The sequence below is a fragment of the Thalassophryne amazonica genome, chromosome 13 (genome assembly GCF_902500255.1).
Source record: "Thalassophryne amazonica chromosome 13, fThaAma1.1, whole genome shotgun sequence".
In the NCBI taxonomy this organism is placed as follows: Eukaryota; Metazoa; Chordata; class Actinopteri; order Batrachoidiformes; family Batrachoididae; genus Thalassophryne; species Thalassophryne amazonica.
Window position 1 is genome coordinate 62,523,278 of NC_047115.1, and position 72,089 is coordinate 62,595,366.

The 72,089-nt window shown below is 41.6% G+C and overlaps 2 protein-coding genes across 5 annotated transcripts in view; both read left to right on the top strand.

Annotated features, from left to right (window-relative positions):
* The first annotated feature begins 3,277 nt into the window (after nt 1-3,277).
* LOC117523086 (neutral amino acid transporter A-like) lies at nt 3,278-52,964 on the top strand. The gene is made up of 8 exons (XM_034184502.1): nt 3,278-3,970; nt 23,571-23,613; nt 31,551-31,616; nt 41,503-41,669; nt 41,805-42,038; nt 46,540-46,734; nt 46,844-46,978; nt 52,649-52,964. The coding sequence occupies exons 1-8, from the start codon at nt 3,456-3,458 to the stop codon at nt 52,884-52,886; spliced, it is 1,593 nt and encodes a 530-aa protein (XP_034040393.1). The 5' UTR covers nt 3,278-3,455; the 3' UTR covers nt 52,887-52,964.
* Nucleotides 52,965-69,014: 16,050 nt separating this feature from the next.
* The window catches only part of LOC117523099 (stromal membrane-associated protein 1-like), a 496,829-nt gene continuing 493,754 nt past the window's right edge, over nt 69,015-72,089 (top strand). For 2 of the 4 annotated variants that reach the window (XM_034184516.1, XM_034184517.1), the window contains exon 1: nt 69,015-69,409. In XM_034184516.1, the coding sequence (XP_034040407.1) occupies nt 69,292-69,409 (118 nt within the window). In that variant the 5' untranslated portion in view covers nt 69,015-69,291. The remainder of the gene's footprint in view (nt 69,410-72,089) is intronic. The other 2 variants (XM_034184514.1, XM_034184515.1) reach the window with 2 other exon arrangements.

The window sequence follows — 72,089 nt, forward strand, 5'->3', positions numbered from 1 at the left end:
ACCTGAACCTCTTAACAGTTTCTTTTGGGGTGTTATTTTTGTAGGTTTAGTCCTCCGAAAGTCAGTTATGATCGCCTTTACTTTCTCCACATTTAAGGACTAATTGTTGTTATGACACCATATGGACAGGTTACTTACTTCATCCCTATATGCTGTCTCATTATCATTTGCTATGAGCCCTAGCACTGTTGTATAATCCACAAATTTTACACTTCTGTTTGTAGGATACACAGTTATATGTATGCAGATTATACAGCAAGGGGCCACGACAACAACCTTGTGGAGCACCAGTATTGAGAACTGTGATAGATACTGGTGCTTCACAAGGTTTATTTAAAGCTTTAACATGCTTGGCCCAAAGGTAAACTATGAGATGCTAGGAAATGCATGAACATTGATTTATTCATTTTTTTTTTTTTTTTTTTTAGTCAGTAGCATCTTACATGATACTTCCCAGTGCCAGTGCAATTCAATTCATTTACATAGTGCCAAATCACAATAAAGCTGCCTCAACGTACTTCACATGGGTAAGGTCTGAACTTATCAACCCCGTGAGCAAGCACACGGAGACAGTGGTAAGGAATAACTCTCTCTGGCATTTGTTTTTTGAGGAAGAAACCTCAAGCAGACCAGACTCAGTGGGGTGACCCACTGCTTAGGCCATTCTACCAATTAACAGAGACAATAAAAATAAAAACAAACACACAAAAATGAATACGGTACAGACAGCACTGTCAGATTAGTGTTAATGACAATGAAAGGCAATAATTATATAGACCCAACAAAGTCCAAGTCCTCAGATTTTGTCCAATGACGATATCCTGTGTCACCCCAGTTCTCATAGTCTGCATGGTGCCAGGTAGCACTCATTTGTTTGTTCAGCATGTGGCCTCAAAACAGAGAGCGAAAAAGAGCAGAATCAATCGGGCAGAACTAACAGCATCTAAGGCATCAGTTTATTGGAGTTTTTTGGTTTGTTTTTTAATTTACGTAAAATTCACAGAAAGCTATCAAAATATAGAGCCTTATGATCGAGATCTCCATAATGTGGCACATGCCCCACCAAACCATATTAACAGCGATTGAAAGACGGGTTAATCAAAAACGTAGTCGAAAAATTTACCAACAGTATTCCAGGAAACGTATCCCTCCAAGAACTCCAAAGGACAGTCCTCCATGTCCTAATATAAAGTAAATTAATGAATGAATATTTCTTTTATTTTAAACACATAAAAAAGAAAATACAATTTTACGGGAAAATTAACCAAACAGACATAAAAAATAATAATGGAAAAGTTAATTTAAATATTACAACCCCTGGCAAAAATTATGGAATCACCGGCCTCGGAGGATGTTCATTCAGTTGTTTAATTTTGTAGAAAAAAAGCAGATCACAGACATGACACAAAACTAAAGTCATTTCAAATGGCAACTTTCTGGCTTTAAGAAACACTATAAGAAATCAAGAAAAAAAGATTGTGACAGTAACGGTTACTTTTTTAGACCAAGCAGAGGAAAAAAATATGGAATCACTCAATTCTGAGGAATAAATTATGGAATCACCCTGTAAATTTCATCCCCCAAACTAAAACCTGCATCAAATCAGATCTGCTCGTTGACATTGACCCTATGCCATGACATTGACCCTATGTGTCTTTTTGCAAGGAACGTTTTCACAGTTTTTGCTCTATGGCAAGATGCATTATCATCTTGAAAATGATTTCATCATCCCCAAACATCCTTTCAATTGTCCAAAATATCATCGTAAACTTGTGCATTTATTGATGATGTAATGACAGCCATCTCCCCAGTGTCTTTACCTGACATGCAGCCCCATATCATCAATGACTGTGGAAATTTACATGTTCTCTTCAGGCAGTCATCTTTATAAATCTCATTGGAACAGCACCAAACAAAAGTTCCAGCATCATCACTTTGCCCAATGCAGATTCGAGATTCATCACTAAATATGACTTTCATCCAGTCATCCACAGTCCACAATTGCTTTTCCTTAGCCCATTGTAACCTTGTTTTTCTGTTTAGGTGTTAATGATGCCTTTCGTTTAGCTTTTCTGTATATAAATCCCATTTCCTTTAGGCGGTTTCTTACAGTTCAGTCATAGACGTTGACTCCAGTTTCCTCCCATTCGTTCCTCATTTGTTTTGTTGTGCATTTTTGGATTTTGAGACATATTGCTTTAAGTTTTCTGTCTTGACGCTTTGATGTCTTCCTTGGTCTACCAGTATGTTTGCCTTTAACAACCTTCCCATGTTTTTTGTATTTGGTCCTGAGTTTAGACACAGCTGACTGTGAACAACCAACATCTTTTGCAACATTGCATGATGATTTACTCTCTTTTAAGAGTTTGATAATCCTCTCCTTAGTTTCAACTGACATCTCTCGTGTTGGAGCCATGATTCATGTCAGTCCACTTGGTGCAACAGCTCTCCAAGGTGTGATCTCTCCTTTTTAGATGCAGACTAATGAGCAGATCTGATATGATGCAGGTGTTAGTTTTGGGAATGAAAATTTACAGGGTGATTCCATCATTTTTTCCTCAGAATTGAGTGATTCCATATTTTTTTCCTCTGCTTGGTCTAAAAAAGTAACCGTTACTGACTGCCACAATCTTTTTTCTTGATTTCTTATAGTGTTTCTTAAAGCCAGAAAGTTGCCATTTGAAATGACTTTAGTTTTGTGTCATGTCTGTGATCTGCTTTTTTTCCACAAAATTAAACAACTGAATGAACATCCTCTGAGGCCGGTGATTCCATAATTTTTGCCAGGGTTTGTACAAACTGCATGTTTGAAAAGGAGCAGGAAGAAGTTCTGACTTATCTGTTCTCTTTTTTAACTAGTCATCATGAATCCTATACAATTCAATACCCAACTAATATAATATAATACGCATATAGATATATAACAACACTTGAGCTCAGGATTATGGACTGAGTCTGGGCTGTAAAGAAAAACTGAATAACAATAATAATTAATAACAATAATTAAACAACCCTTCTAACTTGTTTCCATTATTTTCTATCAGCATGTTTGATAACAAAGGTAGATTCTTTCTTGTTTGAACACAATTATTGTTTGTCATGTAAAATTCTATTTCAGTCATATGTAATATTTCATATTTTGCAGCAGAATGTGTGAGGACTCAGTAATCCTGTAAAACATCCACAAAATAACCATAAAGACCCCCCTCTTTGGACCCCACCCCCACTATCTGAGACCCCAGCAATCTTCCTCACTGTTGCATCACTTTCCCCTTGAAATAAAGTGCAGCCTTTGTGCGCATGTCCCGCTGGGTTTCTGCGCGTCTCTTCCTCTCCATTGGCTATCCCGCCGCCGTGCGCGCTGAGCCTACAGTTTTCACAACGCACAGTACGCGCGTTCAGCCCACGCTGTACGGACACCGACACACGCACACACTCACACACGCCGCTACAGGATGGAGAAAAAGAGCGAGATGAACGGGCACACCATGCTCGACTTTGCCTTTAACGAGCGGACGCTGGAGAAGAGCGCGCAGAAGAGCGTCGGGATGAAGCTGGTGGAGTTTTTGCGCAGGAACCTGCTGGTCATCCTGACGGTGTCCGGGGTTTTGGTGGGCGTCGGGCTCGGGATGGCGGTCCGCACCATGGGTCTGACCAGAGCGCAGATGACTTATTTCGCCTTCCCCGGAGAGATGCTCCTCAGGATGCTGAAGATGATCATCTTGCCTTTGGTCGTCTGCAGCCTCGTGTCCGGTGCCGCCAGCTTGGACACGCGCTCCCTGGGCAAACTGGGAGGCATCGCGGTGTCTTACTTTCTGGTCACCACGCTGATCGCTTCGGGGATCGGGGTCTCCCTGGCCTTCATCATCAAACCCGGCGTAGGCGCAGGAGCCCTGAACACCAACAGCCTGGGGCTGGAGAGCGTGAACAGCAACAAGGAGACCGCCGACTCCTTCTTAGACCTGGCCAGGTACTGTGACACAGCTCACATTCACACAGTGCCTGAAGGGACATGTAGAGCAAGCAGCGTGCCTCTCCGACGCACGATCCACGGCGTGACGCAAACGCACACTCTTTGGCTGGCCATGTGCACTGAACATGTCACTTCAGAATCTCTTTTGCTCTTCGTAATTTTTCTCTTAACTACGAAATATCTCCCCTACCAGTGCCAGATTGTTCTACAGGTGAAGTTACGGGGTAAAGCTTCATTTACTGACACTGGTGATGAGTTCTTGCGTCACAGGAAGGGGCGCTGTTTCAACAAAACATGAAAATGAATGAGACAAATAACTAAAATATGAATCAAAATGATCCTAGAGGTGCAGCTAAGTCAAATTTTCTTCTTGGCATGAGGCTTGCCTTTCCACCAAATTTCATTTAAATTCCTTTTAGGATATTCTGTTGGCAAAGAAACAGGGATTAAAAAAAAAAAATCTGCATTTTAAAGTTTTATGTATAAGGAATCCAGTTTGTGATCATTTGCTGGCTTACATTTATTTATTTATTTATTTTTCTTTCTTGCCTTTCCATTTTTCCATTTCCATTGCCAGATCTACTTTTAACATTGACAGTGTATCAAGATTAACCAGGCCACAGCATAGCCACAATATAGTGTGCACCAATAATAATAACACAAATTTCTGACACAAAGATATAAAGTTTTAACAGTAATAATACATTATATTGAAATAAATGTGCAAGGTGCAAAGAATAAGCACAAGTAGGCCTACTGGCCCATAACAACATAACAACAAACAACCCAAATTATACAATGCCTAATTCAAGTTGGAAAAGTTGTACCCTACCTTAGTGAGACTTCTGGCACTGAGAGGAGGAAGCTAAATCTCTCATAGTCCGGTCAGTGGGAGCTGAGTGCCAGCCGTAAGCAGGCCGCAAGGTGGTCATCAATCATGGAGGATCTGAATTTTGACTTGATGATTTTCATATGTGAAAAGGCAGACTCATACTAATATGTTGATTCAAAAAGTGCAGTCAAATTCTGTGCAGTTTGTCTGAGGTTGGGGTGCATCTCTTCTGCATTAAATTCAAGAATTGCACATTCATGCCAGGTGTTGCTCTAGATTTGAGCTCAGTGTAATCTTTCAGTGTGAAGATCTCATCCTCAATAGCACAGCTATCCAGGATGAAGAGCGAAGCCACTTTGGACGTCATACAATCCACATGTATATTTACTCCAAATGGAAAATGGAGAAAACTGACAACAGGCTCAATAGACGCAAAGTCAGTGAATCACCTGTTAAATTCTGACAAGATACTCTGCACTTGATCATCATAAGGTGTACTGTTAAGTTCCCCACAGTTGTTGCCCTCGTTTAAAGTTCTGTGTGAAAATGTCCACAGGTCACACTCTTGCAACCTCCTTGACAGCAGGTTTAACTTGTTTTTAAACGTGTTTACAGAGTTGATGTTGATGATGTGTTTGTCTTTACCCAGCAGCTCGAGGTTTAAGTTATTGAGCTTACCAGTCAGATCAGTAAGAAAGGCTGAATGCAACAGCCACTGACTGTCTTGTAGCTGTACATATTCAGCATGGTTTGAACGTTTCAGAAATTCTTTATTTTCAGGCAACAATTAAGAAAACTGTTGCAGAAATTTACCTCTGTTGACCCATTTAACATCTGTGTGCAGTAACAGAGCTGTGTCTGCACGTATCCTCCACCTGCCTATGGAATAAACACCTCTGCAGATTCCTGGCCTGAACAGAACATGTAATCTTGTTAGTCACATCAACACGTCTTCCATACTTACGGACAGTTGTGCTGTTAGTCGACTTTTCAATTCCTGAACTTCTCAGGCATGCAGAGGTGATTAAGCTGGGAAATTTGCAACGTAGTGCTTGTGGCTCATTTTGAAATGCCGCTCCAAATTCCCTTTCTTCAGTAAAGCCACATTTGCATTGTTTTTAAGATGGATGAATTTGCCATTTGAATAAATTAAAAAATAATCCTCCTCCCACTCTAAATGAAAATGATATGTTTTCGATTTTTTTTTTTTTTTTAGTCTCTGTTATGTCTTCTTCTACAGTGTATAACGGCAGTCGGTATCCTTATTGGTGCATTTCTGCCACCTTCTGCATCAGTCTGTTATAGCAGCACTAAATCCTCTCGATGAGTCCAGTGACAGATTTATTTTTTTCATGCGATCGACTGGAACTCAGCCCGTGATCGACTGGTTGGGCACGCCAGGCTTAGGGTCCCACTGCACTATAAAGTGTAGAATATTACTGAACCCCATCTACACTTTAACATAAGCCAATGACGTCAAGGAATGTCCTGCTGACACTTGCACAGAACTGCACTCGACATGCCGAAATCTTTAAAAATTATACAAAGCTGCAAGATATAAGTAAGTATGCATGACACTTGTCTATTAGGAGTGTTACAAAAAAAAAACATATAAGTACATAAATAAAACCCCCTCTCTGTATACCTATTACGGACTGCTCCGGCCCATACATACTTGCAGTTAGACAGAGGGAAAGCTGACAGCTGTTGAAACAAACAAGTGTATTTTAAGCACGGGGGGGTCAAACCCTGGAAGCACTGAACTGGACACCGCTGTTGTTAGCATGACTCATTTATCATGGTAGCAGCCAGACAGTCAGCTTTTACAAACACTGTTGAGTTCCACTTTATATTTGTACTGAGGAACACTTGCAGATTCTACAAGCACAGCCAGGAAAGCATATTAGGTATATGAATGGTTAATCCGGTATTTATGGTATATTGCACTGACTTTGGATTTTTAGAAGTAAATGTAAATATAGCTGCACTAATACATTAAAAAAGGAGTCTGTTCAGTTCATTTTTGACATTTGTCTATAGTGTGTGCATGTATGAATTGAGTAACAGATTTTTTTTAAAACCAAACGTACATGCTATTTCTTTCCTTTTCTACACTAAAAAAGTGAATCTTAGACCAACTTTAAAAAATTACTCTAATTTATTACACCTAAATTTATTAGTTTATGTCAAAATACATTTATAATGCAAGGTTGCAACAATATTCTAAACAAACTTTGAGGAAAAAAATAGTGTACAAAAAGTATTTAATTCAAGTATCACCTTTTTCAGAGTATAAATTCCAGAGGTTTACAAACAAGACCAAATTTGCTGTCTATGTACCTGTTAGGAGTAATACAACCCCTGGCAAAAATTATGGAATCACCGGCCTCGGAGGATGTTCATTCAGTTGTTTAATTTTGTAGAAAAAAAGCAGATCACAGACATGACACAAAACTAAAGCCATTTCAAATGGCAACTTTCTGGTTTTAAGAAACACTATAAGAAATCAAGAAAAAAGATTGTGGCAGTCAGTAACGGTTACTTTTTTAGACCAAGCAGAGGAAAAAAATATGGAATCACTCAATTCTGAGGAAAAAATGATGGAATCACCCTGTAAATTTTCATCCCCAAAACTAACACCTGCATCATATCAGATCTGCTCGTTAGTCTGCATCTAAAAAGGAGTGATCACACCTTGGAGAGCTGTTGCACCAAGTGGACTGACATGAATCATGGCTCCAACACGAGAGATGTCAATTGAAACAAAGGAGAGGATTATCAAACTCTTAAAAGAGGGTAAATCATCACGCAATGTTGCAAAAGATGTTGGTTGTTCACAGTCAGCTGTGTCTAAACTCTGGACCAAATACAAACAACATGGGAAGGTTGTTAAAGGCAAACATACTGGTAGACCAAGGAAGACATCAAAGCATCAAGACGGAAAACTTAAAGCAATATGTCTCAAAAATCGAAAAATGCACAACAAAACAAATGAGGAACGAATGGGAGGAAACTGGAGTCAACGTCTGTGACCGAACTGTAACAGAACAGAAACCGCCTAAAGGAAATGGGATTTATATACAGAAAAGCTAAACGAAAGCCATCATTAACACCTAAACAGAAAAAAACAAGGTTACAATGGGCTAAGGAAAAGCAATCGTGGACTGTGGATGACTGGATGAAAGTCATATTCAGTGATGAATCTCGAATCTGCATTGGGCAAGGTGATGATGCTGGAACTTTTGTTTGGTGCCTTTCCAATGAGATTTATAAAGATGACTGCCTGAAGAGAACATGTAAATTTCCACAGTCATTTATGATATGGGGCTGCATGTCAGGTAAAGGCACTGGGGAGATGGCTGTCATTACATCATCAATAAATGCACAAGTTTACGTTGATATTTTGGACAATTGAAAGGATGTTTGGGGATGATGAAATCATTTTTCAAGATGATAATGCATCTTGCCATAGAGCAAAAACTGTGAAAACATTCCTTGCAAAAAGACACATAGGGTCAATGTCATGGCTTAGGGTCAATGTCAACGAGCAGATCTGATTTGATGCAGGTGTTAGTTTGGGGGATGAAAATTTACAGGATGATTCCATAATTTATTCCTCAGAATTGAGTGATTCCATATTTTTTTCCTCTGCTTGGTCTAAAAAAGTAACCATTACTGTCACAATCTTTTTTTCTTGATTTCTTATAGTGTTTCTTAAAGCCAGAAAGTTGCCATTTGAAATGACTTTAGTTTTGTGTCATGTCTGTGATCTGCTTTTTTTCTACAAAATTAAACAACTGAATGAACATCATCCGAGGCCAGTGATTCCATAATTTTTGCCAGGGGTTGTAAATGGCAACCAGTTTCATATAATTTTGCCCTACCAAAGTAAAAAATGTTATAAAAACAGATCAACAGTCTTATAGCCAGAATTTTTAGAGGATTGGGTGTTTTTACATGAACAGTGGACCTTGTTAGTTCTTACTCTCTTCAAAGTAATTTCCCTAATTTGATTCTTGTATAGAGACAACCTTTCAGTAAAGTTTACTAGCCATCCATTTTCTATACCCGCTTACTTAGTTTTTTAGTGACTAATATGACCGAGTGGGGTCAGTTGTGACCCCATTGAGTTTATACTGGAATACATCTACATAAATTATTGTTTTAGGGTTCTTCATATTTAGTACACTCCCTAATATACAGTAGTGTTCAGAATAATAGTAGTGCTATGTGACTACAAAGATTAATCCAGGTTTTGAGTATATTTCTTATTGTTACATGGGAAACAAGGTACCAGTAGATTCAGTAGATTCTCACAAATCCAACAAGACCGAGCATTCATGATATGCACACTCTTAAGGCTATGAAATTGGGCTATTAGTAAAAAAAAGTAGAAAAGGGGGTGTTCACAGTAATAGTAGCATCTGCTGTTGACGCTACAAACTCAAAACTATTATGTTCAAACTGCTTTTTTAGCAATCCTGTGAATCACTAAACTAGTATTTAGTTGTATAACCACAGTTTTTCATGATTTCTTCACATCTGCGAGGCATTTACTCTCATCAGTCCACAAAATATTCCTCTATTTCTCTTTAGGCCAGTTGATGTGTTCTTTGGCAAATTGTAACCTCTTCTGAACGTCGTTTATTTAACAGAGGGACTTTGCGGGGGATTCTTGCAAATAAATTAGCTTCACACAGGTGTCTTCTAAGTGTCACAGCACTTACAGGTAACTCCAGACTGTCTTTGATCATCCTGGAGCTGATCAATGGGTGAGTCTTTGCCATTCTGGTTATTCTTCTATCCATTTTGATGGTTGTTTTCCATTTTCTTCCATGCGTCTCTGTTTTTTTTGTCCATTTTAAAGCATTGGAGATCATTGTAGATGAACAGCCTATAATTTTTTGCACCTGCGTATAAGTTTTCCCCTCTCCAATCAACTTTTTAATCAAACTACGCTGTTCTTCTGAACAATGTCTTGACCGTTCCATTTTCCTCAGGCTTTCAAAGAGAAAAGCATGTTCAACAGGTGCTGGCTTCATCCTTAAATAGGGGACACCTGATTCACACCTGTTTGTTACACAAAATTGACGAACTCAGTGACTGAATGCCACACTACTATTATTGTGAACACCCCCTTTTCTACTTTTATTTTTTTTTTACTAATAGCCCAATTTCATAGCCTTAAGAGTGTGCATATCATGAATGCTTGGTCTTGTTGGATTTGTGAGAATCTACTGGTACCATGTTTCCCATGTAACAATAAGAAATATACTCAAAACCTGGATTAATCTTTTTAGTCACATAGCACTACTATTATTCTGAACACTGCTGTAGGTGTTCATCATCCAGTGTTGTAAGATATGGAATTTTATATTTATTTTACCAAAAAATAGGCAAAAAACACACACTGAGTACCTTGTCTGTTACATAATTTAAAATGCATGTTACCTTTATTTCTTTGCATCAAAAATGAAAACAATACATCATAAAAAGTAACACCCATGTCACACCTTGACGATTTAGCCAGCATATGTTGACTGTATTAAAAATGCTTTCAAACGTGTTATGGGTAAGCTTTGTATAAGTTAAGTGTACACTGAAGCACGCTGATATACGTTGTAATACGGTGAGTACATCAAAAAAGTTTGGGCATGTGCAATATTTTTGACATAAGCCAGCATATGTCTGATACGTCACGTGTACGTGGGCCATAAATTGTAAGTAAGTTATGTGATTGTTGACACATGTTTCTTGTAAGTTACTCATACGTCATTGATGCTGTCAGTTGATTGTTTGAAAGCTGTACTCCTCATGCGAACAGTTCAGACTGTTTCAAATATTAAAACCATTCACACACGGCACAAATATAAAGTTTTAATCTTACCTGTTCATTTCAGTCAGATTCATCATCACAGCCTGATGAAAACTTATCCACATAATGCGTCCTGATTTTGGAAAACGACATATGAAAATACTTTAGTTCCTTGTTGTGGCTGAAGAAACGTAGTATTTTTAAAGAAGTCCCTCTGTTTTGTCTGCTCCTGGTGTTTCTCAGCCTGAACCAGAGGACGCCAGCACTTTCTGCTGCAACAAGGCAGTTAACTTACTGACCCACATGCAATGCTTTGTGAGTCTATGTAATGAATGATCTGTCTGTTGTTGTTGTTGTGCGCGTGGACCCTACGTTGAAGTTTTTCCAGTCACTATAGTTTCACTAAGTGTGGCCATACAGTAGATTCCATCTGCAGCATCTTTTGTCTGGATGATTGCTCGATGTTGCATTGTTATTATCCTATACCTATTTGTACTTTTGGGATAAAATCCTGATTTTTGACTAAATAAATAAATAAATAAATAAAATAAATAGTGTGGCTATAACTAATATTTTGTGGAATACAATTTTCATATTTACTGAAAGTATATTATTCACTTATAGCCCTGTGATGGGGACAAACTTCTACTGATGTTTAAGTTTTTTAAACTCTGTTATAATAGGGACTGAACAAGCTATAGACGGCAGGTGAGACCATACTGTGCTCGTGGTTATAGTTTTGATATGGCCTCAAATAAACCATTGGAATTGACAGGGATGATACATAGTAAATTTGTTACATGATATGAGATTAGATATGACACAGTAAATATGGATTAGTGATTTTGGGGGGAAAATATATTTTGAGAAGGTTGATTTCACACTTTGAGCATATCATTCTGTGGAAGACAATTTAGAATCCAGTTGTATCAGTAACCATCCATGATTCAATTTCTCCCAGATGTGTTACCAAGGGTTCAAGTGATTACTAGAAAATATTATTTTCATAATTTCTGTGTTTTTGAGAACTTCGATTGCAAGTACTATGTCACTTTATGCCTGGGGTTGTAAATGACTCCACTCTAGTCACTTGAGGGTTAAGTGACTTTGAATGTGGCATGGTTGTTGGTGCCAGATGGGCTGGTCTGAGCATTTCAGAAACTGCTGATCTACTGGGATTTTCACTCACATTTATCTCTAGAGATAGAATGGTCTGAAAAAGAAGACATCCAGTGAGCGACAGTTCTGTGGATGAAAAGACCTTGATGAGGTTAGAGGTGAATGGGCAGAGTAGTTGAAAGGTCAACAGTGTGATGCTATCATGTCAGTATGGACCAGCATCTCCAAGGAATGTTTCCAACACCTTCTTGAATCTATGCCATGAAGAATTAAGGAAGGCAAAAGAGTGTCCAACTCAGTACTAGCGAGGTGTACCTAATAAAATAGCTGGTGGGTGTACTACTTGCATGGTTTCTGATTATGTTGCTGCTGTCACAAACACTAAGGTGCCCAAATCAAAACCTTGTATCATTAATAAGAGGACTTTTAAACATTTTTATGAACAAGCATATCACCATAATTTGTCCAATTTTGATGGGAAAAATTCAGACTTATTCCTGATGTAGGAATAGCTTGGATATTCTTTCAGGATGGATTTATGCATTTATGGATTTAGTAAACATGCATGACCCAATAAGGAGATTCAGGGTAAAGGGGCGAGATAATCCCTGGTTCTCCCCAGAGCTGGCAGATTAATAACCTAAATAGTCCACATAAATTCTGAAAAGTTAATAAGTCTCTGCCTGTGTGTAAAAGTTAAAGGTCTCAGGTTTCTACCTACCTATGTTTTAAAGGATTCTTTTCCTGTCTATGATAGGATGGAAATATTGAATTGTTTTTAACAAACATTTTATATATTCTGGCTCTTTGACTCTGTGGGATCTGTCTCTGTGAAATCTTGCACAGAGACAGATCCCACAGAGCCTCTTGCATATCTTTTTAACCTTGCAGTGGAAAAGAATGAAATTCCCCATAGAAGTAGAGCGATGGGATGCCAACTCCTCATCCCGGGGGCTGAGGTTGTATCGCGTTTGGGTTCTAAACTTCTGGTCTTTTGCTCTGCAGCCAGCGCTTCGTTCACAGGTATTATAAACTCCAATATTCTGCTGTGAGTCGCCGATACAAACATCACAAAATAAGGTTAAAGGGTTTGATCAATTAATCTGAATAATTTACTAAGCCTTACATTTTGGAGCTTCCCCGACTATCGCTCACAAAGTCACGCTGCTCTCAAAATTAAAATGCTTCTTTGGTGTCAAACTTTTATTGCTGCGAAGGTTTGGAAACAACCAGTTATGTTGAAAGATCAAGATACAACCCACATATCCCACACATCGGGAATTATTTGGCTAAAATATATCTTATATCAAATATAGATCTTGCAGTCGATTAGCAACAAGGCAAGTTTTAAAAGACAGTTAAAGTTAAGTTTATTCAGTCAGCTAAGGCAAGAGGATCACGCCACCTTTTTATTTATTTTTATTTTTTAATTTGATTTCTGGTCCAAAAGACTTGTTTATTTTCTAGTCCATTTTTTCTTGTACAAAAATGTGGTTTTAAATTTGTTGTCTACACTTCTACAGGGATACAGTTGCAATTTATTTTAATTTATTGAGATCTTTTTGTTCTATGTTCAATTTATACTCATTTTATTTTAATGATATCCCAGTGTTAATTGTGTATATGTATTTATAAACTATACACTTATTGCCACTTAAATTAATTGATGAGATTATAATGTCTTTGCAATCTTTACATGTTTAATCAAGCTCCTCAGTGTTGTCAAGTTTTAGCCTCACATGGACCACAATGGAAATAAGTGTTTGTTTTATTCTGTCATCCGTGTATCATTGATACAGTGGGGTAAAAAAGTATTTAGTCAGTCCCTGATTTTTCAAGTTCTCCTACTTAGGCTGGGCTTACGCTGTGCGAGTTTTGGCCCTTTTTCAGCCTATTTTTTCACTCGTGCGAGAATTTTTTGGATCGCGCTGAGTTTCAGTTTAATCGTGCGTCCTGCATCGTGCAGTCTACATGGAGTAACGAGCTGCGTTTAACATCTTACGACCACCTCGTGATCGGGAATCGTATGGTCAGATGAAAATCAAACCTGTTTGATATTTTGGTCGGCCGTCGTGACTCGTGAGGGTTCCACGCTGTAAAGCAGCGCTACAAGCGTCTATGCGCTGATTACCTCGCGCACTGTCCATGAGCAAACACCAGAGAAAGCAAACAGTGATCTCATGTAAAGTCTTGTTTTTTTTTATTGCGTTCCCTCGCAATAACCTAATATCATATTAAAGTTTATGCCTATCGGCGCGCACAGTGAGTGGAATCAGGTGGAGGGAGACTGAATGTATATGCACGCACGTGCACACACAGCAGACAACAACAGGATTTACGACAGATGAGGGAATAAGTTGCTACACCTTGCACAGCTGTAAGACTCCGTTGCTGTCTCCTGTGTGTGTGCGCGCATATGCGTTCAGTCTCTCCCCACCTGATTTCACTCACTGTGTGCGCTGATATTCATGAAATAAATTTTTTTTAAAAAGAAAAAAGTTTCTGTTACGTTTTGCTTCTGGAAACACAAGTCTGATGTGTGTTTTTTAAACGTACAATGTGAGCAGCCAGATTGCATCAGAACATCGGGCCGTACAGTGTGAGACCATGAATCGTGCGCTCTGAACTTTTAAACCCTGCGGTTTTGTCGCAGAGTTTGAGCTGGAGCCAAGTACAACGATTGAAAATATTGTACAGTGTATGCCCAGCCTTAGAAAGATGAGAGAGGTCTGTAATTTTCAACATAGGTACACATCAACTGTGAGAGAAACAAATGAGAAAAAAAAAATCCAGGAAATCACATTGTAGGATTTTTAAAGAATTTATTTGTAAATTATGGTGGAAAGTAAGTATTTGGTCACCCACAAACAAGTAAGATTTCTGACTCTCACAGACCTGTAACTTCTTTAAGAAGCTCTTCTGTCCTCCACATGTTACCTGTATTAATGGGATCGGTTGGAACTTGTTATCTGTATAAAAGACACCTATCCATAGCCTCAAACAGTCAGACTCCAAACTCAACCATTGCCAAGACCAAAGTTGAAGGACACCAGGAAGAAAACTGTAGAACTGTACCAGTCTGGGAAGAGTGAATCTACAATAGTCAAGCAGGTTGGTGTGAATAAAACAACTGTGGGAGCAATTGTAAGAAAATGGAAGACATACAAGACCATTGATAATCTCCCTCGATCTGGGGCTCCACGCAAGATGTCATCCCGTGGGGTCAAAATGATCATGAGAACGGTGAACAAAAATCCCAGAACTACACGGAGGGACCTGATGAATGACCTGCAGAGAACTGGGACGAAAGTAACAAAGGCTACACAGTATGCAGAGAGGGACTCAAATCCTGCAGTGCCAGGCGTGTCCCCCTGCTTAAGCTAGTGCCAGGCGTGTCCCCCTGCTTAAGCCAGTACATGTCCAGGCCCGTCTGAAGTTTGCCAGAGAGCATATGGATAATCCAGAAGAGGATTGGGAGAATATCATGTGGTCAGATGAAACCAAAATAGAACATTTTGGTAAAAACTCAACTCGTTGTGTTTGGGGGAAGACGAATGCTGAGTTGTATTCCAAGAACACCATACCTACTGTGAAGCATGGGGGTGGAAACATCATGCTTTGGGGCTGTTTTTCTGCAAAGGGTACAGGATGACTGATCTGTGTTAAGGGAAGAATGAACGTGGCCATGTATCATGAGATTTTAAGCCAAAACCTCCTTCCTTCAGTGAGAGCATTGAAGATGCAATGTGGCTGGGTCTTCCAGCATGACAATGATCCCAAACACACTGCTCGGGCAACGAAGGAGTGGCGCTGTAAAAAGCATTTCAAGATCCTGGAGTGGCCAAGCCAGTCTCCAGACCTCAACCCCATAGAAAATTTGTGGAGGGAGTTGAAAGTCCATGTTGCCTAGCGACAGCCCCAAAACATCACTGCTCTAGAGGAGATCTGCATGGAGGAATGGGCCAAAATATCAGCCACAGTGTGTGCAAACCTGGTGAAGACTTACAGGAAACGTTTGACCTCTGTTATTGCTAACAAAGATTATGTTACAAAGTACTGAGTTGAATTTATTGACCAAATACTTATTTTCCACCATAATTTACAAATAAATTCTTTAAAAATCCTACAATGTGATTTCCTGGATTTTTTTTCTCATTTTGTCTCTCACAGTTGAAGTGTACCTGTGTTGAAAATTACAGACCTCTCTCATCTTTCTAAGTAGGAGAACTTGCACAATCAGGGACTGACTAAATACTTTTTTACCCCACTGTATATTCACCTTTCTGTGTTTATACTGATTTTACAAAATTAACAATTCTATAAATACTAATAATTTTTGTTTTACTCTAAATACTATTTTGTGTGAGGGAACAAGGCTGTCCACATTTCCACATTTCCAGACTGAGAACTGCTCGACTCAGCATCCAAGAGTCAGCTGGTGGTCTCCTGTCAGCCTCCGTCTGGTAGAATGCAGCCTGTGAGGCCTCGTGGTTGATGTCAGATATCTTGGACCTCTTCATGGTGCAAGAACTAACAATGTGCACAGTTCCGTGTCAGGTCCTTCATGATGCCTTTCATATTATCTTTGATTTGTGTGGACTGAAATAAATGATGCATATTTCATCGTATTGACTGTGTGATGCCTCAGTGATATCGAAATAATTTATGACTGAAAATAAAATGTGAATTGTTCTTAACAATGAGTTTTGTTGTTCAGCAAAAGAACATGGTTCTTCTGGAACAATATCAGGATCATCAAGACTGATACCAGCCAGTATTTCTTTGAATTCCTGGGAAAAAAAATAGAAATTGGTGCACTGAGGCCGGCAACCTTCTGTTATCGCACACATCTCTGCATGTTGCTGTTGGACTGACTAAAATCCCCCCAAATACACACACACACACACACACACACACACATATATACATTTTCAGGCCGTAATTTTTTTTTCCAAAATAGAGTTTATTTATGTTTGAGAGGTTGCTCTCACATTTTTGAGGCGCAAATATGCAGCTATGACTCATGAAAATATTTTATATTTAGTGGTAACTTTGTGGAACAGCCTCCTTCATCATGTGGTAAATGCTAAGTGTTATTACTTCAAAGGAATACTGTCATTATTTTATGGTGTTTGATTTTTATTGATAATTTTATTATGGTGTTTGACTTTTCTGTTCTATTTATGAGTTTTATATGGTTATATTTATGGGTTTTACTATGATGCTTTTTTAAATGACAAATGATGTGTGCTTTTATTGTATTTTTATACACATTTTATGAATAATTAATGATGATTGACTGTGATTTTCCGCCACAGTTGCTGACAGTTTGCATGCTCTTATCAATAATATTAGCAAGTTTTGTCCTGAATATGATTTAAAATCAACAAGAACTTCATTCAAGTTACACTTTGAACATACTTTGAGGGTATAACTTGCTGAAGCCATGGCAGAAAATGCAAGAAAACACAAAAAGTGTCCTTTACAAGCTCATCTGGTGTTATTGCTGGCAGATGACTGGAAGTGAATTACCCCAACTCTCATGGCCGAGTGACTGAAATCTCAGGTCGCAAGCTCACAAACAGAACTCAGTGAAATGAGATCTTGAGTTGGCATTCCAGTCTCTCTACTTCTGTGAATTCCCTTAGTATGGAAATCAGCTTTTGTTCTCCCTTTATTGAAAGGTGCGTCCCAGCGGTTTTAACAAATTATAGACCAATATGTAATCTATCAGTGCCGGCCAAAATTCTTGAAGCTCTTGTGAGTGAACAAGTAAAGGAGTTTTTGCATTCAAATGTCATCTTATTGAGATATCAATCAGGTTTCAGGAAAAAAAAACCAGTAGCATCACAACTGCAATTTAAGGTGGTAAATGACATTATTGTTGCATTAGACAAGAAACAACACTGTGTATCACTATTTACTGATTTATCAAAAGTGTTTGGCTGTTTTAAAACTTAGACTCCTTCAGTCGGGACTCTCGGAGCAAGTAGTCGCCTGGTTCTCAAATTACCCCAGTGACAAGACTCAGTGCATTTAATATGATGGTCTGTGTTCTGAATTTGTTACTGTCCAAAAAGGGGTGCTGCAGGATTCTGTATTGGGTCCCCTTTTATTTATTATGTATATCAACAATTTGTGCTCTAATGTGGCAGATGCTAATTTTAATTTTTTATGCTGATGACACAGTTATTTATTGCTGTGGTTCAGCTCTTGTCCAGGCCATTGAATCACTGCAGAAAGCCTTTGATGCTGTCCAGCAATCATTATTTCAGCTGAAAGTAGTTCTCAATTCAGATAAGACTAAGCTTATGATGTTTTCCAATTCCAAGTGGCCACAAATGATTACCTCAGTGACCACTCTGGAGGGAAATGAAATGGAGGTGTTCACATGTACATAAATACCTGGGTGTCTTGACTGATGACTTCTTCACTTTCAAACTGCATGTGGAGAACCTGAGGCTTAAATTAGAGGTTTTTTTTTTTTTTTTTTTTTTTTTTTTTTTTGAAACAAGCTGTGTTTTCCTTTTGGTCCTTACTGTTTCCACTCACAAGATTTGTTTAGCTTTCTGTTCCATGTGCCCTGTTCTATGTACAGTAAGAGCAGTGGAAATTGTCTGTGTTAATTTTACTGCATTCTTTGAATTCCAGATTGAGAACACTTGAGGCCAACTCCATAACATAAACTTGTTTTTATAATAAGCTTGTAATTTAAATTTTATCATCTTTTTGTGTGTGTGTGTGTGTAAATGTGCATATGTTGGCCAGGACTCCCTTGGAAAAGAGGTTCTTAATCTCAGTGGGATTTTTTTTTTCTGGTTAAATTAAACAAATTGTATCGTTCTCTTACAAACCATTTGGTTTGTCTATAGACATGAAGCTAAAGTAGTGGATACAGTGGTGCAGGATTGACCTTAATATGTGTAAACATGAGTGGTTCCCACACAAATGTTTCACCCACGCGTCCGACATTGATCCCACTGACTAATCCTGACCTTTGTTAAAAATCAAACCCAGGGGTTAACCAGGCTTTTGATTCACAGCCAGTTTCAGGTCATGAGCTTACAAGTTACAGTAGTCTTTACGGTGTTTTTCATTTAATTAAAAAAAGTGTGGGTGTGTGGGGGGGTTGTTTCTACCTGCTGAGTTGTCTCTTACAGACTGTTTCTATTCCTACTACAGCTACTTAAATTCCTGATCACTGTTTGTGTTTGTGTGAGTGGGTATGTCTCTTTACTTTGTCTTGTGAGTTACTGAGTAATCACATCACATATATGGCTACGCCGCTATGTTCGCTCTTTTTGGCTGATTCCCGGTCTGATATTTTCCTATATCAGACTGTTTCCATGACAATGGGTCCGGAGTGTGTATCACATTTGTTACAAGTCGGACATGAACGTACATCATAAATATCTAAACAGCATCGGAAAAAAACACACAGATTGAAAGCTTACCAGCTATAACCTGACCGTCTTTTAAGCAAGTTCTTATGGAGGGAAAGAAAGCGAACAGGTCTGACTACAAGCCCAACACCGTCAGTAGCTTTCATATGCGGGGATACCGTAAATTTGCATGTTTATATAATAAACAAACTATTAACCTCGGTTGCTCAGTCTGTACGGGAAAATCAGACCTACGAGGTCTGTTAGAAAAGTATCCGACCTTTTTATTTTTTTCAAAAACAATATGGATTTGAATCACGTGTGATTGCATCAGCCAAGCTTGAACCTTCGTGCGCATGCGTGGGTTTTTTCACGCCTGTCGGTTGCGTCATTCGCCTGTGAGCAGGCTTTGTGTGAGCACTGGTCCACCCCTCTCATCAGATTTTTATTGTGAATAAATGTCTGAACAATTTGAAGCTTTGCTGCATCAATTTTTTTCCAGAAACTGTGAGAGACCTCCAGGTGGACAACGTGAAGGCTTTGTTGATCCGGGACGTTGTCTGACTTTCACAAAAAGGCAGAAGGCGTGGACATCAGCACTTTTTCGGCACATTCCACTGTTACAGGAGTTTTTTTCATGGAAGGAAAAGCGGAGGGACGCGCCACGCATGCGTGGGTTTTTTCACGCCTTTCGGTTGCGTCATTCGCCTGTGAGCAGGCTTTGTGTGAGCAGTGGTCCACCCTCTCGTTTTTTTATTGCGAATAAATGTCTGAACAATTTGGAGCTTTGCTGCATCAATTTTTTTCCAGAAACTGTGAGAGACCTCCAGGTGGACACCGTTCGGAAAATTAATATGGCTTTCAGGGACGATTTTGTGGGGATTACACAGATTAAGGAGTGTTACTGCTGCTTTAAGGCCGGCCCACAGTGTCTGAGAGTGTGCCGTGCTCTGAGCGCCGATCGACAGGCTCACACCCCGCTAAAACAACCAGATCATTTCCAACGTGAAGGCTTTGTTGATCCACGATGTCGTCTGACTTTCAGAAAAAGGCAGGAGACGTGGACATCAGCACTTTTTCGGCACATTCCACTGTTACAAGAGTTTTTTTCATGGAAAGAAAAGGGGAGGGACGCGCCACGGAGCCGTTCATTACACCGCACAAAACCACCTCCATGTTGGTCTCTCAGGACGGCTTTCAGGTGGATTTCAGACGGCTGTCGGTTGCTTTTCAGTCGTGTGATTATCCGAGAAATTGAGCATGAGCTGGACATGCCCCAACATGTCCTGTGAGGCTTCATCACGGTGTTGCTTTGCACCATGTGGCTCCACCGCGACGCGTGGAACTCCGCTCCTCTTTCCATGACAAAAACTCCTGTAACAGTGGAATGTGCTGTTCATTTCTAAACTGGATGCTGTCTTGATCTGGTATGTCGTCTGACTAGCACAGGAATTGTGAAAAGACGTGGACATCAGCACTTTTTCGGCACATTGAGACAGACGTGCAGAGGAGTTCCAAGATCTGACTGCTCACATTGTACGTTTAAAAAACACACATCGGAGTCGTGTTTCCAGAAGCAAAACGTAACAGAACGGCTCCGTGGCGCGTCCCTCCGCTTTTCCTTCCATGAAAAAAAACTCCTGTAACAGTGGAATGTGCCGAAAAAGTGCTGATGTCCACGCCTTCTGCCTTTTTGTGAAAGTCAGACAACGTCCCGGATCAACAAAGCCTTCACGTTGTCCACCTGGAGGTCTCTCACAGTTTCTGGAAAAAAATTGATGCAGCAAAGCTTCAAATTGTTCAGACATTTATTCGCAATAAAAATATGATGAGAGGGGTGGACCAGTGCTCACACAAAGCCTGCTCACAGGCGAATGACGCAACCGACAGGCGTGAAAAAACCCACGCATGCGCACGAAGGTTCAAGCTTGGCTGATGCAATCACACGTGATTCAAATCCATATGGTTTTTGAAAAAAATAAAAAGGTCGGATACTTTTTTAACAGACCTCGTATGTGTTTTTCACATGGACTGAGCATACAGTCAACTCAGCACCTCAGTCTGATATTTTCCCGTACAGACCTCACGCTCGGTTAATAATCCTTTAATATCTCACTTTCCATTTTCCACTTGGTCAGTTTGTTACCAGTTTTCATGCAGCAATTGGTTTTAATCAGTTTAGTTAAGCCTGGTGAAGTTTTTCTATTACGTTGTGTTCATTTTTTCCCCTCAGAGTGATTCAGTGAGGCTCAGATGCTAGAGTGGTTCATTTGTGGTAAGAATACAAACGGAATCAACAGACCAAACATCCTAAATAAAAGTGAATTCTATATGTTATATAGTTTGATTGGCAAAGAACAGATATAAGAGCAACCATTTTGAACAGAATCCACAAAAATTTATGACTCAAGAAAATGTAAAGCGGTGGGTGTACTGTTTACAAAGAAGAGTTGAAAAAGTTTCACCACTTTGCAGTACAGTTTCACCTCATACAAACAGCAACGACAACAACAAAAATGTTGACACTAAAATAGCTGGGGCTGATAGCTCTGATATTGACATTTCATTTTAATTGACTCCCAAAGTTGTGGCTATGATGAAGAGCCCATAAAATCAACAGAATGTGGTCTCTCATGTGGCTTTTGCTTACAGGTTTTGGTTTGCTTAGAAGTATTGCCATGTGACAGCAAACCAAACCAAGGTAAACATACAACATTGTGATATTATGGTGCCTGATACAGATCCAGGCAAACATATTATGAGGTGTGAAAGCATAAATTATCCAGCCCTGCTCCTGAACTGTACATAACTGCCATTCCGTGTACTTGATGTGGAGAGCGGTGTGGGGGAGGGAGAGTTGGGGAGGAGTGGCTGAGGAGGGAAGCGTTTCTTGATCCAGAAAAAAACTGACGCTAGTGGAACTTCTAATGGCACAAAAATCAGATATTTCACCTTTAATTGACATAATATACCTGAGACAAAATCAACAAGATGGCTTGACCAAGTCAAGTGGAGTCACCATTCCATTTTTACTAGGGCTTTGATGGTACACTTATCTCCTGATTCATATTGTGCAGAGTGCCCCCACCCCCCTTCCCCAGAACCCATAGAAATTGTAATAAATCCTACAAAGATATGTTTGGGAAGACTATTGTTCTAATTGTCTTCCCCAACATGTCTTGGTCAACCAAGCAAAAGAAATTTTGCCTGGAGGCCTATTTTGCCAACAAATCATACTATACACACACACACACACACACACACACACACACACACACACACACACACACACACACACACACACACACACACACACACACACACACACACACACACACACTAATCTTCAACCACTTAGTCCAATTAAGAGTCGCGGGGGTCTGGAGCCTATCCCAGCATCCCAGCAGTCATAGAGTGCGAGGTAGGGTACACCCTGGATAGGATGGCAGTCTGTCACAGGGCCACATATAGACAGACAAACACATTCACACCCGCATGCACACCTACGGACAATTAAAAGTTTCCAATCCACCTAACCGGCATGCCTTTGGATGTGGGAGGAAGCTGGAGCACCCGGAGAGAACCCACACAAACACAAGAACATGCAAACTCCACACAGAAAGGCCACAGGTGGGAATCAAACCCATGACCTTCTCGCTGTGAGCCAACAGTGCTAACCACTAAGCCACTGTGCTGCCAACAAATCATACCATTTGGAGCATAATTTTGAAAGAACATGACTTTTATGCAAAGCGACCAAGATAACTGAAACGTTGGGGAATGATCGTACACCGACTAAAGTTTAAGTAGGATTTATTGCAAGTTTTTATGGGTTCTGTGTTTTTTGGGTCACCCTGTACTTGGTTGCTGATTTGATATGCCAATGGTTCAAGCAACTGGACTGCATTAATACAGCGTTTTCAAGCTCAAAGCACTTGACAACGATGTCTCACATTCACCCAATATTATTTTTGACACTTCAGTTTTTCAATTGGACACACTGATGAAGAAAAAGAAATACTGTACCTCAATTACTACATTTGGCCCGGTTCTGGGGGGCCTAAAACATTTGCACAGCCTTGATATAAAGGCATCGTGATGTGAACATGTATAGAGTAAAGCCTTGTTGGGTACTTAATCCATACGGTGATGTCAGAGTGTTATGGAGATGAGTGATGAGGCAGATGGCAGCTCAGTGCTCCATCAGGATGTTTTGAACCTGGTGAACCAGCCTGGATGAAGAGCAGAAGTGCACGTTGTTAGTGATGACAAACTGATATTGTGAGCAATTTTCAACACTGATGCTCGAACACTTGCATTTGGAACTTTAACCCCAAGTTAAATATTACCAGAATATTCCAACGACAAAAGGAAATGTAACAGAAAAATTAAACAACTGTTTTAAATTTTCAGTTAATCTAACTCAGTCTCTCTTCTATGTTTTCTCAGGAATTTATTCCCTGCAAACTTGGTGGCTGCTGCTTTCCGTTCTGTGAGTGACTCGTGTCAACACACCACTTTGTCCTCACTTTAGACACTTTTCACCACATCATTCTGTTTGTTTGCTTGTTTATTAAATCACCTGTTCCTGTCTTTGTGCCACATCTGGAGTGTGCCAGATTGTTCATAAGCAGTTCAAACACGCGGCTGCCGCTCCACATCCATTTACGGCGGCTGTAAATCTTGACAATACTATTGAGGGCCTTGTAATGTCTCTTAATAAGGACACATTCAAACACAGGCTGCCGCTGTCAACTAGTCACCAAAACAACTCTTTTTCTTGTCCATTACCAGCTGTTACCATGGCGAAACCATTTCATTCCAGCTAGCCTAGCAACTGCCGTTCGCCTCGCCGCTCTTGGGTCTATTAAAGCTAAAATAAGAATCAGGAAAGTTCAATATTTGGGATATAAGAACAGAAAATGGCTGTGCATACACCTATACACACAATGGAAACAATACACACATCGAGACGCACTCACAATCCAAGCACTTGCTTAAACAAACCTAAACCCGGCTAGTGATTTATAAACTCATGAACAAGTTAGCGACTTCACACAGGTTGAGTATCTGGAGTTTCAAAGTGCAGCACGGTCACAGAGTTCATAATCGCCCCCCCTCCGCTGTGGAAAGATCCCAACTGTGGATTAAACCGAGAAAACAGGCAAGAGGTACGATTTACACAAAATAACAAGTAACGAGAGGGGGCAGGGTTTAAAGAGACAAAATGATGGCATGTAAAGTTTAGTCGGGTCTCTGAAGGTCTACAGACTGATTTGGTGTCTGTTTGATTTCATCACGTGGAGTGGAAACAGAGAGAGCGTAGCCGTTACCGGTTACATCTCCTCTCACAGAAAACACCCTGAGGTGTAAAAGTGTCAAAGATGACCTCCAAGTCCACACACATACCCACAGAATTCTATTTGTAGACAAAACAAACACAACACAGAAACAACAAGAGAGATAAATGTTCTTGAATGTCATTTTCATAGCTTCAGTGTGGTGTTGATTTGTATGTTGGCAGGATAAAAGCTGTTTTTAACTTCTGCACTGCCCAATGTTAATGCCATCTGTTGGCCTTTTACAGTTCTATGTGATGTGTTTGATCCATGGGCCAGACACAGTCAAAACAGACTGTGTCAAGAATGATAAAGGGTTCATTAAATGCAGAATTCTAAATTTTGCTTCTAGCTGTTATGGTACCATCGTACTACTTTTAGTAGTTAATTATATACTTAGGTAGCACTCACTGTTCCAAAAAATTAATAAGCTACCACAAATGGTTTAAAAATTCTTTCCACTGCGTGTTAACCCTTAGAGTTCTACGGGAATTTTCTCAGTTTTGCCATACTCTCAGAAATTCCACTTCTAAGGTATGCGCATATAGTATAATACTCATGTGTTACATGTAAAAACAAAAAATGTTTGGAACAATCTTGGCTTTCTGAATGTGTGGTGTGTATATACGAGGGATGTCCATAAAGTATAGGTCCTTTTAATTTTTTTCAAAAACTATATGGATTTCATTCATATGTTTTTACGTCAGACATGCATGAACCCTCGTGCGCATGCGTGAGTTTTTCCACGCCTGTCGGTGACGTCATTCGCCTGTGAGCACTCCTTGTGGGAGGAGTCGTCCAGCCCCTCGTCGGAATTCCTTTGTCTGAGAAGTTGCTGAGAGACTGGCGCTTTGTTTGATAAAAATTTTTTCTAAACCTGTGAGACACATCGATGGTTCGAAAAATTAAGCTGGTTTTCAGTGAAAATTTTAACGGCTGATGAGAGATTTTGAGGTGATTCTGTCGCTTTAAGGACTTCCCACAGTGCGAGACGTCGTGCAGCGCTCTCAGGCGGCGTCATCAGCCTGTTTCAAGCTTAAAACCTCCACATTTCAGGCTCTATTGATCCAGGACGTCGTGAGAGAACAGAGAAGTTTCAGAAGAAGTCGGTTTCAGCATTTTATCCGGATATTCCACTGTTAAAGGAGATTTTTTTAATGAAAGACGTGCAGACGGGTCCACGCGTCGGGACGCAGCCGACGCGGTGTGGCGGCACAGGAAAAACACCTCCGTGTTGATAACCATTTGTAAAATCCAGGCGGCTTTTGATGGCTTTCAGTGGAGTGAGTATATGAGAAATTGTTTAACAGCTGGACATGTTCCAACTTGTCCTTAAGGCTTCCTAAAGAGGTGTTTTTCCTGTGGCGGAGCGTCGCGGCGGCTGCGTCCCGACGCGCGGACCCGTCCGCACGTCTTTCATTAAAAAAATCTCCTTTAACAGTGGAATATCCGGATAAAATGCTGAAACCGACTTCTTCTGAAACTTCTCTGTTCTCTCACGACATCATGGATCAATAGAGCCTGAAATGTGGAGGTTTCAGCTTGAAACAGGCTGATGACGCCGCCTGAGAGCGCTGAGCGACGTCTCACACCGTGGGAAGTCCTTAAAGCGACAGTGTCACCTCAAAATCTCTCATCAGCTGTTAAAATTTTCACTGAAAACCAGCTTAATTTTTTGAACCATGTCCACTTCGATGTGTCTCACAGGTTTAGAAAAAAGTTTGATCAAACAAAGCGCCAGTCTCTCAGCAACTTCTCAGACAAAGGAATTCCGACGAGGGGCTGGACGACTCCTCCCACAAGGAGTGCTCACAGGCGAATGACGTCACCGACAGGCGTGGAAAAACTCACGCATGCGCACGAGGGTTCAAGCATGTCTGACGTAAAAACATATGAATGAAATCCATATAGTTTTTGAAAAAAATAAAAAGGACCTATACTTTATGGACAGACCTCGTATATATATATATATATATATATATATATATATATATATATATATATATATATATATATATATATATATATATATATATATATATATATATATATATACACACACCACACATTCAGAAATATATTTACATCAATAATCACTGCATACTATATATATCAAGATTTCTTCCTTCCTTTATTCCATTTATACTACTTTTTTGTTGAGCCACACAAAATCAAAAACGGTTTTTCATTATCCATCCCCTTTCATAACAGAAATAACTAATGGACAAGGATTTAGGATCATTTTGAACAGGTAAGACTAATGTACAGTCACATCGTGTGATAGACTGGCAGCCTGCTGCAGAAGATCCACAAATGCATGCAGTGATTTGTACCTATGTGGAGACTAACCACCAGGGGCGCAGGCACCACTACCGTTTTAAGCCTGGCTGGGCTCTCGAAGTACATCTTTGAAGGGGTTTTCTTTTTTCCCTGTGTTTCAGAGACCAGGAACATAGATGGATCTTCTTGCATCTTTTAATTTTAAATAAACACAAGAATAAAAATGGTAATAATAAGAAAATGTTGATGGCCCCTTGCCACCAGCTGCACGCCAAGATCCGTGTAATTCATTTTGGGGGAAAAACAGTTTGGTCTCTTGTAGAATGTTTGGAAAGAGGTGTCAGTTGATTTAAAACAGCAATTCGCACTTGTTGTGAAAGTGTCGTGACACGGACCCACAACAGGGGGCGTTAATGAACGGACAATGGATAAGCCAAAAAGTAACAATTTAATGTTGTGAATCGCACAACGAAGTACAGACAATAACAATATGGTGGAATGTCAATTATACACAAGGTGACGTGTGGGCAGGCTCGACGATAGAAGACGTCTGGCGAGAGAAGAGCCGGATCCCACACAGCTTCCACCACCAACGGATCTGAAGAACACCAGAGCCGCCAAGCCCTGCGCCCCAGGTGGCCACTGTCTTCAGCAGTCAGACCCGGTACTGCTGGCAGAGAACAGAGACAGTACTGATGAGTGTGAGTTCGCACACTCAGTAATCCCACAGTCAGTGTTTAGTTAGGAGGGAGCACCTCCACCTCCAATCACACACTCGTGCAGCTCCTGTTTAACCACTTATCTGGTTTGGGGTGTGAGGCGAAACCGTCGCTGATCACACCAAACGCCAATCCCACAGATAAGGACACACCACAGGAAAATGGCTGCAAAGAAGTTCAGATTGTTACTTTGTAAGTCAGCAAAGAAGTTACCTGATTGGTAGCTGATTTCTCGGCGGGGAGGTGGAGTTGCAGTCTGGCCTTTATGGTGGTGGTGATGTGTAGTGGATGAGTGACAGCTGGTACGGATGATGAGTGACAGCTGTCACTCCCGGTCGCTCCGACGCCCTCTCGTGCTTGAAGCCCGCACTTCAAGCAGGGCGCCATCTTGTGGTGGTGGGCCAGCAGTACCTCCTCTTCAGCGGCTCACACAACAGCACTGAAGTTATTGATTCTGGAAGAACTCCCCCCCGGGTGCTTTTCACTCTGGGGGCCCCGTGCCCCTCCCAGGAGGAATTTTATTCATCCAAGAACACCTTAAGGGAAAATCGACACAGTGTTCGATTACAGTGTGCTATCATCGGCTAACCTTAGCCTGCTTCTCACCCCCGAGACTTCCAGCTCTCGTGATTACGAGATCAGGATCTTTTTTTTTAATTCAGTGAATGCAGTGCTCTTCTGTAGGATATACAGTTGTATGCAAAGGTTTGGGCACCCCTGATAATTTTCATGATTTTCCTTTATAAATCATTGTTTTTTTTGGATCAGAAATTTCAGTTAAATATATCATATAGCAGACGAGCACAGTGATATTTGAGAAGTGAAATGAAGTTTATAGGATGTACAGAAAGTGTGCAATAATTCTTTAAACAAAATTAGGCAGGTGCATAAATTTGGGCACCCCAACAGAAAAAATACATCAATATTTAGTAGAGCCTCTTTTTGCAGAAATAACAGCCTCTAAACACTTCCTATAGCTTCCAGTGAGAGTCTGGATTCTGGTTGAAGGTATTTTGGACCATTCATCTTTACACAACATTTCAGGTTTGTTGGTTTCCGAGCATGGACAGCCCGCTTAACATCACACCACAGATTTTCAATAATACTCAGGTCTGGGGACTGAGATGGCCATTCCAGAATGTTATACTTGTTACTCTGCATGAATGCCTTAGTAGATTTTGAGCAGTGTTTAGGGTCATTGTCTTGTTGAAAGATCCAGCCCTGGTGCAACTTCAACTTTGTCACTGATTCATGAACATTGTTCTCAAGAATCTGGTGATGTTGACTGGAATCCATGTGACCCTCAACTTTAACAAGATTCCCAGTACCTGCACTGGCTTCACAGCACCACAGTATGATGGAACCACTTCCAAATTTTACTGTAGGTAGCAAGTGTTTTTCTTGGAATGCTGTGTTCTTTTACAGCCATGCATACTGCCCCTTGTTATGTCCAAATAACTCAGTTTTAGTTTCATCAGTCCACAGCACTTTATTCCAAAATGAAGCTGGCTTGACCAAATGTGCTTTAGCATACCTCAAGCAACTCTGTGGTGTGTATGCAGAAAAGGCTTCCTCTGCATTACTCTCCCATACACCATCTCCTTGTGCAAAGTGCACTGTATAGTTGAACAGTGCACAGAGACACTATCTGCAGCAAGATCATGTTGTAGGTCTTTGGAGCAGGTCTGTGGGTTGACTATGACTGTTCACACCATCCTTCGCTTCAGCTTATCTGAGATTTTTCTTGGCCTGCCACTTTGAACCTTAACTAGTCCTATGCCTGTGGTCTTCCATTTCCTCACTATGTTCCTCACAGTGGAAACTGACAACTGAAATCTCTGAGATACCTTTTTGTATCATTTCCCTAAACTATGATGTTGAACAATCTTTATTTTCAGGTCATTTGAGAGTAGTTTAGAGGCTCCCATGTTGCCACTCATTAGAAGAGATGCAAAGAGGGGAAACATTTGCAAATAGCCACCTTAAATACTCTTTCTCATGACTGGATTCACCTGTGTAAGGAGGTCAAAGGTCAGTGAGTTTACCAAACCAATTTTGTGTTCCAGTGATTAGTGCTAAATGTATTCAAATCAGTGAAATGACAAGGGTGCCTAAATTTATGCACTTGCCCAATTTTGTTTAAATAATTATTGCACACTTTCTGTAAATACTAGAAACTTTATTTCACTTCTCAAATATCAGTGTGTTTGTCTGCTATATGATAGATTTAACTGAAATTTCTGATCCAGACAACCAATGATTTATAAAGGAAAACCATGAAAATTATCAGGGGTGCACAAATGTTTGCATACAGCTGTAGTACTGTTTGTGTTAACATTTTCTTATTATTACCATTTTTGTTCTTGCGTTTACTTAAAATTAAAAGATGCAAGAAGATCCATCCATGTTCATGGTCTCCGAAACGCCCTCAAAGATGTTCGTCGAGGGCCTGGCCAGGCTTAAAATGGTAGCGGTGACTGATATCATTGGTGCTTGTGCCCCCTGGTGGTTAGTCTCCACACAGGTACAAATGGCTGTGCGCATTTGTGGATCTTCCACGGCAGAAGTGTAGCAAAAGTCATGTGTAAGAACACACCCAATCGAGTGACCCGATATTCACAGACACACGGTTACACACGCACAGATTTTTTTATTTTTTTTACACATTTGTGGATGTGGTTACACATTTGTGGACCTGGTTTCACATGCACTGATTTTTTTAAACACATTTGTGGACCTGGTTACACGCATGCAGATTTTTGTTTCTACGCATTTGTGGACCTGGTTACACAAACAGACTTTTTTTTTTTACACAATTGTGGATCTGGTTACACATTTGTGGATCGAAACATAATTTTGCTACAACAATGGCCCCATACTGCACGTCGCATGCACACACACACACACACACACACACACACACACACACACACACACACACACACACACACACACACACACACACACACACACACACACACACACACACACACACACACACACACACACACACACACAGAGAGAGAGAGAAAAGCACTGACCATATGTTCTTCTCTAGCCTCTCAGATTGGCTGTGAGTGAAGGATCATCTAGAGAAGATGGAGACTATAGCTGCAAAGTTGTAGTTTCAGGAAGTAGTTAAAGTCTCTGTGACATTCCATTGCTTATTTATGAATAGAAATATGATGAAAAGTTGACCAGGACTCTGTTCTGCGTCATGCATCCTTTAAGGGTGGAGTTACAAAACCACACATATTGATCTTCTCCATGGGGCTCAGTATAGTCCTCATCACCAGCTCTGTCAGTACCAGTGCTCACACTGAAATCACACGTGACTTGGGATCACTCTCTGTGATTGGAACACACATTGAGAAAGCAGACAAGACACCCTGAGAACGTTTAAGTCTGAGCCACATAACATGATTATTGACAGCAGTGTTATCTGCTACGTTCAGAAGGAGCCCGTCCGCCACAGCAGCTGCCACTCCCTCACTATCACGTCCACTGGGGAGAGCAGACCAAAAATATATGTACCCACCCACTGAGATCTGGACATTTCTAGGTCTCCAAACATCAGACAGTGTGAAGCTTTCCAAGCTCTCTCGATAGCAGTGGAGCATTGTCATCCTCCCTGAAAGAAAGGATGCTTCATGTGCCCACTCAAAGGTTTGACCCTGGATGCTGCCATGCAATGGATCACCTCTCTGCACCACAACAGTCACCACCCTCCAAAAACAAGACCTTTGGTGGTGTCTGGTGGTTTTGTCTAGTCCAGAGCTGAGGCTCCAAATGGCTTTTAAAAATGGCAGTTACACCCATATAGTGTGAAAGCTCTTCTTCTATGATGGTAAAGTTTGTTTGAAGTGTTTCATGGTGGCTGAAGGTCCAATTCTGCCTCCAGTCCATCAAAAGGAGTAACCTGTAGTCTGGAGGACATTGTCAGTCCACAGATGCAGTTTACATCAGGCATCACAGTCATACTATGATTCAGTGCAAAAACCTATAAAAGTTTCAGCTTGTGAACAAACATTCACGAATAAGCAACAAGAAACAAAATGAATTACATGTTTTTTTTTCCATCTGTGTTACAGTATGCCACTGACTACAAGATGGTTGCCGTAGGAAACAGCACCAATGGAACCATCCTCCATCAGAAGGTAGGAACAAAAGCATGCCAACACCACAGAAACACTTTTACAGAACTTCCCTGTTGCAGCTTTGTCACAGGATTCTTCCAAGACATTCAACATTCAAGATTTCCAAATGTGTGTTTTTAACTGTGGTTGAATATAAACAGGGCAAAAATGTGGCTTAGTGGTTAGCACTGTTGCCTCAACTTTGAAATTAAATAAATATTCATGGTGAAAGGTATAAATTTTGAACTATAATAGTCTTTATACCATGAGGATGTTGTCAGACGTATGTCTTCTAATATGTGCCTTTTAGATTAGGTCATGATGTGGACTTTGGTGTTATGCTTTGTTCTGTTTAGTTTTGCTTAGTTTAGTTTTGATTGTTTTTTTTTTCAGTGTGTGGTTTCTCTTGTTGGGTTTTTCCTGCTTGGGCTTTGTCTTTCCCTATCTCTCTTGTCCGTCTCTCTGGATGCTTGGAGGTGGGCGGTGCACTCTGTCTGGGCCACACCCTGTTCTGGAGCTTTCCACACACCTGTTTCTAATCTGTAGCTTGTCACCAGGGTGTATATAAGCTTCACTGGTTGCACTAGCTCTCCGCCAGATCGTTGTGCCTTGTGCCTTCATTTCCAGCTCTGTATTCCATGTTTTCTAGTCCAGTTTTACGTTGTGTTTTCACCACCTGCCTGTTTTTTCTGACCATGGCTAACGCCTGATGATTCTGATTTGTTTGCTGATTTTGGACTGCCTTTCTGTGTACCGGACCCTGCTGAAGCATTCAGTAAACGATCTTAAAAACTGTGTAGTTGAGTCCAGCATTTGTGTCTAGACGTCTCTGTCCATCTAACCTGATAGATTTGAATCTTTTGAAATCTGAATTATTTATTTTTACATCAACCTTTGGTCGATTTATTCACCTGTACATTGCTGATTTTTGCCTGATTACATGTCACTGCAGTGTACATGCTCTGGCACATATGCCGGATGCTTTATGAAAGTTTGAAGAACTTCCCTACCCATGTAATATTTTGTCAGCATTTTCCTGCTCCAGTGGTTCTACAGTGTAAATCACAAACGGTATGTTCCTGCAATATCACCAGTGTGCTTTGTGTGTCTTATTAATTGTCCTGAATTTTATACAAAGTTACTGATTTGTTATTTATCCATTTTATTATAACTTCATCTTGTTCTTCAAATGTGCATTTATCAGTGTGAAAAATAACAGGATTTAGTATTTTGAGCACACGCAGCTTTTTGTTGTTTCAAACACACACACACCCAACACACCTTTGATAAGTATGTAAGTTACAACTTCTGTTTTTGTGATGCCATCCACGAGGTTTCTGTTTGATCATGTATTGAAGCATTCTAAAAGCCGCAGCGCAAGTATTTATTTATATATATTATTGAGATATTGTCCAGATTTGATGGAATTTGAAAGATGATTTCCAAACAAGTGGAAATCGTTTGTTTTTGACGTGTCAGAGTGTTGGCCAGCCAACAGGTCAGGGCGACTGCATACTTTGACACGGGGCAGAAGTGTTGATCTGCACAGACAACAAATGCAGTGCTGATTTCAAAACTTCAGATTGTTGCAGAACGTTTGTTAGAACCAGTTGGACGTTTACACAAAAGGATTCAATTTAATAAGAAGAAAATTAAGAGAATACAATACCTTAAAGCTATACGGGCGTTCAAATTTGACAAAACTGACAAAATTTGGTTTCCACCAATATCCAAGCATTATAATGTCATTTTTGTTTTTTTTTTTGTTTTGTTTTGTTTTTTTTGGTAACATGTTGCAAAATTATAGCTCATTTTAATGAAGAAAACATATTTACCTCGAGGAACGCCATCTACAGGAAGAAGCGTGTGTGCGCATGCATGAGTTTTTGAGACTACTTGTGACCTGACCCACTTGCGTGATGCACGTTCCCAGGTTGTGCAGGCTAGCACCCCTATTCTACAGGACACTGTTCTATTACAATCCACCACGATTAAAGCACATTCCTGGCAACCCCCCAAAAATGAAAGTAGAGCTGCACCTGGCTGCTTTCTCAGCCAGAACTGCAACAAACGCTGCTTTTGCTTCAAATTTTTAACCACGATTAAGCACAGTCAAACAAGTCTCAAGCTGTACTCACTAGGAATACACCATTTAAAAGATGTTTGAACATGATTGAAGCAGTTAAGCCTACAAACACCCGGAAGTGACCGCGTAATGATGCAGATTTGGCAAATTGGGATGAAATGTTTAAGCAGCTCTAAAATCTCTCCCTGATTTCAAAACAGGTGCTGATGATGGCCGTAACTACTGCATTTACAAACTTTGTTCAACATTGACAAAACATGGATCAAGGAGTTACTGTGATGCTTCAAAACGTGCCCCAATTTGCTATTTGGGATGAAAAGAGAAAGAATGGTGTTCTGTGGAATAGCGCTGTCACAGCCGTATCATGTCTTGTAAATCACTTCAGAAGTGTTACCTGGTTTCATAAACAGCATTTTTAGATAGAGATATGTTTATTTTGCAGCAACTCAAGGATCAAGGATCAAGGAAATTTTATTGTCATGCACAGAACAGAAGAACTTTCCTGCACAATGAAATGTGGCTACTGCATTTAACCCATCCTATTTGCCAGTAGGAGCAGAGGTCGCCATTAGGCGCCCGGGGACCAGCTCCAGATGTACATCCCTGCCTTGGTCAACAGCAGGGCTGAGCAAACCAACACCGACCCATAACAAACAACACACATAACACACAACACATAGGCCGGCCCGGTACATAAAACATATATATGAAGCAAAAACACGAGGGAAAAGGAGAAGAAAAAAAAACCCCTCATAGCCGCTGCATTACACAGCGGCAATGAGGAAAAAAAAATCCCATCAGCACAAAAAAACAATAATCACAGAGACAAAACAAGGACACAGGATGACAACCGAGATTTGAAAGGACCAGTTTATCAGAACACTCCGGAAGGCAGCCAGTTTCGGCGCCGTCGACGGCCTTTTATAAAATGTATAAGTACCATATTAGCTTTATAAAGAAATAAGCTGTTTTGGAGCATTTTCTGCCATCTTTGTTTATTTTGTGTGACTGAGCAGCCAGCTGACAGTCACCGTGTGCTTCCCATCATCCCTCGCGCAGATCCGGGGAAGACTTCATGTGATTTCTTTCTACCAGATTTAGTCTGATCGCTTGAAATTCCCCCCTTATCATGCTGGATGGTCAGGAATTACAGGACATAAATGCACGGTTCGTACAAACAGCTCTGGTTTTTAAAAGGCTTTACTGTCGAGGATAGCAGAGGTCGGTACACAAGTAGGCAGTCCAGAAACGGCAACAGTACAAAAATCAGGCAATCGGGTGTGGCCGTAGCAACAGGCTGGAGGTCAGGAACACACAACGAGGCAGGCAGGACTATGGAACACAGGTAGAGAGCTGGAATGAAGGCACAAGGCATGACAAACTGGCAAGGGACAAACACACCCAGTGAGCTTATATAACCCCAGGTGGTAATCAGCAAATCAGGAACAGGTGTGCATGGAAAGCACCAGAACAAGGGCGTGGCCAGAGAAAGGGGAACACCCATCACCAAGAACCAAGAGAGAGAGACTAGAGAAACAGAGACCAACAGACCCAAGCAGAAAAACTCAGCAAGAGAACAAACAAACCAAAAACAACAAACAGAACAAAAGAACAAAATAAAACAGAAAACCAAACAAAACTCAAACCCTGACACCCCTGATGGGGGAGAATTTCTAAACTGTTTCCAGAGAGTGTGAGTTTTGATCATATTGACAGTATCATATTACGAATCCGTTATTTAAATGCCAAGGACTATAATTATTGTGGTGCCAAAGAAAATTCTTTTTATGAATGAAATCTTAAAAAAGCCAGAGGTTGTACAGCTTTAACTTTACTTGCTAATGTAACACCATATCCTCATCTATGAACTGTATCAACACCAATAAATATTTGATTAATTAAGGTGAGGATGTATACGCACGTGTGCATTATGTTTGAAACAAATTCATGCATTTTAATTCTTCGTTTCTCAATGACAACATCATCATTTTACCCTTGACTAAAGCCTGTCTCCCATTACGAATTTTTGGTTCCCAGTAGTCTGTGATTTCAGCAATAAATAAATAAATGAAAATGGGATACCAAATCGGGTGTGGAACATCAGGAGGTTTCTCTGAGCAAAACCCTCCGTATGTTCCTTCTACACACCATGAAACCCATTTTAAAAGCAGTTTTTAGATTTTGACAGAGAAATTTTAGCTTTTTGGAAAAGCATGTGAAAAATGCATTAAGAGGAAGTAGTGTTTTGTCCACAGGCTGGTGCGCGCGCACACACACACACACACACACACACACACACACACACACACACACACACACACACACACACACACACACACACACACACACATTGTAAAAACAGAATTATATGTAATCAGGGTGTAATCAGCAATGATCAGTTCCAATTGCATGTCAATTTTGACTATGATTTAAAAAACATTAGCTCCAGTTTCCTCAATTTTGAAACCGAGAGGGAAATCAAGACCATATATCAGTAATGGGAGACGGTTGTAACGGCCCTGTCCCACTGGTGTTTAGAAGGATTTGCGTATGGATTGCGCACAAAATTGGCCCGTATTCGCCAGACATCCGCAATATCCGTGTAACATGCCTGTGTGAGTCGGCCGTCATCCGATCACGCCCATGATCATCCGCACAGGCACGCATGTCCGCAGCCAGGATTTTTGAGCTGTTCAAAAATCTGAATGCGGATGACATCCGCCTTACATATTTCATATATACTCGATTCATACACAATACTCACTCTATGCGCTGTATATCTGCCGTTAACCACTGATATCCGCAACTGATAGGGATTTGTGGCTTGGCAGCGGACTGGAACAGTGTGTAAAACAGATATATATCATGCCCATCATGTCCACATCACAAACTAAAATATGTTGTAGCAAATTCATACAAATTGGCCAATAAAGCGTTTTTATTACATCTGCTTTGCAACTGATTTGTAGACAATCTGTGAATGCATAAAAAACACGTCACGTAAACCCAAAGTGTGGCAGAAAGCGACATACCTGCCAGTCAGTGCCGGTCCAGCTGTGTAAATCCACAAAGAAGTAGCTGCTGCAATCCAGGACTTTTATTTAACACCAACAAAAGGAAGAGTCGCTGTTTATCCACAACTCACTCAAAAACAAAAACAAAAACAAAAAAAACACCGTCTCACACCCTAGCGGCTTCCCCCTCCTGCTTCCCAAACTCATGAACAGTTAACCCTCACATGACAACACTCTGTGATCAACTTGTCCAAGTCCAGCAAATGCTCCAGAGCCTGTATTGTTGATGTGAATAGTGATGCCGACGGCCCGAGTGCGCTTCTTTTATGACCGCAATGCAGATCCCATGCACGTACAACACATGCGCGATGCATTCATAATACACCCGTAATACTGCCGTGATAATCTCAATGTGTCGGATGAGTTTCCTCACTACATGCGTTATATAACTGCGATTATTCATCATATATTCGCTATATATTATTAATATATCCGTAATTCATACTGGGACCTTTGTCATTTTTGGCCATTTTTGTTGCGGACAACAACGAACGCCTGCGATTTGTATACTCAATTCATGCGCAATTAATTCTCTCCCCAGTGGGACAGGGCCCTAACACACAAACCTTCCACCATGTCTAATCTGTACTGGCTCCAAACCATTTGGGTTAAACAGTTATGATATTGAGTTTGACTTTTCAAAGGTCATGTGACCATTATAAAGTTGATATATGACTTCATATTATAGTTTCTTAGTATCCATTATGTCACTATCTATTTCTTTGAAATAGCCTTTCTACAGTCAGATATGTACAGTCTGTACACATCTGCTATATAATTAACTTGATACAATCAAGATGTTGCTGAAGTGGTAACTTTCAGCTTTAATTCAAGGGGTTCAACTATGCAAGAAAAAGATTAGTGAGGGAAGCCACCAAGATGCCAGTGATTACTCTGTAGGAGCTATGGGCTTCTTTGGATATGTTTTCAGAAACCACATTGTGCAGGTTTGGTCTGCTTCACCATCAGTTACAAGCTTCTTGGTGGAGAAGCACTGAAAAGGATTTTTAAGGAAGAAAACAGAACAAATCCAGACTTGAGTCACCCACGTGGCTTCTGGCAAACTGTTGGTATTTCATTTTTTCAAAAACAAAATTCTTGTCTGTACCACTTTCCCATGAAACTGTGCAACTGGTGATGCAACACACAAAAGTTTACACAAACAGTTTACTCAAGCACAGCCACAGAAGCCAGTAACTCCTTCAGCGATGTCTTGGTAGTTTTGGTGGCTTCCCTCACAAGTTTATTTCTCACTGGATTTTTGAGGACTGGCTATAGAACTTCATTACACAGTACCTCACAGTTTGTGTTTCTTAATGATTAATGCAAATGAAGTCTGAGACACGTTCAGTGGGAATGTTTGTGTATCCATCTCCTGACTTGGGTCATGCAAAATGTGTGATTCTCTGTCTGGCATAAGGACAGGTCATGATAGGACTACAACAGTAAGTCTAAACCTTTTGCTCACAGTGTATAAATACTGAAGTAATCTCAGACACGCCACCAAAAGATTTGCGCCCTCTGTGCAGCTCATTTCATTGCATTCACTGTCACAATAGAGCCCCTTGAGATTTTTGTTCACACACACATATACACACAGACAAATGGAACCAAAAACAACACCCCCGCACGTGCTGACATGTGTGTAAATAGTAAGTCCCTTCGGCTGCTCCCTTGTTTGCACTTGGGGTCGCCACAGCAAATCCAAGGTGGATCTGCATGTTTGAATTGGCACAAGTTTTACGCCGGATGCCCTTCCTGACGCAACTAAATCTACAACAGCGCCTCCGTCTGTGTGTCTGTGGATCATGGGGGACTGTCTGCTTAGTGCAAGGAGAATGAAGCTGGTGTTGCTGTTGCAAAGCTCAGCACAGTGGGATGGACTTGATCTCTGGATTTGTCCATGTCATCCCTAATTAACCATCATCCTTTTCACCAGGCAGCAGCAGTGCTTCACAGTGCAGTGCAGGTTCTTCAAAGTGGGACAAGTGGTCACATTCAACCACAGACTGTTCACACATATATCACTTAGATATTTTACAGACAAAAAATGACCTATAATTAATGAGGTGTGTCTTTAAAAAACTGACCTGTTTCTGTTGATGTTACTTGAAACTGAAAGTTGCTGCTGCCCCAACGCGCTCTGTCTCACACAGACCATGTTGGTGCATCTCACAGATGGTCCAGATATGGACCTTCTTTATGTACGCCGCACACAGCAGTACTCGAATGTTTGTGAACATTTGAGCTTTTTACATGTCTGAATTTTGTAATGACATCATACATATATACATGTTGTTCTTCGTTTGGCTGCTCCCGGTTTTGTTCAGGGTCACCACAGTGAATACAGCCAGATCCGCGTTGGTAATTGGCACAAGTTTTTATGCCGGATGCCCTTCCTGACGCAACTCCAGTTTTACCTGGAGAAACACACACAGCCGCTGGTGTTCCAAAAAGCTCTCCCATCCAAGTACTAACCAGATCGTACTCTGCTTAGCTTGTGAGATCTGACGGGATCAGGCTCACACACAGCAGATCAGCTGCAATGGCATCATATATATATATATATATATATATATATATATATATATATATATATATATATATATATATATATATATATATATATATACACACACACACACACACACACACACAATTGTAATAATTCAGGCTTCTTTATATTAACGCTTCTAAAATGACAACTTTATAACTAGGGATGGGGCAACTAATGCAACTATATTTGACATTGGGAATAAACTGAAGTATCACAGTACCTCCATTTGACATGCTTCTATGTTAACAGAGATGAAAATATGGGAGAAATAACTCATGTTACTGGTATGATATAAAAGCGAGTCTTGCATTTATAGGAGTGCAGGTTTCTCTAGACTATAATCTAACATGGAGCATTGACAAGTACCTGTAGTGTCGACCACGACATGCTCTGATTCGATGATGTCCATGGGCATGAAGTTATCATCAAGGTGGAGGTCTTCATTGCTGCTTGAAGAATTTATATCCATCACATTGTTTGGACAACTGATGTCTGGTATATCTGGACCATCTTCATGATGTTCTGCTCCATGTTTAGTCATGGTTTGATATTATGTTTGGTTTTCTGTTTTGCTTTGACTCGTTTGTTCATGCATTGCTTTTCTGTGTGTTCATTTTCTTGTTGGGGTTTTTCTACTTGGGTCTGTCGGTAGCTTTCTTTCTTGTTTGTCTCTTTGCTCTTCGTGCGGGGTGTCTCTCTCTCTCTCTCTCTCTCTGGCCACGCCCTGATTTCTGGTGCTTTCCATGCACACCTGTTCTTGATTTGCTGATTGTCACCTGGAGTTATTTAAGATCACTTGTGTTTGTTCCTCACCAGATTGATGCGCTTTGTGCCTTCTCTCCAGCTCTCAGTTTTGTATTCCATAGTCCTGCCTGCCTCATTATGTTCTTGACCTCCTGCCCGTTTGTTCTGACCATGCCTAAGCCTGATGATTGTTGTACTGTTGCTGTGGTTTTTTGCACTACCTTCCTGTGTATCGACCATTGCTATCCTCACCACTAAAGTCTTTCAACAACCAGAGCTGTTTGTGTGAGCCTCGCATTTGTGTCCTAACAAATCCGCCTGTCAGGTTTCTTGTTTTGCTCCCATTACGTGTCGCATCTGCATACTGTTCCAACGTTGTGCGCTGGTGCTATCCACCCATAGCTTCCCCCAGCTGTTGTATTCAAACAAAACAGGCACTGGATATTATTCTGAAAGACCGACACCACCAGTAAAATGTAATGAGCAAATTCTAGAATTGTAAATTGGCTTTTCTTGTCAGCCCTACGACATGTTTTGTGTGGCAATGTATTAAATGTAATGCCTTGACGCCATTGGGAAGCCTGTTTTCCTGTCAATCTTTTTTTTTTTCCTTGTGTGTGTCTGAATTGCAGTCAGATGCCCATCAGTTATACCCAGGCATGTCTACAACCTAATTCTTTGGAAAGATTTATCCAGTGTAAAAAGTAATCCGCAATTGCAGTGGCAGAAATGTCCCATAGCAAAGGCATGGACTTCCAAGCTCTGGATAACCAAAAACTGCCCAGGTTACTACTTTTACATTTGGGTATCGCAAAAGCTGCGCATGCGCACCAGCAACCTACCGCAAGGCACCATGGATCTTCAAATGTGGCTATTAAGCCAATTTTGAATCTTCATGGTGAAACTCAAATGTGACATTTATTTTAACAAATATAAGCACAAAAGCACAAATACAAAAAACAGCATTAGCATGAAGACAGTACGTGCATTCATTTATTAGACGCAGACTACCCGAGCTTTCCAGCAGGTCTGTTCTCTTAAGAGTTAAAGGAATTTTTTTTAGCATTAAATGAACTTAATAAATGGCTTTCGATTAGTCGACTTATAAGAAGTAGTCAACTAGTCAGATATTAGCTAGTCATAGATGACTATTATGACTAGTTGTCGAATCCCTATTTAGAACTCTCAGTGAAAAATAATCTGCACAACATGAGACAAGTAAAATAAAAAAATATCAAAAAGTTAAACAAGGTTCTGCATGAGTATACACAATCTTAGCATTAATAGTCACTTTTACAGCTAGTTTTCCTTAGACAAGTCGGGATGGATACATGAACATTACCCTTCATTTACATCAATCATGAAGACATCCAAACAGTGTGGCACATTAAATTGCACACAGTGCACTTTGTGCACTCTCCAGTCTCACTCTGTTGTGTGTTTTAGGTGCCTTTTGGTACAGAAACAGACGGCATGAACATTCTTGGCCTGGTGTTATTTGCCATGGTGTTTGGCGTGGCGTTGAGGAAGTTGGGAGAAGAGGGGGAGGAGCTCATCCGTTTCTTTAATGCCTTCAATGAAGCCACCATGGTGCTGGTGTCCTGGATCATGTGGTGAGTATGGTGTTGTATTTCTACTTTTAAGTTGTTGTTATTGTCTACCAACATTTAATATTTCTAAAATGTATTAAGTATCATGTTAAAGTGGTTGTTTGGCAGTGAAAAATGGCTCCTCCCTCTTTCCCTCAGGTATATTCCCTTTGGCATCATGTTCCTGGTGGGCAGTAAGATTGTGGAGATGGAAGATGTTGTTCTTCTCGTCACTAGCCTGGGAAAATACATCTTTGCCTCAATCCTGGGCCACGTTATCCACGGAGGCATTGTTCTTCCCCTCATTTACTTTGGTTTCACACGCAGGAACCCCTTCAGTTTCCTGTCAGGCCTCATCGCTCCTTTTACCACTGCTTTCGCCACCTGCTCCAGGTACGCTGCCACATACACACATGGACAAAATTGTTGGTACTCCTATATTTATGAACACATTTTAATATATGGTCATAATTAAATGCAAACAAAGCAATTTTGTTTAATCAAAATGTTTAAAAAATGTCTGCGTAACTAGTTAGCATGCTGGAGTCTTGTTTGTTATCGGAATTAACCAGACAACTCGCTCCACCAACAAAGAACGGTGAGACTAAACATCAACAGGAGCTGGTGGGAGCCGAAGAGTGATCATTCTGTCAGTCCTTTCTGTGCCCAGGCGGGGTGAGGTTTCCCCTGTTGAGTCAAATTAAGCTCCACTCATGGTAGTGCCCTTATATCTCCCCCAAGAACCCAAAGACTTTGCCCGGCGTATCACGGGCATAACACCACTGCATCGCTAGTTGGCATTGTTTATGGTCAGAACTCCAACAGTATCTGATTGTCTTCGAACCTTCAACTTTCTTGATTTAATGAAAACATTCTTGGCAAATGCTTTCGCTTTTGTCCATCTAAGAATTTCACCTCTAGCGGCCCAATACGAATGCCCCTGGCTGTCCCTCTTAATCATGGCCCCCATTCAGAGAAGAAAACCCACAAAATAGAACCGGAGTCCTATTCCGTTATTCCTAGCTGGGGTATTCAGGCGACGGGGCTGCTTTGTACACTATTTCTTTCAAAATAAATGCTTCGGATCCCATGGGACACTCAGCTAAGAGTATCGAGGGGGTGCTGAGAGACAGGGGGCTGGGACAGATGGCAGCTCACCTCACGGCGGACTATCAGCTCAATCCAGATGTCCATGAACTTTATAACTGCAGCAACTTTAAGATACGCTATTGGAGCTGGAATTACCACGGCCGGTGGAACCAGAAAGACACAAAATACTGATAAACAGAGAGAAATTACTTGGATTTAAATGGCCGCTCACATGCATGGGCTGTATTTGGTACTAGTGAACTCTGACCTCTCCCACAATGCAGTGCGTCACCTGAGACTCCGATATGGCTTATTGAAATAAACACAGTTATCACTTTCAAAACAAGTAGGCATTACACAAAACCATACTTACGTAGACTTTGTCATTAATCTGAGGTTCAAGTGTTCCAAACCGTGGGGAGCGGATCAGCTGTGATCTGTTACACCCAACCCGTGAGATTGTAACAACATGAGCAGAACTCCGTGTGCACATCGGTCAAATATCTTATCTTTGGCTTAAAAATGGCCCAGAACAAAAACAAGCTGAGGGTGGGAAAAAACAGGTTTTCTTCACCTGCTGACTTCCCATGAAGCAGAATTACGTTTTCCTTTTTCATTGGGAAAACATTTATTTTTACTTGCTCGTGTTTAAGGTGCTGTTATTAGCAGTGGTGGGCACAACCAAGAAACCACTAAAACATTAAAATGAAGCTAATAACTACATACATTTTGCATTTAGCTTTGGCTTTTTTTTTTTAGCTCTAAAACCCTGAAAAACAACCTTAACGTGGTGCTAGAAAAAAAATCTCCACCTGGGCCAGATGAGTGAGGTTCCCTCATCGCAACGTTCACGTAGATAAACTGTTCAGAAATCAATGCAATCAAACACTTTACCTTAATTTTACAGTGTACAAAAAATTGTAGCTGTAGTAGATTTTTTTGTTTCACATTATGAAAGCATTTTGTTTTGTTCTTGCTGCCAAATAACTTTGGTGATTTTTAAAAATATTTTGATTAAACAAAATTGTGTGGTTTCCATTTCTTCATTCATCTTCTACTGGTTAGTCCAATTAAGGGTCGCGGGGCGCTGGAGCCTATTCCAGCAGTCATAGAGCGCGAGGCGGGGTACACCCAGGACAGGATGCTAGTCTGTCGCAGGGCCACAAACAGACAAACAAGCACAGACACACCCACACACACACCTACGGACAATTTAAAGAACCCAGTCCACCTAACCTGCATGTCTTTGGATGTGGGAGGAAACCCACGCAAACATGGGGAGAACATGCAAACTCCACACAGAAAGGCCACGGGAATGGTTTCCATTTATTTATGACCATATATTAAAATGTGTAACACAGGAGGCCCAACAATTTTGTCCACATGTGTATATCAGAGTAGGCTTCCATGAAAGAGGCACCCCGAGATTCTCTGTTCATGACATCCAGCATCGTGTGTGTGTGTGTGTGTGTGTGTGTGTGTGTGTGTGTGTGTGTGTGTGTGTGTGTGTGTGTGTGTGTGTGTGTGTGTGTGTGTGTGTTAGAATGTACTCAGAAAGCACATACTACCTCTGCTAATTCAACATGTTCCTGAATGCTGAAAACGTCTTCTGGATCATGAATCCAGAATAAGTTCCAGCCCAGGTTCAAAATAAAATTCCGCATTTTCTAGGTCATTATCCAGTGCACTTGTTTCCATTATGGAAGGTTTCTGGTTCAGACTGATCCCTGCCCCATTTTCCAATATGGAGTTGCGTCAGGAAGGGCATAAAACTAGTGCCAAATCAACATGTGGCTCCACTTCGGATCAGCTGTGGAGACTTTGAGTGAAAACAAGAGAGGTGCCGAAGGGACTTGCGATCCACATGAACAAATTTCATCAACATCCTCTCAAATGTTTATCTAGATCTCAGTTCCAGAATATATTGCCAATCACCTCCAAAATTGAATCACTTATTTCCCGGAACACTGTCTATCTGCTGACCGGATGTTATTGAAATCCATTCATTCCGTTTTGAGTTATCCTGTTAACAGACAAACGAGCAAACAGAGAATTATTTCAGACATTAACAACAGTCACATTTGTTTGTGTTTTTTGTTGTTGTTTGTTTTTCTAACATTTTACCTGTGAATACACCCTGCAACATTACTAACATCACTAAAATGTCACAGAGTGCATAAATAATAAGTCCATGTTACCTTATTTTGCATACTTTGAGACTGTTTTCAGACAGTCAGCAGTCTGTCTGTTCATTAGCAGGGCCAGCTATGTAATCTGTATTCAGCCCAACCAAAAACAGAAATAACATTTTAATTCCTGCACACTCATACTTTGTCTTCAGGTCAGTAATGTGTTTTTGACTCTTTTTTGAAAAGAGGAAAACCAGTATTTGGTGTTGTTTATAGCACTTTTTTTTGTTGTTTTTTGCCATTGCATAAATAATATCTTATTTAGTGTGAAACATTTTACCTAAAGGGATGATATTGTGCAAAATCTATTCTTATCTAATGTTTATGGCTATGTGTAACTATGGTTTCACATTAAATATCCCCATATTTCCATTTCTGTGCACTGCCAAACTCTCCTGTGTATGTAACATTAATTTGTTGGTACAAGTTCAGAAGTTACTACTAATACTACTACAACCTCTCAAAGTATGACTATTACTCCTTAGAAGAATAAATTGGTTTTAGATTTATCACTTTAGCAGCTGTTCTGACTGATACTGAGATAATATCAGTTATCAAGTTGTTCACCAATGAATATGGCTTTATACACCCTGAAGGTAAAACAACTTCATAACGATTTTATCATATACCAAATGATAAATGCACGCAGAACACAATGCACATGCTCTTCCTTCACTCACTGCCTCCAGGGGTACGGATGCAGGACCCGCAAAGGATCCAAGTCATGGCCATGGAGCTCTGCGACTGCGATTACGAGACCATGCAGCGGGCGCTGCACATCAAAACAGCCAGCGTAGTCTCTGGACCTGTTGCTGCATGCAGCTCGGCACAGCAGACAGGGGGGCAGTGTGAGTGGCCCGCTGCGGCGCTTACCGAGCCCGCAGACTCAGTAAGTGAATCGGAGGCAGTGAGAGCAATCACGGTGATGCCGACCGGTGCCGCGACCGGCCCGCCTGATAAGGACGCAGAACACAATGCGCTGTTTAAAAAAAAAAAAAGAAGCATGCAAAATTGCACTAAAAAAATCTGTGAAACTGCGAGGCCGCGAAAGGGAGTTACGTTCTAAAAATAACCCACGATAGGCAAAATCCGCAAAGTAGTCAGCTTTATTTTTTACAATTATTATAGATGTTTTAAGGCTGTAAAACCCCTCACTACACACTTTATACACTTTTCTCAAACACTTTTCTCTCCTGTGTAAACACTCAAAGTTCAAACCTTAGTAGAAAAAATAGAATGTTTTCCTATAAATAATTATGATGGCTTTTGGAACTAACAAATTTCTTTTTAACGATCAGCCTATGAGGTTGGACTTATAAGAAATTATTAATAGTGACTCATCAGTATTTCATAGTTCCTCTGACCGTGCCTCTTCGTCGTCCGCTGACCGGATTGGCTGATTACTCGGGTGGTATGAAAAATATTACCCGTCTGCGAAAAGGGTGTATTGCTATTTATTCTTTACTGTTTTATCCAACAACATTGGATAAAATATCATTTATAGGTATATGATAATAGTTCATAATAATCCAGATTTTATTGCTTTAAAAAGACTATTAGGTGACCATGACTAGTCTCAGATGAGTTACCCTCCATCCCCTTCTTTCCGTTTGCAGTTCAGCAACTCTTCCGTCAATGATTAAGTGCGTTGAGGAGAACAACGGTGTTGACAAACGCATTAGCCGCTTCATCCTTCCCATTGGTGCCACCGTTAACATGGACGGTGCGGCCATTTTCCAATGCATCGCCGCCGTCTTCATTGCTCAACTCAACAACGTGGAGCTCAATGCTGGACAAATCTTTACCATCTTGTAAGTTCACACAGTTATGAGCAAAAAAGACTATTTGGGCTGGGGGGTGGCTAATATTCTGTGTTTTTATAATTAATGGTCGATGTGGTATTTTTGTTGTCGTCCGTAGGGTGACCGCCACCGCCTCCAGCGTGGGTGCAGCAGGAATCCCAGCAGGTGGCATCATTACAATCGCCATCATCTTAGAAGCCATTGGACTGCCAACCAACGATCTGTCTCTCATGCTAGCTGTTGACTGGATTGTGTAAGTAATATCTGTCAGCTCACTTCCTTAGCCACAGTAGCTTTGCATCGTCACATTCATTATGCTGCCAAATTTGATGTCAACAACTCTAGAACAGCAAACAAAAGGAAACCACTTTTTCAAGTAATGCTACAAATAAACTCTCCAGTGACCAGTTTGGGGTGGGGGTGTCAAATAAACACAGATAGTGGTGGGCGCAGTTTAGCTAATCAGCTAACAGCTTATTAGAGAAGCTAACTTTTTGTTAGTTGATTAGCTTTTTGGGGTGCAAATCCCCTGATATTGCCTTGCAAAATTTCCGAGTGCTCATTTTGGATGGTGACCACAGGAAATCCGAAACTGTCTGAATGAATAACATCCTCACTAAGGCAGAGAAAAGTCATTATCTTAGTTCACATTATGGCTGATGAACGGAAGGCATCTGCAAATTTTCTAAATTAATAAGACCAAAATTAACAGAAGTCACAGCTTGGTTGACAATTGAAGGTTTCAACAGATCATCAGATCATCCACAGAATAAGGGAAGGTCCTCATTCTTTGGATGGACATAATCAGTGTTTGTGTAAACTTCATAATCATCTCACAAAGGAATTCTTTCATGTAACTCTGTAATAGGTGGTGTCTCACAAAGGGTTTTGGTTTTTCTCTCTAAGAACCAACACTTTTTATTGTGTTTTTCCACAATAAATCTAAATATATCAGACTCAGTTGAGTACAGTCATTCTTTATACATTTAAAGTGGTACTATGCAACTCAGGTCAGTTTTTCGCCGTTTTCTCTTTTTTTTTTTTTTGGTCGCATTCTTGTCTACAGAGCTCTCCCTAGAGCTCGGTAGTAGATATGTCAAAAAACTGTTGTTAAAAACTTACCTCCAGCTCCCCCCTCCCCCCACTGTCCATGTGCATATGTTTCCAACGAAGCAGGAGAATGCAGTCTGTGGAGTGACAATAGAGTTTTCATGTGACGTATTGGCCACGTGATTTTTGCGCCCCGTGGCCATTTTGGATTACAACGTGGGGGCCGCTGTGATACGCTACGTGCATTTGGTGAACAATTGCAGAAGCTTCAACAATGGTCAACTTTAGTGCTGTCGTCGGTTGTTCAAACCGAGGTGCTAAAAATGAGGCAGGTTGCTCATTTTACAGGATACCAGCAGTTATTGTGCATCAAGCAGTGAAGTGTTACAAGCTTTCTAAGCGATGCAGAGAGACCTGGCTGAGGAGAATAGGCAGAGCAGATCTGAAGGAAGCTTTTATATGGCCAGAAACAAGCAGACCACCGTAAATCCACCGGTGGAAAAGCTCAGAGGAAGCAGCTGGTTACCAAAGCCGCCTGGAAGAGTGCTCCAGCTACCGCGGTGTGAAGAAGCGTCACCATTACAGGCCTGGCACAGTGGCGCTGAGAGAGATCTGCTGCTACCAGAAATCCACTGAGTTGCTGATCCGCAAGCTGCCCTTCCAGCGCCTGGTGAGAGAAATCGCTCAGGACTTCAAGGCCGACCTCCGTTTTCAGAGCTCCCGCTGTGATGGTCTGCAGGAGGCCAGCGTAAAACTTAGCAGTTAGCTTCAGCATAATGTTTTCGTGGTTTAGCATTATCACAGTTAGGTTTTCAGTTAGTACATTAGCGGTTATTGACGCACGAGTTATTAAAGAGGAGTAAGTATAAATAAATATTTTCTGTATGAAAAAAGGAGCCCTGTGACAGACTGGTGTCCTGTCCAGGGTGAACCCAGCCTCACGCCCTACGACTGCTGCGATAGGCTCCAGCTCCCCCCCGCCCAGTGACCCTTAGTTGGTGTAAGCCGGTATAGAAAATTCATGAATGGATGGATGAAGAAGGAAAAAGTGTTTCTGTTTCATGAGAAGTCAGCAGGTGAAGAAAACCTGCCCCCGCCACCCTCAGCTTGTTTTTGGTTTTGAGCCAAAGATAAGACCCATGTGTGCAAGTTCTGCTCATGTTGTTTCAATCTCATCACTTTGCTGGGGGTGTTACATGAAGTCACATTTCAATAAATCTTCAGATGCTTTATGAGAAATATGTCAGGTAAACGTTAGTCACTTTTAATTGTACAACTTAATATCTGATAAGTGTATTCAAGTATCAGAACTCATTTTTGCCTGAGGCCATCAAATATAGCCATCGGGTATTGTGAAGGCTTTCCATCCATCCATTTGTCCATTGGAGTGAAATTTGACTCATTAATGACCAAAAATGCACAGAGGGTGATCTATAAATATTCCTTGATTTGCACAATATGAACAAATTGTTGTGAAAGTGTAGTGACACGGACCCACAACAGGGGGCGCAAATGAACGGCCAATAGATGAGCCAAAAAGTAACAATTTAATGTTGTGAAACGTGCACAACGAAATACAGACAATCTCAGAATATAATTACAGTCAGATCACAAAGGTGACGTGTGGGCAGGCTCGAGGATAGAAGACGTCTGTCCTGAGAAGAGCCGGAACCACACGATTTCTGCTGCCACAGAACCTGGTGAATACTGGAGCCGCCAAGTTCCGAATTCCCAGGTGATCACCGTCCCCGACTGTCGGATCTGGTACTGCTGGCGAGAACAAAGACAGTCAAGTGTGGGTGTGTGTACACCCAGTAACAACAACGGTGGGAATGCCACCTCCACCTCTCACTCAATATGCAGTAGAGTACCGCAGTGATTCCTCAGAGGAAAAGAGTGCCGTCCTGCACTCACTCAGCTTCCACAGAAAAAGGAACCGGTATTCCTGCAAACACTCACAATATACAGATATATTGCAAAAGAAACGGCTGAGGATATTACCTCCAAGGAAGTACGATATCTCGGCAACGAGGTGGAGATGACGTCTGGTCTTTATGGAGTGCGATGATGAAGAATCTGTGACAGCTGTCAGGAATTAATGAGTGACAGCTGTCACTCCCGGCTGTGTCCATGGCGGCAGCGCCCTCTCGTGCCTGAAGCCCACACTTCAGGCAGGGCGCCCTTTGGTGGTGGGCCAGCAGTACATCCTCTTCTGGCGGCCCACACAACACAAATGATGATTTGATTTGAACATGTACAAACTGTACGTAAGACAATAGCATCTTAATATGAGCAAAGTGGCGCAAAGCTTGCTCTTATGGTAGAAGAAGGCACAAACCGGAAATGGCACAAAAAATCTGCCCAGTGGAGAAAAAGCCACAAACCGGACAACATTGTCATAAAAAGCCACAAACTGATGGTAGACGAAGCCACAAACCGGAAATGACATGGTGAGATGCTGAAGAGCTTTGCTCGTTCATGTCCGCGACATATACATATTACGAGTGAAGCGCCGTGCAGCAGCGCAAAGCTCGCTCATGGTACAGGGAGTCCCAAACAGGAAGTGCCAAATTTTGAGTCTACAGTGAAACAGGAAATGTCAAATGTTGAACACTTCCTGGCATGGGCGGAGCTAGAGTGGAGGCCGGGGTTTCACTGGACTCCCCTGAAATCTGATTGGACACAGATGATTGACATGTCACAGCACCGCACGTCTGGTTGAAAAGAGCTGCATTTTTAAATTAGTGAGTCACATTGACTGCTAAGTTCCTCCTGTCCAGTAGTTGGTGCTGTATACCACAAAACGTTCTAATCCACCTGAGTGGAAGAAGAAAAATATTTGCCTCAGATTTGAACTGAACATGTCATTTGAACCATGGATTAATAATGACACCAACGTTATATTGGTCAGTAAACAACCATATTTTATGCCAGAAATGAGGTCCAGGTTGTTGAAAGTGGCACTTCTCTGTTAATCGGTTTGCCTTATGCGTGTGTCTCCAGTGATTTTTAAATGAGCAGGCCAGCTGTTGCTTAAATAACCTCTTAATTTTGCTGTCTGAAGGACTTAAATAACCTCTTATTTTTGATCTCTGAGTGACACCAGGATGATGCATTTCACTTAAAAATGCACATGCCACAGAGTGTTTCTCAACTGTACTCATAAGTATTGGAACATTTGGTATTTCACACATTTTTATTTGTTTATGCCATTTAAAATACAAACAAATAAATAAATCTAAAGTTATCTTCCTTAAACTCAAAATGAAAGCAAATGTCTACAACTTGATATAAATTACAGCTTCCTGATGAAGTGGTGTAGAGGAGGATTTTCTTAAAATGAAGACCTGAAAGTTCAACTACAATTTGCCAGAAAGTACATCTGAGATGCAAGCCTAGATTTGATGTTTTGGTGAAAGAAACTTTTGTATTTCTTCATAATTGATGTAAATAAAGTCCAAGACATATTCGGTGACTTGGAAATGTTCATGTTTCTGTCCTGTGACTTGTCTGAAGAAAACTGGCAATAAAACCGATTATTATTTACAGGGATTATCAAGTTTTAGATATTTACTTTAAGTTTGAGTTTGAGGAAGATCATTTTAGAAATTTTTATTCTTTACATATTTTGTATTTCTTGTATTTGAAATGGCATAAACAGATTAAAATGTGTGAAATACTTTTGGGGGGTACAGTATCCTAACCTTATGATGAGTGCAAAATGAGTGTGGTATTATTACTGTTTTGTTTAAGAATGTTTAATTTTCACTGTTGCTGTACTTTGTGTGAAATCATAGTCATATCGTATATCATACTGATATGACAATATTGAGATATGATAATTTGGCCATATTGTACAGCCCTACTGTCAACTAGCTGAAAACTTTGAATATTAATTTACATCTACATTTAAAAAAAATGCTTAAAGTGGCAGGGGGTTAAGAGGGCTGTAATTGGGCAAAATGCTTAAAAAGCCATGCTAATGCTTCCCTGAAACAGTCTGAAGGAACTTAAATGACATGGTGAGATGCTGAAGCACTTTGCTCGTTCATGTCCGCGACATATACATATTAATACTGCAAATTATAAAGAACACAATGCTCGTATGGCCAAGGGTATTTTAGCATTACGTTATAGTTTGATGTTAAATGTATTTACTAGAAAGTAGTGAACCTAAAAGAACTAGCAAATTCAATTAATGAGAAAAGCAAAGCAGTAATTTAGAAAATGCTGAATTTTATTGGGTTTGGTACAGTCTTATGTCAACGTTCACATGACCAGAATGTGACAACAGTTAAATTAAAATGAAGAACAGCCCTTTCAGTTGTGTTAGAGGATCAAAGTTAGCAAACAAAAAAATAAAGGTGAGCAATCGGGATTTAAGAACATTACAGAAAGGAACAAGTATTTCACAATGTAAAAACAAGTGATTAATGTAAGTGATTAATGCAATTGTTGTTAAATTACTCCCTATAATTTGCTGGGTTAACACTAGATTAATGGAGTCAGTCAGTCATTCAGTCAGTGGGTCTGCAAAATTTCATGAAGCAACTCCCAAAAACCTTCTCCATATCCAGTTCTGAAATTTTTGGTTCTGATCAATACAGGTGACCATTGAGCTTAGCCATGTTGGTATGTTTTATCAAATAAAATTACCATAACATAAAATAAAACCAGAAGTATTGAGTGTATATTTAAGTAAATTACTTTTTATACAGTAAGCCTCACAGAAAGATGATCTCTGTAGCTGTTTTCTTCATAAGATGGTGATGTCTGTCTTTATATAACCCACTCTACACGTACTTTAGGCTGATAACCATCCTTGCTGTGAGTCTTTTATGTGTATTCAGTTTGTGTGTATGTTTGTGTGTAGGGACCGTACTACCACAGTTGTGAATGTGGAAGGTGATGCTCTGGGTGCTGGGATCCTTCACCACATCAATCAGCAGGAGATGAAGAAGCGGCAGAAGAGCCTACAGGATGAGGAACTGACGGAGGTCCATGTGGAGGCAGCGGCCAACATTCAGGCTGAGGAGGAGTTTTCCCCACTTGTCATGCACCAAACCAAAGTATCAGCAGCCACACCAGAAGCCATTGAATCTGTGCTGTGAACTCAACAAGGCCTCGTTTTTGTTCCCTCACATTCTAACTTTTCCACACTTATAACGTTGCTGCTGAAAGGGAGCCACTGTGACTCAGTGTTCTTTTAAAATACGTCTCCGATAATTTCACTTGTGAGGAGACAACAGATTGCCATTGTTGCAATTTGTCTGCAACCTTTAGAGCAGGGGTGGGCAACTTGTTCCAGAAAGGGCCAAGAGGGTGCAGGTTTTCTTTGCAGCCACTGATTCCACCAGGTGATTTCACTGATTAACTGATTCCATCTGCTCAAAGTGATATTAATCAGTGAAATCACCTGGTGGAGTCAGTGGCTGCAAAGAAAACCTGCACCCCCTTGGCCTTAAAAATAGTCTCTGGAGTCAATGTGCCAAGAGCAAAGTTAAAGTCAAGCATTTTAATTTAAAATGTATGAATCAGACAATTGATTCCATTTCCTCAATAGTACATTAATTTTTTTTAATGTTAAGGTAGATTGTTTTTTTTTTTTTGCATCTTAAAGTTTTTGTTGTGATACACTGCAAACATACAAAATCCTACCAGGAATATTTGTCTACTTTCTTGTCAAAATAAGTAATTTACAATTAATACAAGACAAAATTAATTGCCAAATAAAATTTCAGTAAGCTATAAAAACACTTGATTTTAGATAAGTATATCTTAAATCTTGTTCAGTAACTAAGTAAGTCAGTAGGTGTGTCTTGGAAATGTCTTGTTTTGAGTCAGGGTTGACATGATATTTCTTGAAACCAACCTCAATGTGTCTTAACATCATTCCTTCAAAACGGTAAAATATGAGGTACTGCAGGGTTCTGTATTAGGTCCTCTGCAAGTCTGTCTTTACATAGCATCTGTTGGACAGATTCTGTGACACTATGGAATTACTATTCTCTGTAATGATGATGAAACTCGGCTTTAAATGTTGATTAATGCAAATAATCTCTCAGAATAGGATTTTAAAGGATTGTCTGGCCTCAGTGAAAACTGGATGTACTGTAATTTCTCACTCTTAAATTATGACAAGACTGAGGCGATGGTCATTGGTTTCATGACACATTGACACTAGTTTGATCAGCAAATGTTAACATTGGATGCATGCATCATTCTTCATAATAACAAAGCAGAAAATCTCAGGGTGAAATAAAGGATGATCTTGTTGCTAAAAACAAGTCCTTTTATCTTAGTGAAATTTTACTTGTTAAATGACTGCCTTATATTAAGTAGAATTAGATATTACAAGCAGAAATTACACAAATATACACAGGAAGATTGAGCATTTTTGCAGCATTAATCCATTATACAATAAATGGTAGTGGAAAAACACTGAAATATAAAATATTGTCTGGGGCCGTTGCATGTCAGGCAGAGCAGTGATACGGCTTCTATGTGGTTTAAAAACCCAAAGATGTGCAACCAATCTTCTTTATGCCTAAGCAAACAGATTTTGCATTATTTACACAACTGTGTTTCTCAAAACCTCCAGAAGTATGGACAAAAGCCTTATAAATGCCCAAGAGCAAACATGAAAAGGTGCATTCCTGCTGTACTTTCCCAGCTGATAGCAACATATTCCAGACAGTATCTGTCTTTTCATTCACACTATGCACGTATGCATTAGTGTATTTGAATTATACAGTGGATTTTTGTTTCTGATGACTGAAAAGCAGCATGGTAATGTGACAAATATCAAATAAAATTTGTATGAACATGAATTTTGCCCAAATAAATGAAGCTAAATCCAACAATGTATTTGTTGAAGGACTAAAGAGTTAAATATATGATATAGCAGACAAACACACTGATATTTCAAATGAAGTTTCTGGTATTTACAGAAAGTGTGCAATAATTATTTATTTGTCATTTTATTGATTTTGAATACATTTAGCACTAATTACTGGAACACAAAATTGGTTTGGTAAGCTCACTGACCCTTGACCTCCTTACGTAGGTGAATCCAATCATGAGAAAGGGTATTTAAGGTGGCCATTTGCAAATGTTTCCCCTCTTTGCATCTCTTCTCATGACTGGCAACATGGGAGCCTCTAAACAACTCTCAAATGACCTGAAAACAAAGATTGTTCAATATCATGGTTGAGGGGAAGGATACAAAAAGCTATCTCAGAGATTTCAGCTGTCAGTTTCCACTGTGAGGGACATAGTGAGGAAATGGTAGACCACAGGCACAGTACTAGTTAAGGCCTGTATTTGGCAGGCCAAGAAATATCTCAGATAAGCTGAAGCGAAGGATGGTGAGAACAGTCATAGTCAACCCACAGACCTGCTCCAAAGACCTACAACATGATCTTGCTGCAGATAGTGTCTCTGTGCATCGTTCAGCTATACAGCACACTTTGCACAGATGCTGTAATGCAGAGGAAGCCTTTTCTGCGTACATGCCACAAACAGAGTTGCTTGAAGTATGCTAAAGCACATTTGGACAAGCCAGCTTCATTTTGGAATAAGGTGCTGTGGACTGATGAAACTAAAATTGAGTTATTTGGACATAACAAGGGACGGTATGCATGACTGAAAAAGAACACAGCATTCCAAGAAAAGCGCTTGCTACCTAGAGTAAAATTTGGAGATGGTTCCATCATGCCGTGGGGCTGTGTGGCCAGTACAGGTACTGGGAATCTTGTTAAAGCTGAGGGTCACATGGATTCCAGTCAATATCAGCAGATTCTTGAGAACAATGTTCAAGAATCAGTGACAAAGTTGAAGTTGTGCCAGGGCTGGATCTTTCAACAAGACAACAACCCTAAACACTGCTCAAAATCTACTACGGCATTCATGCAGAGGAACAAGTACACCATTCTGGAATGGCCATCTCAGTCCCCAGACCTGAATATTATTGAAAATCTGTGGTGTGATTTTAAGCGGGCTGTCCATGCTCGGAAACCAACAAACCTGACTGAACCAGAGATGTTTTGTAAAGAAGAATGGTCAAAAATACCTTCAACCAGAATCCAGACTCTCATTGGAAGCTATATGAAATGTTTTGAAGCTGTTATTTCTGCAAAAGCAGGATCTACTAAATATTGATATATTTTTTTCTGTTTGAGTGCCCAAATTTATGCACCTGACTAATTTTGTTTAAAGAATTATTGCACACTTTCTGTAAATCCTGTGAACTTCATTTAACTTCTCAAATATCACTATGTTTGTCTGCTATATGATGTACGAAGTCTGTTAGAAAAGTATCCGACCTTTTTATTTTTTTTCAAAAACCATATGGATTTGAATCACGTGTGATTGCATCAGCCAAGCTTGAACCTTCGTGCGCATGCGTGAGTTTTTTCACGCCTGTCGGTTGCGTCATTCACCTGTGAGCAGGCTTTGTGTGAGCAGTGGTCCACCCCTCTCGTCAGATTTTTATTGCGAATAAATGTCTGAACGATTTGGAGCTTTGCTGCATCAATTTTTTCCAGAAACTGTGAGAGACCTTCAGGTGGACACCATTCGGAAAATTCAAATGGGTTTCAGGGACGATTTTATGGGGATTACACAGATTAAGGAGTGCTCCAGCCGGTTTAAAGACCGCCCACAGCTGCTGAGAGCGCGCCGCGCTCCAAGCGCCGATCGACAGGCTCAAACCCCTCTGAAACAACCAGATAATTTCCAGCGTGAAGGCTTTGTTGATCCGGGACGTCGTCTGACTTACACAAAAATCAATCAATCAATCAATCAATCAATCAATCAATTTTTTTATATAGCGCCAAATCACAACAAACAGTTGCCCCAAGGCGCTTTATATTGTAAGGCAAGGCCATACAATAATTATGCAAAAATGGCAGGAGACGTGGACATCAGTACTTTTTCGGCACATTCCACTGTTACAGGAGTTTTTTTCATGGAAAGAAAAGCGGACGGATGCGCCACGGAGCCGTTCATGGCGCGGCACAAAACCACCTCCGTGTTGGTCTCACAGGAGGGCTTTGAGATGGCTTTCAGACGGCTATCGGTGGGTTTTCAGTCGTGTGACTAACCGAGAAATTGTGGATGAGCCTGGACATGCCAGAACATGTCCTGTGAGGCTTCATCACGGCGTTGCTTTGCGCCATGCGGCACTGCCGCGACACGCGGAATTCCTCCGCTCCTGTTTCCATGACAAAAACTCCTGTAACAGTGGAATGTGCCGTTCATTTCCAAACTGGACGTTGTGTTTTATCCGGGACATCGTCTGACTAGCACAGGAATTGCGGAAGACGTGCAGCACTTTTTCGGCACATTGAGACAGACGTGCGAGGAATTCCGCGCGTCGCGGTGGAGCCACATGGCGCAAAGCAACGCCGTGATGAAGCCTCACAGGACATGTTCTGGCATGTCCAGGCTCATCCACAATTTCTCGGTTAGTCACACGACTGAAAACCCACCGACAGCCATCTGAAAGCCGTCCTGTGAGACCAACACGGAGGTGGTTTTGTGCCGCGCCATGAGCGGCTCCGTGGTGCATCCGTCCGCTTTTCTTTCCATGAAAAAAACTCCTGTAACAGTGGAATGTGCCAAAAACGTACTGATGTCCACGTCTCCTGCCATTTTTGTGGAAGTCAGACGACGTCCCGGATCAACAAAGCCTTCACGTTGGAAATGATCTGGTTGTTCCAGAGGGGTTTGAGCCTGTCGATCGGCGCTCGGAGCGCGGTGCGCTCTCAGCAGCTGTGGGCGGTCTTTAAACCAGCTGGATCACTCCTTAATCTGTGTAATCCCCATAAAATCGTCCCTGAAAGCCATTTGAATTTTCCGAGTGGTTACCACCTTTAGGTCTCTCACAGTTTCTGGAAAAAATTGATGCAGCAAAGCTCCAAATCGTTCAGACATTTATTCGCAATAAAAATCCGACGAGAGGTGTGGACCACTGCTCACACAAAGCCTGCTCACAGGCGAATGATGCAATCGACAGGCGTGAAAAAAACTCACGCATTAGCACGAAGGTTCAAGCTTGGCTGATGCAATCACACGTGATTCAAATCCATATGGTTTTTGAAAAAAAATAAAAAGGTCGGATACTTTTCTAACAGACCTCGTATTTAACTGAAATTGCTGATCCAAACAACCAATGATTTGTAAAAGAAAATCATGGAACTCATCAGGGGTGCCCAAACGTTTACATACAACTGTATATATGGTACATGCGTACAGTCATAATAGGTTCAGGGTGAAGTACCATAATTTCTGGACTATAAGTTACTCCTTTTTTCATACGCTTTGAACACTGTGGCTTAAACAATGATGCGGCTAATTGATGGATTTTTACAGGCTTTCTCACAAGTCGAAATACATCAATTGATGCTGTCCTTTAATTGGCTGAAAGTCTTACCTGTTAGTTTTAGTGGATTCATTAACACGTCCTGAAGAAAACTATGTCTGAAAATACTTTAATTCCTTGTCATAGCTGAAGAAAAATCCCTCTGGCTCTTTGCGCTACAGTTGTGCCTCTGTCAGCGGAGCTTTCTCCCCCACTTCTCCACTGGGTCTCTGTCTTGGTGCTACAAGTTGAAAAAGTCACAGCACCTTAACGTCTCATTTACCACAGACACAAGGCGATCCTCACTGCACGATGACATTATCTCATGATCCACAAAGAAAAATTTAAAAAAAGTTAAAATTACTCAGTTCTCCGCTGCGGAGACACCACGCGACACGGTGCGCTGAATGATGTGCTCGTCAGAAAAGAACCATTTACTGTGCGTATTTAATTAAAAGTTTAAAAATCTTTTTGTCGAACATCTTTATGTGTAAATATCTCATGTTACAATGTGGAGACCCGTGGCTGATAGACCAGTGCAGCTTATTTATGTACAACTTATTTTTTCTTTTTAAAATTGCTGGGTGTGGCTTATATTCAGGTGCGCTCTATAGTCTGGAAATTATGGTATGTTGTTTTAACCTGTCTATGACAAAATATTAGTGTGGGAAGAACATACTGAATACACTGGACAATCAAGGATCTGCTTCCTGAGCATACAGTAGTGTTCAGAATAATAGTAGTGCTATGTGACTAAAACCGCACAGGTGGAAGCGCACGCTCAGGGCGCTGCTGCGGCTCCTCCTCCTGCCGACCCAGTGCAGAATAAAGACGTTCCACTGGTCGTTCAACGAGCCCCCCCACCATTCCCTGAAGCATACATAAGTCCCCCAGAGCTGTACGGAGGTTGTGTGGAGACGTGCGCTGACTTTCTTATGCAGTGCTCGCTCGTCTTTGCACAACATCCCATAATGTACGCGTCTGACGCCAGTAAGGTGGCTTATGTAGTTAACTTGCTTCGTGGTGAGGCACGCGCTTGGGCTACGGCGCTTTGGGAGCAAAATTCAGGGCTCCTTACCACTTATACTGAGTTTGTGAGGGAGTTCAGAACGGTTTTTGATCACCCTAACAGAGGAGCGACTGCTTCAACAGTGCTGCTGTCAATGAGACAGGGGCGCCGGAGCGCAGCTGAATATGCAGTCGACTTCCGCATCGCGGCTGCGAGGTCCGGCTGGAATAACGTTGCGCTCCGCGCCGCCTTCATAAACAGACTGTCGTCGGTCCTGAAGGAGCACCTGGTAGCGAAGGACGAACAGCGGGATTTAGATGGGTTTATTGATCTCGTTATACGGTTAGACAATCGGTTGGAGGAACGCCGTCCGGAGCGAGACGAAGGACGTGGCCGGGCATTCGCCGTCCCTCTCCCTTCCGGGTCCGAAAAGGTTCCGCCCTCCCCACGCTCCACAGCCTCAGCGCTCCGTGTGGCAACAGCTCCCCCTGCTGACGAAGCTATGGACACGAGCAGGGCCACATTTAACAGACAGAGGAGGCTGGCCCGCGGGGAGTGCTTTGTCTGCGGCTCGAGTGAGCACCAGCAGAGAGACTGCCCCAAGCGGTTTAAACAACAACGCCTGCCCCTAGAAACTGGGCTTAGGGTGGGCCAAGACATTCACGTGGGACACACACATATTTCCACATGACTCCCAGTTACAATCCTGAGTGGGGATTTAACCCTTCAAGCCCCAGCACTGGTGGACACGGGGTCAGAAGGGAATCTGCTAGACAGCAGATGGGCTAGGGAGGTAGGGCTCCCTCCGGTGGCGCTCCCTTTGCCATTGCAGGTGCGGGCACTAGATGGCACCCTTCTCCCTTTAATCACGCACAAGACACAACCTGTAACTCTGGTGGTGTCTGGAAATCATCGGGAGGAGATCGAGTTTTTTGTGACTCCATCTACCTCCCGAGTGATTTTGGGCTTCCCGTGGATGTTGAAACACAATCCCCGGATTGATTGGCCGTCTGGGGTGGTGGTTCAGTGGAGCGAAACCTGCCATCGGATGTGTTTAGGTTCCTCGGTTCCTCCCGGTTTACAGGCTAAAGAGGAGGTCAAAGTCCCTCCCAATCTAACGGCGGTGCCGGTTGAGTACCACGATCTTGCTGACGTCTTCAGCAAGGATCTGGCACTCACCCTTCCCCTGCACCATCCGTACGATTGTTCCATTGATTTGATTCCAGGCGTGGAGTTCCTGTCCAGCAGGCTGTACAACCTCTCACGACCTGAGCGCGAATCAATGGAGACCTACATCTGGGACTCATTAGCTGCCGGGCTGATCTGGAATTCCACCTCCCCGATGGGTGCAGGTTTCTTTTTTGTGGGCAAGAAAGATGGCGGACTCCGTCCATGCATTGATTACAGGGGGCTGAATGAGATTACGGTTCGCAATCGATACCCGTTGCCCTTGTTAGATTCCGTGTTCACCCCCCTGCATGGAGCCAAAATCTTTACAAAGTTGGATCTTAGGAATGCGTATCACCTGGTTCGGGTCCGGAAGGGAGACGAGTGGAAGACGGCATTTAACACCCCATTATGTCATTTTGAGTACCTGGTCATGCCGTTCAGCCTCACTAACGGCCCTGCGACGTTCCAAGCTTTGGTTAATGATGTCTTGCGAGACTTCCTGCACCGATTCGTCTTCGTGTATCTGGACGATATACTCATCTTTTCTCCGGACCCTGAGACTCATGTCCAGCATGTACGTCAGGTCCTGCAGCAGTTGTTGGAGAACCGGCTGTTTGTGAAGGGCGAGAAGTGTGAGTTCCACCGCACTTCTTTGTCCTTCCTGGGGTTTATCATCTCCTCCAACTCCGTCGCCCCTGATCCGGCCAAGGTTGTGGCGGTGAGAGATTGGCCCCAACCAACAAGCCGTAGGAAGCTGCAACAGTTCCTCGGCTTTGCTAATTTCTACAGGAGGTTCATTAAGGGCTACAGTCAGGTAGTTAGCCCCCTGACAGCCCTGACCTCTCCAAAAGTCCCCTTCACCTGGTCGGATCGGTGCGAAGCCGCATTCAAGGAGTTGAAACGGCGGTTCTCGACTGCACCAGTTCTGGTGCAGCCCGACCCTAGCTGCCAGTTTGTGGTTGAAGTGGATGCCTCTGACTCAGGGATAGGAGCCGTACTATCCCAGAGCGGAGAGACCGATAAGGTTCTTCACCCGTGTGCCTACTTTTCCCGCAGGTTGACCCCGGCTGAACGGAACTATGACGTCGGCAACCGAGAACTCCTTGCTGTGAAAGAGGCTCTTGAGGAGTGGAGACATCTGTTGGAGGGAGCGTCTGTGCCGTTCACAGTTTTCACTGACCATCGGAACCTGGAGTATATCAGGACCGCCAAGCGGCTGAACCCCAGGCAAGCCCGCTGGTCACTGTTCTTCGGACGTTTTGACTTCCGGATCACCTATCACCCCGGGACCAAGAACCAGAGATCGGATGCCTTGTCCCGGGTACACAAAGACGAAGTCAAAACTGAGCTGTCGGATCCACCGGAGCCTATCATTCCGGAGTCCACTATCGTGGCCTCCCTCACCTGGGACGTGGAGAAGACCATCCGGGAGGCCCTGGCACGGAGCCCGGATCCCGGAACTGGGCCGAAGAACCGACTTTACGTCCCACCAGAGGCCAGAGCTGCAGTCTTGGATTTCTGTCACGGTTCCAAGCTCTCCTGTCATCCAGGGGTGCGAATGACCGTGGCAGTTGTCCGGCAGCGCTTCTGCTGGGCGTCTATGGAGGCCGACGTCCGGGAGTATATCCAGGCCTGCACCACCTGTGCCAGGGGCAAGGCAGACCACAAAAGGTCCCAAGGACTTCTCCAGCTGCTTCCTGTGCCTCATCGCCCCTGGTCCCATATCAGCCTGGATTTCGTCACGGGCCTCCCGCCGTCCCAGGGCAACACCACCATCCTCACGATAGTGGACCGATTCTCCAAGGCGGCCCACTTCGTGGCCCTCCCGAAGCTCTCAACGGCCCAGGAGACAGCAGACCTCCTGGTCCACCACGTCATCCGTCTCATGGGATACCAACTGACATAGTCTCGGATCGTGGTCCCCAGTTTTCCTCTCAAGTCTGGAGGAGTTTCTGCAGAGAACTGGGGGCCACCGTGAGCCTCTCGTCCGGGTACCACCCACAGACGAACGGACAAGCAGAACGGGCCAACCAAGAGTTGGAAGAGACCCTCCGCTGTGTGACATCCGTGCACCTGACGGCCTGGAGTACCCATCTGGCCTGGATCGAGTATGCACATAACAGCCAGGTGTCTTCTGCCACCGGCCTCTCCCCATTTGAGGTGTGTCTAGGGTACCAGCCCCCATTGTTTCCCGTGTTGGAGGGAGAGGTCGGTGTGCCCTCGGTCCAGGCCCACCTGCGGAGGTGCCGTCAGGTGTGGCGTACCGCCCATTCTGCCTTGTTAAAGGCCCGGACGAGGGCTAAGGCCCATGCAGACCGCCGGCGGTCCCCGGCCCCTGCATACCAGCCCGGGCAGGAGGTGTGGTTATCAACGAAGGACATCCCCCTCCAAGTGGACTCCCCTAAGTTGAAGGACAGGTTCATCGGACCATTCAAAATCCTCAAGATCCTCAGCCCTGCCACAGTGAAGCTCCAACTCCCAGCTTCACTGCGGATCCATCCTGTTTTCCATGTGTCCAGACTGAAACCACACCACACCTCACCCCTCTGTGCTCCCGGTCCGGCGCTGCCTCCTGCTCAGATCATTGACGGGGAGCTGGCTTTGACAGTGCGCCGGCTTCTGGATGTCCGTATAATGGGCCGGGGGTTCCAGTATTTGGTGGACTGGGAGGGGTATGGCCCCGAAGAACGCTCCTGGGTGAAGAGGAGCTTCATCCTGGACCCAGCCCTCATGGCCGATTTCTACCGCTGACACCCGGATAAACCTGGTCGGGCGCCAGGAGGCGCCTGTTGGGGGGGGGGGGGGGGTCCTGTTGTGTGGGCCGCCAGAAGAGGGGGTACTGCTGGCCCACCACCAGAGGGCGCCCTGCCTGAAGTGCGGGCTTCAGGCACGAGAGGGCGCTGCCGCCACGGACACAGCCGGGGGTGACAGCTGTCACTCATTATCTCATGACAGCTGTCACCCATCTACACTTCATCATACTACTCCATAAAACCCGGACGTCATCTCCACCTCGTTGCCGAGATATCATCTACCTGTGAAGGTAATATCCTCAGCCAGAAGCTAATTGTGTCTTAGTCTGAATTCATTTTGCAGCTCCTTTCCTGTGGAGTGCCTTATCAATGAGGTTGGTGTAATCAGCGACGGCTTCGCTTCACACCCCAGCCAGATAAGTGTTGAGACAGGAGCTGCACGAGTGTGTGTGAGAGGTGGAGGTGGAATCTCCACCATTGTTGTTACTGGGTGTACACACACCCACTTCTTATTGTTTCTGCTCCTCGCCAGCAGTACCAGATCCGACATTCGGAGACGGTGGCCACCTGGGGACTCAGGACTTGGCGGCTCCAGTATTCTCCAGGTTCGGTGGCGGAGTAAATCGTGTGGTTCCGGTTCTTCTCAGGACAGACGTCTTCTATCCTCGAGCCTGCCCACACGTCACCATTGTGGATTGACTGTTTGCAAAATTCTGTATTCCTCTGTATTGTGGTTGTGCTCATTCACAACAGTAAAGTGTTCATATTCGACTCTTTCATTGTCCGTTCATTTACGCCCCCTGTTGTGGGTCCGTGTCACTACACTTTCCCAACAGAAGAACACATCAACTGGCCTAAAGAGAAATGGAAGAATATTTTGTGGACTGATGAGAGTAAAATTGTTCTTTTTCCAAGGGTTGCAGACAGTTTGTGAGACGACCTGCAGACTCTGAATTCAAGCCACAGTTCACAGTGAAGACAGTGAAGCATGGTGGTGCAAGCATCATGATATGGGCATGTTTCTCCTATTATGATGTTGGGCCTATATATCGCATACCAGGTATCATGGATCAGTTTGGATATGTCAGAATACTTGAAGAAGTCATGTTGCCTTATACTGAAGAGGACATGCCCTTGAAATGGGTGTTTCAACGAGACAATGGCCCCAAGCACACTAGTAAACAAGCAAAATCTTGGTTCCAAACCAACAAAATTAATGTTTTGGAGTGGCCTGCCCAATCCCCGGACCTAAATGAAATTGAGAACTTGTGGGGTGACATCAAAAAAGATGCAAGCAAAACCAAGAAATGTGAATGAATTGTGGAATGTTGTTAAAGAATCTTGGAGTGGAATAACAGCTGAAAGGTGCCACAAGTTCGTTGACTCCATGCCTCGCAGATGTGAAAAAATAATGAAAAACTGTGGTTATACAAGTAAATACTAGTTTAGTGATTCTCAGGATTGCTAAAAAAAACAGTTTGAACATAACAGTTTTGAGTTTGTAGCGTTAACAGCAGATGCTACTATTATTGTGAACACCCCCTTTTCTACTTTTTTTTTACTAATAGCCCAATTTCATAGCCTTAAGAGTGTGCATATCATGAATGCTTGGTCTTGTTGGATTTGTGAGAATCTACTGAATCTACTGGTACCTTGTTTCCCATGTAACAATAACAAATATACTCAAAACCTGGATTAATCTCTTTAGTCACATAGCACTACTATTATTCTGAACACTACTGTACTTGGGCGTATTTTATAGGTTAAGCAGGTAGGATGCTGGTAGACGGGAAAATGTTGCTGACGCTCACGCATGCTGTTTGGATACCTGTTGTGCACACAACCCTGCCACAGTAAATGAGTTGATTTATTTAACTCAACTCCAAGGGACATATAACTTATGTAACATTTGAAATCAACTGCTGTTGGTCTCAGTGTTTGGTTTAGTCGATCGAGGTACTCTGTGGGACATCCTGAACATTTGTCGGTTCCCCAGTAAGTTGCAGGACAACATATAGTAGGTGGCCCATATGTACTGTGAGTTCTGTACAGAGTGACCCCCCCCCCCTTTGAATTTTGCTATTGATCAGGATCATGTCTTGGTTCCTGCTGTGTTCAGTGCTGGCCTGGACTGGGTGTTGGGTAAAGTTATGGAGCAATTCAGTGTCTTTGTCAGGAAGAAACAGTTCACTGACCTTGATGTTGCAGACAATGCTGTGATGTTTGTGGATTGAAAGGATGCCCTGACTGCATCACGAGAAGCTGAGTGAGATGTTGGGACTGTTTAGGTTTGCGATAGTCCTGGGTCAACACTAAGACCCAAGCTTTCCATGAATTCCTGGTCTCAGCCATCTCAAATGTATTTGTGTGTGGTGAAAGTGTCAAACTTTTATTTGACCTATTCACTTATTTCTTCAGTGACATTCATGTATCTAGGTCATCAGCCTTTGAGATGGAAAGACACCTGGGAAGAGCTTGTGGAATCATGAAGTTGCTGGACAGAGGTGTCTGACAATGTGGACATCTTTGCAGGAGAAGCCAGGTGCAAGTCTTTCGGGTCCTGATGGTTCATGTGTTACTGTGTGGTTGTGAGTCTTGGTCTCTGATGTCTTTGGTACTAGGTTTCTCCAGAGGAACCTCTGGAACCGCTGGAATGACTTTATGTCAAATGAAAAGATACTTAGGGATATTCAGATTAGGCATATGATTAACTTGACAGTCTGCATTATCAGCTCATATTCATGATTTAGTTTGAACTCCAGTGTGAACTAAGACAACAAATACAGTGCCAGTGTCCAAATATATATGTGGCAGTAACTGTACACAGTTGCTGACTGGTGCCAGGCACTTTAGTTCTTCAGTTCTGTTGAGAAGTCAGTGTAGCTCCAGAAAGTAATTGCTCAAATCCTTGAAGTCCTTCAACATGGCCACCACAGTATGAGTCACAATGAATGTATGAATGTGCTGGATGTTTGACCAATGAACACTGAATTCTGAGTACTGTAAAAAAGCATGGTACATGACGTTACTGTGCACACTCCAAAAACTTGCTCAGGCACATCCACCAGTCCCATGGTTGCCAATATAATCAGTGGTTTAGATTAAATTGCAAAAAACAAACAAACAAACAAACAACAACAACAAAAAAAAAGCAAAAAAAAAAAAAAAAAAAAAAAACGAAAAGAAAAAAAATACTTTAGTTAAATTCAGATTCATGTTTGCACAGCAAAACTGGGCCAAAAAAAAAAAAAAATCAGATTATATTATATTAATTCCTTTTCTGAATCATTCCTTCAAAGGAGTTGTCAATTCATTTTCTGCTAATTGTTTTTCTCTTATCCCCAAAAGTGCAGGAATCTCTGTTGTTGTGATTAGAATTACTTTGGATGTAAGCAAACATTTGACCTGAAATGGTTGTTTTGGTTGTCAATATCTGGACAGTGGAAGAGAGACATCCCCTCCACAAAAGGAGAAGGGGTGTGGCCATCTCCATCTCTTTTCTACTTAAAGCAACAGGCACACACACACAAAAAAAAAAACAGGTTGTTTCTTGGAGACCTAAAAATGTTTTCTTTTAGGCTGCACCACCGCAGTATCTGTTGGGTATTTTTTTTCTAACTACAGATATTAATACCTGTTATAAAGACATCCGGTGACCCTAAGTAATTTATCAAAAGGTGATTGATATATAAGACAAATTTTAATTGATTGCTCCATGTCTCTGAACTATTCTCTTTTATTCAATGTCAGAATCAGTTTAAAACTAAACATTAGTCACAATCATCACCAAATATAATTTGTTTGTGTTGCTCCAAATCACTGACAACTGTATGCTATAAACTCATTTTTAACCCAATAACTTTGACTGAGGTGATGAACCTGTACTGCCCCCTAGTGGTGACAGGAGTGAGATGCGCTCAGTCTGAGAGCTCAAAAGGTAAAAAAGTGAGTGTGATTAAGAGGTCATGATGAAACATGACCTGAAGCATTTGTGAGCTGTCATTTGTTTAATTAAGGCTATGTTTCTTATTTATTTGCTCTTTTATTTAATGTTTCATCAGGGACAGCTGGTGACGAAAGATGAACATATTCTATATGTTCAAAAAGATGAATGTAAAATGTTAATGTTTATGTCACCTGATGGCTCATAATATTTTTGTGGTACCACTTCAGTGTAGACAGCGCTGGATTATTGCTACAAGACTTAAACTAATATCATCATTGATCATTTGACAGGGGACTTTTATAAACTAATACCACCCCCTCCAAAAAACAAACAAAAAAACCCTGAAAGCATAAAGAGTTTTGCAACATTTTTGTTCAATATTTTGGGCATAATCACATTTAATTGTGCATAATGTGGTTTTGTATATACATAGGATATTAATTTGTTGTAATTGTTTAACATTTTGTATTGTTTTTACTCTTGTTTCAACACTTTTCCCCAAATGTAAATTTAAAACTGTGATGATGATGACAGTTTGTGAATGAATTCTGCTTGTGTTCCTGTTGTACGATTGTGTGTTAACATCTGAAATTATTTTTATTTGAATATGAATAATTATTTAAAAATGTCATCCTGTGCCTGTGTGACTGTTAACGTCAAACACTGTGCAGCTTTTTGCTGTTGGTCCTGCTGTGTGTTAACATTCAAGGTGATACGCTATGTCTTTTATGCAACAAGAATCATTCTCTTGTTCCCTCTCTGTCATTAGGGCAATTATTTATAGACTGTTTTGTTTGATTTACTTCCTCTTAAGTCAGTGGAGAGTTGAGAAATGTTAATAGTAAGGTAGTCTGGTGGTGGCACAACAAATTTATGAAGTTTATGAAAGACAAAAGTGAAAATATCAGTGTCACAGTGGTTCCTCTTTTAACCTTTTGAGATTATTGTGATTAACACTCCATTGAAGTACTCAGTATGTGCCAGTCTACTATCCAACCTTTATTCTCTGGACCAGAGGTAAGCGAACAAGGGATTCACAGTTCAGATGTACTATGCCGCCTCCATCTTTCCTGTCCTTTCACCCAGATGTTTACCAATAATGCACATATACAAGCGCTTGGAATCGCCAAGCAGTAACACTCAAGCTCACATTTTGACCCCAACCACGAAGTGCAGTTCCTTGACTGGCCACTTGGGGCTGGCTCCAAAACACCACATTCCCTTAGAAGCCCATTTTAAGAGCAGAAATAACATATGTACAGCCTGTTAAAAACAGTTTTGGTCTTTATAGATCATTTCCTCCTCCATGACAACCGTACAGGGGGTGAATTTTTTTATTACCTTATTAGTTTAAGATGTTTTAATTAATAAAATTCTGTATAATTGTGGGGGCGTGGTTTCTTTGAGTGACAGTGGCTGAGCCTGGATGTGAGACAATGGACGTGCCTGGAACACCTTCCTAGGGATGCGCCCAGGGGGCGTCCTTAGCAGATGCCTGACCACCTCAGCTGGCTCGTTTCACTGCGAAGGAGCAGCGGCTCTACTCCGAGCTCCCCACGAATGACCGAGCTTCTCTCACCAACCACCCTCCTGAGGAAACTTATTTGGCCCCTTGTACCCGTGATCTAGTTCTTTCAGTCATGACCCATCCCTCATGACCAGAGGTGAGAGAAGGAACAAAGATTGACCGAGAGCTTCTCCTTTCGGTTCAACTCCCTTTTCGTTACAACAGTACGGTATAGCACATTCAATACCGTCCCTGCTGCGCCGATTCTCCGGCCAATCTTACGCCCCACTGTCCCCGCCCCCGTGAACAAGACCCCGAGGATGGTTGTGATGTCATAAGGCAAAAATCTAAAAGACACACAGAAAACTTGCTTGATGGAGGAAAAAGGTCAACATTTGACGGTCATCAAAAATAAATAAACAAATAATCTAAATCAACTTTTCCATGCTCCAATCTTGAGTTGATCTATTTGGCCAAAATAGTAAATGTGCATCAAATACATAAATCAGTAAATGTTGAGGACATAACACAGTAAAGCAGACCCAAGAACATCACAAATACGCCCTTGAGTAGTGTTACAAATTCCGATAGTCGTGAATGCAGCAGAGCGATGTTGCCTTTGCGCTCTGTTCGTGAGTCGGAACGTTCGGTTGCAGCACGGAGCAGGTGCTGACGGTCAAGTCCAGTTATTTTTGACGCAAACTGAGGACTTGGTGGGTTTCTTTATCGGCGCTACCCAAACAGGATTAACTTGTGAAATTCAACGATATGACGACGCGGTATGAGAGAGAAAAAGCCCAGAAACTGAATGCGCAGCATCAGGCCATTCTCAGCAAACTGCTGAGAGAAGAAGATAACAAGTACTGTGCCGACTGTGAGGCTAAAGGTAACGCCAACAAACAAACAAACAAACAAACAAATGAATAAAAAACAAGCGAGTGACCCCACGGCTAACCCTGTTTTCTGGCTTACAGCTTTGCTTGCATCCTTTTTGACGCTATCAGTCTTGTACCGATATTTTTGTTTTAGCAGTATTTTCATTTCCAAAAAGGTGTATTTCCATTTACCAGTGGAAAAAGACAAAGTGACAGTACAGGTTAATATTAAGTCAAATTACTATGTTCGTTATTTACCGAGAAAAATATCCAACATCCGTTCTGGAATTTCAAAGTAAAATGCGATATTTCGTTAACTATGGTCCCACTGTAAAGAACGAAAATAAATAATTGGAAAGGTGATTTCTGTGCACAAAAAGACATTATTAAGGCTGTAACAACAACTTAATAGTATTGTAACAGTATATAACGTCTGACTAGAACACGAAAACAAGCCATAATAACTTTGGAACATCTGAGTAATTTAGAAAAGAGGGTTTCAAAGTCAGAAACCTTTTGAATCTGTTTTAAAGCAAAAATGTGGAAATAAATGACACGTGCAGGTTAAGATTACTGAGTTAAATTAGATTTGCAACCACTTCTTTTGTTGCTGTTAAATGTTATTACTACACTTGGAAGTTGTTCAAGCGGGAAATATGTTTACACCCCGTTGATCCATTTTCCTTCTAAGCCAGAGCACGTCGCCTTAACTTCTTGCTAGCACAGAGATTACGGGTAATCAAATCACATAGAGGCTCGTAACAGCTCATAAGTACATTGTCTCTGCTGCGTGATAGACTTCATTTTCTATACTTGCTTGTTCTAGTTATGGGGGCTGGAGACAATCCCAGCGGTCATTGGGAAAGAGGCGGTGTACACTCTGGACAGGCTGCCAGTCTATCTCAGGACTATGGCGGACTTGAACCATAAAAAAGGACAAAATTGAGGTGTTCAAGAACAACAACAAGAGAAACGCTGACATTTTTTTCTGCCCAGTTTGTCCTTGGGTTAAGACACGCCAAAATTTAATTCATCCAAGAGTTTGTTTGAGTGTTAAAATTGTAGTTGGCTAGACAGCTATACAATATAAACATATGGGGAAAGCTAAAAGCATGACACTAAAACGTTTCTTGTCACCAATGAACAGGCTAAATTGTCATTATAAATGTCAGGAAGCACAGAGTGGATCCCCCTACACTCAGTACAATAAATGTAAAGAAAAATTTTAAAATGACACATTAAAAATGCAGGTGTTTATCTTAGCATTCCTCAGCTCTTCACTAAATCCAGACCAGTCAATTGTTGATGACCATCGCATTCTTGTTCTTTACCAATAAAGTAGTGAAACCTTTTTACAAGATTACGGGCAAATATTTCGATAGTTTTCTTGGTATAGGTAAGCCATTTGAATTTGATTTGATCCCTGCTTTCTTCTAGGAACGATTTAAATTTTTTATTTTTATTTTATGAGGGGAGGGACGGAGGCGGGGGGGGGGGGGGGGGGGGGGGGTTAGCTTCTCTCTGTCTTTCTCAATCAGGTTTGTTCAATGCATGGCTCATGGTCCACATTCAGTCCACCCACCCTTTCTTTTGGCACACCACAGCAGTTGACTATTTTGTATAAATATAATACCTTATTTTTAATATAACTGTATGCAGTTCCCACAACATCACTATTTGCTTTTGGCTTGTGGTGCTCCATCCAGAATAATTTATAACCCTTAATAAGAAACAATTTGCTCTCAACAGATGTGTGATTTTGAAGTATTTCTCAGTTTCTTTCATTTCTAAAGTTGCGGCGGCTTGTTTGGTAATCTAGTTTCATAATACTCTTTGAGGCTATAATTTGTGGAGACTTTACAGTGCCTGCAATTTCAATTCTCATTGAAATTATATATACACAGTACCAAATCACAAGTTAGCTCAAAATGCTGTACACACGTAAGATCTACCCATTCCATGAGCAAGCACTCACATTTGAATTTAGATTTTGTAATATTTTGTCCATTGTGTTGAATTTGGTGGACAGTAATATCAGAATCAGAATCAAATTTATTGCCAGGTAAGTTCTTAAATACATAATACATAGGTTCTCACATACATAATATGCTGAATATTGTGTGTTATAATGAAATCCAGTGAAGTACCACACTCTAACAGTTAATGTCAACACCAGTCAGCACTTAATGAGTCTATTTTTCTAGTGCTGATTTCACTTAAGGACATCCCCAAAGCTCAAAAGCACATACACTTTTATTTTGAAATTGGATGGTTGCTAAATCCTGTTATGTGTTGGTAAATTGCCGTAGGTTTTGTCTGACCATATCGATGACATGTCCTTGACTAGATTATTTATAAGTGGAAAACGTGCTCATCTTGTGTAGACAACACAAAATTAGAGATTCGGTTTGATTGCTGAGTGTCCTATTTGATAGAGCTGAAGCCTGCAGCCAACACCTTTTACATTATGGTGCCATACACCTGCCAGACTCAGATGTAACGTGTAACTTTACTGTTCAATTTAAAGTGTTGGAGGGGATAAAATACATTATTGGACTCTTTTTTTTTTTTTTTTTTCCTCCAAAAAATGCTCTTTGATTCTGCATTTGTCGAAAACATTGAATGGCATTGGTTCCAGTCAAGTAAAATGTTTTAAAATTTGCAAAATACTGTACTTGCTCCATACAAAGT

Excerpts from the sequence above, each read along its gene's own strand:
- LOC117523086 (XM_034184502.1), top strand. The coding sequence starts at position 3,456 with ATGGAGAAAAAGAGCGAGATGAACGGGCACACCATGCTCGACTTTGCC. Across the intron at positions 41,670-41,804 it reads CTGGTGTCCTGGATCATGTG|GTATATTCCCTTTGGCATCA; the intron begins GTGAGTATGGTG and ends TCTTTCCCTCAG. Across the intron at positions 42,039-46,539 it reads GCTTTCGCCACCTGCTCCAG|TTCAGCAACTCTTCCGTCAA; the intron begins GTACGCTGCCAC and ends TTCCGTTTGCAG.